The 60312-nt window shown below is 41.1% G+C and overlaps 2 protein-coding genes across 11 annotated transcripts; both read left to right on the forward strand.

The window, feature by feature from the left end:
* Window positions 1–10064: 10064 nt before the first annotated feature.
* On the forward strand, window positions 10065–33435 carry HOATZ (HOATZ cilia and flagella associated protein). Of its 2 annotated transcripts, XM_049714129.1 has the most exons (5): window positions 10065–10290; window positions 11299–11369; window positions 30350–30409; window positions 30992–31044; window positions 33236–33435. In XM_049714129.1, exons 1-5 carry the CDS (start codon window positions 10065–10067, stop codon window positions 33291–33293), a joined length of 468 nt encoding a protein of 155 aa, XP_049570086.1. In that variant the 3' UTR covers window positions 33294–33435. The 2 variants fall into 2 exon arrangements, with proteins under 2 accessions (XP_049570086.1, XP_049570087.1); XM_049714130.1 differs by lacking the exons at window positions 30992–31044; window positions 33236–33435 and adding an exon at window positions 30730–30928.
* Window positions 33436–38067: 4632 nt separating this feature from the next.
* Window positions 38068–59846, forward strand: LAYN (layilin). Of its 9 annotated transcripts, none has more exons than XM_004273428.3 (7): window positions 38068–38291; window positions 41240–41537; window positions 49183–49340; window positions 54349–54381; window positions 55004–55087; window positions 57339–57438; window positions 59224–59846. In XM_004273428.3, exons 1-7 carry the CDS (start codon window positions 38207–38209, stop codon window positions 59585–59587), a joined length of 1122 nt encoding a protein of 373 aa, XP_004273476.2. In that variant the 5' UTR covers window positions 38068–38206; the 3' UTR covers window positions 59588–59846. The 9 variants fall into 9 exon arrangements, with proteins under 9 accessions (XP_004273476.2, XP_033290527.2, XP_033290528.2 ...); XM_033434637.2 differs by lacking the exon at window positions 38068–38291 and adding an exon at window positions 38859–38947 and having other exon boundaries at window positions 41240–41541; XM_033434639.2 differs by lacking the exon at window positions 38068–38291 and adding an exon at window positions 43463–43664 and having other exon boundaries at window positions 41400–41537.
* Window positions 59847–60312: the final 466 nt, after the last annotated feature.

Consider the following 60312-nt stretch of genomic DNA (forward strand, 5'->3'; position numbering starts at 1 on the left):
TTTAAAAATAAATTAAAAATTTTTTAAATATATGGGCTTTGGAGTCAGGACTAGGTATAAATGGCAACTTTACAACTCACTATCCATGTAACCTTGGGCAACTTGCTTAACTTTTTTGTTTGTTTGTTTGTTTTTGAGGGGTTTTTTTGCGGTATGCAGGCCTCCCACCGCTGTGGCCTCTCGCGTCGCGGAGCACAGGCTCCGGACGCGCAGGCTCAGCGGCCATGGCCCAAGGACCCAGCCGCTCCGTGGCATGTGGGATCCTCCCAGACCGGGGCACGAACCTGCGTTCCCTGCATTAGCAGGCGGACCCTCAACCACTGCGCCACCAGGGAAGACCCTTGCTTAACTTCTTGAACTTTCATTTGCCTGTCTGTGAAATTGGGAGGGATGATAGTGACCTTATAGGGTTGTTAGCAAGCTACAGTCAATAATGTTTTGTATTAAAGTACCTGGTGGCGGGTATGTAGCAGTTGTTACAGGAAGGCAGTACAGCAGAGTAGTTAACAAATCAGCTATAAGATCAAGCGTCATGGGATTGATTCCCAGTCCTCTAGCTTACTAGAAACTTGGAGAGGTTTCTCAACTGCTTTAATCTTCAAAATATCATCTGTAAAAAGGTGGGTAAGACGTGTACTTAAGGTCTTGGAATCAGACTGCCAGATTTGGCTCCTAACTGAATTTACTGAATATACTAAGTACTCAAAAGTGCCCATCTTATTAATAAATGTAAGTTTACATTTATCATTTTATTATGTCTTTTCTAATGCTTTTGTGGATTAAATAGAGTGAAAGATAACTACATATTCAGCTGTACCTGTCATATGTCATTGTGTTAAATTTAGACCATTAGGGAATCAAGATTATTTGTGACCCTGATTTTGTCATCCACTAAATTCTCTTATCTTTTTGGCTACATGTTATCTGTAAATTTGACAAGAATATGTCCTCCTACAAGTAATAAATAAACAAGCTGAATAGTATTAAGATCAAGAAGAGTGATTTGACAGAATCCTAGGAGATCCCGCTTCAAAATGGTGTTCCTTCACTAGTCATTTTCACTTCACCCAATTAATTCTATCGTAAAATGAATTTCACTCAAAACTTCAAAATGAATGGAAAGTCAAATTAATTTTAGGATCTACTATGCTTATATTTTACTAGCAAGACAAAAATTATATCAGTGACAACTACACAAAGAAAAGAAATATTTCAAGTGATTCTAGAACACATTGGAATATATTCTAGAGAAAACTATGAAGATATATTTTTAAAATGTCATTCTGTACCATGTTTATGGTAATAGTATTACAATTTGAAGCTATATATATATAATATATACATATAAAGAGAGAGAATAGAATAGGGTAATATACATATTTACTTCCATGTTGTCATGTACTAAGATTTTCAATGTAAGGAAAAAAGAATAAAAGTACAAACTCAAAGAAATTAAGTAAAAATCCTATAATGTTAAATTTGAAATGGCACTATTAATCTGAACTTGTAATTTTTTTAACATACTAAAATATGTATTTTAGTTCTGTCCACTAAAAAGGCCTAGAATCAATAAATAATGCTAACACTCATTTTGTGGTCTCTAATTACAATTTCTCACTTTAAAAAAAAATCCTTGGAGAAATGGTCGATTCCAGTTCTCATTCAGGTAATATGTTAGCTTAGCCTGCAATGTATTATACCAGAAAGCAAGAAAGCTATAAAAAAAACCAATGGGTCAGGTCAAAAGATACAAAAACCTACATGAAGAGCTCCCATTGGCCAACAATAAGTCATTCCCCTCTTCAGCGTCAATACAATCATCCCCCAACTACTGGAACTATCAGATGATGATGGCTCAAGGCTCTATCTCTCATTGGGAATTACTCTCAGAAACTACCTCATGGTATAGTTATCCCTTGCCCAAGGGGTGGCCTGCAACCATTGACTGGCTAGTGTAGGGGTACAAAAGCCTGGCCCCCATGTTCAATTTGTAACAACTCTGAAGGGCCATCCCCTCTCCAGAGCTCCCCATAAGATAGGCAGAGGTCTCTACTACAAGCAAATCACTGGTCCACCTCTCCCTCTACCCGATCCTGTCTTTCTCACTCCCTTATGTGTGTATTTCTCAAGAAAACTCCCCAATAAACTTTCTGCATGCAACTCCCCATCTCAGAGGCTTTTCCTAAGGAGCTTAGTCTAAGACAGTTTGTAACAGGAATGTGTAAGGAAGCAGAGCCTAAAATGGGATTTGGGAAGTGGATTACTCACCTGCTGGCTGGAATAAAAACCTCATGGCTGGTGGTACTAGAATATGGATGTAGATGGCTCCTGGCATGCCGGAGTGCTGTGATTGTTACAAACTTCATCAGTGATGAACTGAGATGGAACACATATTAGGAAGTGCACTGGCTAGTGTAATATCTTTGATGTTAAGATGTATGAGAAATGGTAATATAAGGACCATAGAAACAGATGGGTGAGCACCTTGATGTCTAGTAATGGCATGATTTAATAAGGCTAGTTCAGTTCAATTCAGTAAGTATTTAAGTGTCTACTATAAGCGCAGAACACATAAGATAAAGGTGAGACTAGGACCTTAATGTCCTTTTCCTTCCACAGTATGTTACTTATTTCAGCTTCTCCTGATATATTTCTCATTCCCCTCACTCAGTGGCAGGAGTTCCCAAACTGCTGTACTTGGAATCACCTAAATATCTTTTTTAAATGACTGGCTCCTACCCCCTGGACATTCTGATTTAATTGGGATGGAGTGCAACCTGGGCATCAGGATTTTTTAAAGGTCTCCAAGTGAGGGCTTCCCTGGTGGTGCAGTGGTTGAGAGTCCGCCTGCCGATGCATGTCCCGGTCCGGGAAGATCCCACATGCCACGGAGCGGCTGGGCCCGTGAGCCATGGTCGCTGAGCCTGTGCGTCTGGAGCCTCTGCTCCGCAACGGGAGAGGCCACAACAGTGAGAGGCCCACGTACGGAAAAAAAAAAAAAGATCTCCAAGTGATTCTAATGAGCAGCAAGGGTGGAATATTGTTAAGATAGATATCTCCTAGCTATCAAGGAGATTTTAATTTTATTTTACACTTTTGATTGCTTAGTAATACCTTAAGCTTAACAAAAATTGTTATGACAAATTCACATCATTTATTCTCATCTTTTCTAGCCTTTGCTGAGATAACTTTTCCAAAGATTTTTTTTTTAACTTATGTTAGCGGTGACAAAATTGAAAATCAGGACAACTACTCATATATTGCTGAAACAAAATCTGCTTCAGAACCAAAGGCAACATATGTTATTAGCATATACTCAAATTTTTCCTTTTCAAATGGTTTGTGTTTGCATTTACAACATTAAAATGGTGTTTAATAATTCTTTCACTATTTCACCTTCCTGATGACATGCCATTCTATTGCCCTCTGAGTTGGTGAAACACATTAGCTGATGAGGCTTTGAACCCTTTACTAGCATTGTTTTCTGCAACAGGTCCAGGCAGGCCTTGGAAATTGTGAATAGAACAGTAGAATAACAGTGTACTTAGACTTCAGGAAAGAACAATCAAACAGAAACTATACGTCATGCAAGACTTCCTTCAGTTACCTGTTTATGATGATCTTAAACACCTTATTAAAATCACCTCCTACACATTAATGACAATTATACCTTCTGTTATAATTAACATTTACTCAGTGTATTCAGTGACTTATCTACTACATATTAGACACTGCTACATGCTGTGGGTTTAAAAAAAATTTCAACTTTCCTTTCAAGAAGTTTATGATCTAGAGAAAGAGCTCAGATATGTACACAAGACCATTTGGATACAGAGCTTGAGAAATGGGATACTCCAAAATTACTTCAAGTTTCAAGCATTAGTAACCAAAACAATAATGTTATCATTGAAATAACTGAGTTCAGCAGAAGAACCCGTATAAAAAGAACAACGGTTGGTTCAGATTGAGGTCTACTGAGTTTTTTATGGCAATTTAATAAGTTGCTCCTGCTACCAAGAGCATCCTCTCTATCTTTTCCCTTTATCTATGTCCTACTTTTCCTTCCAGACCTGGATCAAGCCCATAGTTTCCACATAACCTTCTCTGTGTCCCAATCCTTGGTGTTTTTCTTTTTTCTTTTACCTAAATGTTGGCAATAATGAAGCTCACGTTAGTATTCAGGAATCTTGAAGCACCTATTAATCTAACCATCTTGGTACTTAAAACAGTTATATATTATATAAGTCTATAAATAATATACAACTTATTATATTGTATATAGTAATAAAATTAATATACTATAACTATCTTAATTATCTATGTATATAAATTGTCTGTCTCTTTAACTAGACCATAGATCCCTAGACTATGTTCTCTAAAGATGACAAATATGCAATAACTTTGCTCCTGCTGCTAGGTCATAACTAAGTGCTCAAGCAAGTCTAATTATAAAGCTTATTTTTCAGATTGTTTCTGATTTACAAAAAGATAAATTAATTTAACATTTTCATATGGAAAGCAACAGTATTAATTAATCAATAAGTAGAAACGAAGCTAATTAAGAATCTGGTGCACTCTTACTAATGAGAGTACGATGAAATGGAATCAGAAGTATAAAATTAGAAAAATTGCTGGCAGTTCATTTTAGCTTGAATTAAACAGATTCGTTGATTTTTAGTTCTTCAAAGGCACCAAGTTGACCTCAATCTAGTCTTGCTTCAACACACAAATTAGTTCCTATTTATAGTTTCATGAATGTTAATAAGGTAATCTGACATTTATTGATCTACATAAAAATCAAAACATGGTTTTATATTTCCTAAGAAAAAATATACACTTAAAAAACAGGTTTAAAAAGAAGCTTCTAAACTCCAATAATTTCTCCTCAGTCTGATTCTTCACTTCTTCCTCCCTGACAAAAGCTGTGGAAGTTAGAAAATGTTCAGGGGGTATGTTTGTGTGTGTTGTAAGCAGAGAATAAGTTGTCTCCATCTTTTGTAATTCCCAACTCGCATCACTCTGGTTTTTTTTAGGAGTGATAAATTTAGCCAATATAAATTTGCCAAAGCTAAAGCAGAACATATTTGTTTTCTACATTCTTCTTGGTTTCCTCCTAACAACCAATCTCACCTCCTTCCCTTAGTGCACCTTCCCCATCTTCCTAATCACCAAATGCCCAGAAATTAAATACAACAGTAAACAAGTCCCCTGAAAGGTACCTTCCTGGTGCTGTCTAAAACAAATGCAATCTTCTGTTTGGGCATTTAAAACACCACAAGCATTCTTACTTAGATTAAATCATGGGTCTCCCTGGTCTCCAGGCATGTCTAGACATGAACCATAAAGGCAATGAGATCCTTGGAGTTTCTCTAGTAACTGCAGGCCAAATCAACAGCAACCATAAGAACAAGCACTCTTTTTTTTTTTTTTCTAAACAGAGCTAGGCCACACACATTTCGTCGCGTTATTTTAATTTTTTAGTTGTGCTACCTACAAAATAAACTGCATTTTAAAAATCTTATTTCAGTAGGCCTCGCATATTGATGACTTTTATATAAGTTTTCTTTATTTTTTATCACCTTTGAAGATAAGTTTTAAAAATCTAAATTTCAAGGCATCTACTGCAACCATTGCCTTGGATGGCAGCAATTCAGCTCAGGTAAGACATGTAAGACGCAACTAATAATCATAAAACATCAATCAAAAAGAGGTAGTAAATACTGTATTGGGTAAAAATGACTTAACAATTTGAAAGAACAGAATTGCTTTTGTAACTATGTCCTAACCAAGACTTGTTAAGTCTGCATATTGTTAATGGAATGGAGGCTATTTTTCTCCTGATTTTATTTCTATATGTATATTTAACTAGAAAATACAAAATTGGCTCTCAGTTATCTCTAGAGAGCTCAGAGGTTAATTAGCTCTGATTACAGCATGTTGCCTGATATGGCTTGGTATATTATACATGTTAAAGGCGTGTGAGGGATTTACGTAATGTATTCAACAACATTGTGCCTCTCCCAAAGATACAATGAATACAAATTACGGTTAGTTGTAAATGACCTGCCTTTTGCAATTTAACTTTACAAGTCAATTTTTACAATTAACGTTTTCTGTACTGTACATTTTATACTTCACTTTGGTTTCTTACTCTTCTCTTTGGTGTACACAGAAGAAATGATTCATTTAACAAACAATGGGCTGTCTTTCATATTCAAAGATAATGCTATAACTCACTCAAATTCATCCTTGAGAAGTTCTTCTGGTGTTTTAACAGTGTGAGCTTAGAATGTGTGTTGAATGATCTAGATCACCTGGGCCTATCCACGTTGAGTGGCATCTATGAGACCATCTGCTCGGTTTAGGGAATCAATCTGTAACTGGGGAGTTTTACTCTGTGGGCAATAATTTAGAACTAAGCTTTTGGGGTCAACAACAAGTACCCCATCCTGGGTGCATGAAGACCAAAGGGCAGTCGGGGGCTACTTCCTATTGAGTTCTACAAAGTTCTACAAAGAATATTCTTTATTCTCTCCTGATTCATGCACTGAAGGAAACAAGGGGAAGGAACTAAAGGAATTATTAGTAGACGTCTCCCAGAAATCCTAACTATCCTCTTCACCCAATCTACTGCAAATGCACACATAAACACAACTACATCATCAAATGTGGAATTGTGAGAATAAGAAAATGTAACCGGTCACAAGACATTGTTTCTCTGTCCTCCACAGCCCTCACCCTGAATGTCCAAATTTAGTCTTGCTTCAAGGACCTACTCTAGTGCCACCTCCTCCATGAACTTCCCTGACCAATTACAGTCCTCCTACATGCCCCACCCTGCCCCCTTTATTTCTACCCACCTTAGTAATTTACTATATACTGTCTTGAATGGCAAATAATGTACATTCACCTTGTGTTACCATCCAGATTGTACATAGGGAGGGTGGAATGAATGACCTGAGGTCCTAACATACAGCAGGTATTTAAATAATTATGTGCTGGAAGTAAGACTCATTTTTGCCTAAAGCTGACCTACAGAGTACAAAACTGTGGCCTTGATCTCAAGAGGTCCAAACTCTGATCTAACTAATGAGCTGGCTGTCTCACTCTTTCACTAGAAGATCCAGATCCCACCCTATTGCATGGCCCTCCGAGAGTGTAAGGGAGAACCCACAGGGAACACAAGGGTACAGATGGGACCTCAAAGGCTGTCCTCCTGCACATTACAGGCTACCCAGGCCAACCGCCCATTAGAAAATTCTAGCCTACAATTTGGTGCTCAGCAAGGTGTTTTCCCTGATACGGATGGGTTTGAAAACTGGGAGGGCCTGTGGGACTTCTTGGAGAGGGGGGAGGGGAGGAGCTCAGGGAACTTCTCAAGACCAGTGTCTGTCTCCGGGGCCTCTTCCACACAGGGGCCCGCCCCCCGCCCCTTCTCGCTGCTTCCTCCCCTCCCCCATGCAGCCCCTCCCCCATCCTACCCCGTCTCGCGCCCGCCCCGCCCCTTCCACCCGCGGGGTTCCAAGGGCGGTTAGCCCGCCACGGCCACGGTTATTCGGCCACTCGGAGCGGCGGGGCGCACGGGGTTGAGAGCCGGCTCTAGAGTTGGGCCCAGAACTGAAGAGAAGTTTTCTGGGGCTGGCCGGACCCGGGTGAGGGAGGTGGGAGCCGGCCCGAGAAAACGAAGGGGAGGTGAAGGGAAGGGAACCTGAGCGGGAGGGCCCTGGGTGGTGCGGGAGACAGCGGCAGGGAAGGCGGGGCGCAGGGATTCGGTGGCCCCGGTGAAGCCAGCTGGCTGGGCGCTCCCGGGAGTCACCTGGGCCTGGGGGGCCCGAACCTGGGGGTGCAGGTCCCCGCTGGAGCGCCGCCCGCTGGCAGTGCCAAGGGTGCGCGGCGAGTCCGGCGGGGGCCAGCGCAGCCAGCGGGCCGGGCGAGAGTGCCCGGGAGGGTTCGGAGGCGTCTACCGAGGACCAGCGTCCTGGCCCTCGCGCCTAGGCACTATCGGGCGTCGCCCCCGGTGAAATGTGGGGTCGCGGCGGGCCCGATCCCGCGGCTCGCCTGCTCGGGGATACCGCGTCGGCGCTGCGAACCGTCTGGGAGCTGCAGCCCGCGGGCGCCCGGTGCTCGGTTTGTAGGCAGTGTAATTAGCTGATTGTACTCTGATGCTTACAATCACTAATTCCACTGCCATCAAAACAAGACACAGCATCACCCGCTGCCCCGCCAGGAGGAAGACGCCACCCTCGGCGGCAAACCGCCGACCCCAAGCGTTTGAGAAGAGCCCACTGAGCTTCGAGATTTGATGCGTCAGCGTTTAGCGCTGCTGACGGAGCACGTTGCCAACATGCTAGTAACCCCTGCAGACTCCTGCGAGCTGCTGCTTCTAGATATGGTTAAACTGTTAGCAACCTCTAGGAGTAAAAGTAAGATTGTACAATACCATGTAAGCAAAGCGAAATCCGTGGTATTGAATGGCTTTAAGACATTTAAACTGCTGGGTGGAGCCCCCTATGTAATGCTTAATGCTGTTTGTTGTGATTCATTGTGCCTATTTTTCATTATTTAGTAGGGTATTCATCAACCCACCAAGTAAAGTGAGCTACAACTGAAACAATGATTTGCCTGTCACAACGTATGGGGCACCAACCTGAGACGCAGTTTATGATGAAAGCCTTTTTTTTTTTTCTGTGAGTCTAGTTACTAGGCAGTGTAGTTAGCTGATTGCTAATAGTACCAATCACTAACCACACGGCCAGGTAAAAAGACTTGGGAATTCATCTAAATGAGCTGCCTGTGCATATCAATGTTCTGGGGGTGGGGGGGACTGGGGGGATTGGAATTTGCTAACATTACCCATTGCCTGTTTTTCAATAGGTCAGCCAAGAGAGATATCCACATTTTGGCTGCTAAATATACAACATATGTAATATATGTATATCTTTATATACAATTTTTCAATATTGCTTCAGGCTCTGAACCAAAAAATTTTCGCATATGTTGGGGAATAGGATTTTTCTCCTTAGCTGACTGTCATTGTATAGATTTGTAATTATCAATTTTTGAGCTATCTTTCTGTGAGACTGTATTAATATCTTGAAAGCATAAAGTGCCATAAGGTCACTATGGAAACCATAAGGCCATAAGGAAACTAAATTGTGGTTATTACCAATGTGTCCATTTCCTTTCCTAAATTGGTTTTATGATGTCCATTTCAATTCCCGCCACAGTAATTACAACTTTCCTATCGCTGAAATGCTTAAATTGTTCCTAGATTAACCAGATCTCCCGGGAAAGCTATGCACATACACTTATTAATATTTTTATAAGAATTCATTAACCAAAATTTTTATAGTGTTTTTCATGAAGGGGCTGGGTCCACTCATCCGATATATTTACAACTGTTGCAGTCTAAACAGCTTTTATTGGGACTGATGTTACAATCTAAATCGACCGTCTTTCTGTAAGATTGGTCTTAAAGGATGCAGGGGGGAAAGTGTATAAAACATTATATACAGGGGTGCCTATCAGCCCAGTTCACACCTCTAGCTTCCATAGGCTAGGTTGTTAGCTACCTTATTGAATTCACCAACCACTGCAGGCCCAGAACTTCCCCATAGAGGGTGCTGAGCTACAGCAATCTGGTGTGGAAAGGGGATTGGGACGGTGGAGCTAAGGGAAGCTTTATTTAGACATAGTTGGGGGGGAAAGGAAGCTGGTCGCGGGGCGGTGGGGGGGGGGTGTAGGAGGCTAACTCAGAATAAAAGAGAGCTGAAGTGCTCCCCCACTGACTCCAACAGGACAAGACGCCCCAAAGTTGATGTCTTGACTCTCCTATCTGGACTCCAAGGCTTGGACTGGTCCCGAAGTCTGCGATCACTGCAGAAGTGGGATTCAGGTGGCGCACAAGCGCGCACGCTAGACCCCAGCTTCTATCGAGGAAACTAAGGGCTTCCGGCCGTGGTTGTGGCCAACTTAGCGAGTTTCCGGCGGAGGCTGGGGGGTGGGGTGGGCGGGGTGGGGCTGGGAGAAGGGCAAGGGAGCTTGGAGAAGCATCCTGAGTTGCCATGGAAACGAGGCCCAGCAACGGTCTTAGCAGCCGAAAGGAGTCGTGTGAAACTCACCCGCAGGGATTACTGGTGTTCACCGGCTCTTCAGATCGCGATGCCAACTTGGCCAAGCAGTTCTGGATCGGGGCATCAATGTATCCCCCTAACGAATCTCAGCTGGTACTGTCCAGAGGTAGCAGTCAGCGTCTGCGGGTGGCGCGGCCCTCGAGGGGCAGTGTGCTTGGTGAGTAGCTGCCTCCTGTCAGCGATTTCTGCCTCCTCCCTAACCACAGGGCAGACACCAGAGCCCCTCCCAGGAGAAACTGCAGAACCTAATTCTAAATGTCTAAAACCCTGTACAAACAGTTCTAAAATCTTCCCAGCAATCCTTCCACCCCAAAATGATCGGTGGTATCTTTGTTACATCTAAAAGTCCATCTGAAAATATCCCTTGGTTATGACATCTAATTGTCTAAACAGTATAGAATAATCTGGGCAAATGTTATATGTTGGCTGAAAGGATATGAAGGATGGTTTTTTACATAATAGAGTTCCAAAGTGAAAGCCCTAGAGAAGGTTGAAGGCAGAGTCAACATTAGGAACCAAGTTCCCTAACCTGTAAGGCCTAAGATGGGAAACTGTTATGCAATTTTTACAGGTATAGAAAAATTAAATACCTTTAATGCTGTGGTTTTTCCAATGACTACTTCCCTTCTGTATTTTTTTAGAGAAAAGTTACTTCCAGCCTTTTTTCCTTGAGAAAAGCAGTTAAGTACCAAGTTTTACACCTTTCAATATCCTGATTCCTAGACTCCTAAAAAAAAAATAGGTAATAAGTGTAAAGATACAACTTCTTCCTTTGGCATAACTTTCTGAATTGCATACCAAGACCCTGCCTCAGAGACCACCCCATTTATCCAGAGGAAAATGCCTAAATTCCTATAACATATTGAGTAGGAATATAGAAATTGTAATCTACGATACTTCAAGTAAGTTCTGTTTTAGAGACCTTTTCTTGTCTCTGGACTCGGGCTACTCCTCTTCTAAAGAGATTAGAGGTTCCCTGCAGCCAGAGCTAATTAATTCAATCTGCAGTTATTTATGAATCTGGTTCATAAAGTTTCAAGACAGTACGTATTTGTGTTTACCTTCCAACTTTATGTATTGCCTTTTAAACTTTAATTTTTTATCAACATTATTGTAAAATCATGATAAAATTATTTCAGATTGTATTTGATTCTGTTTTCTTTAGAGAGAAGAGATGTCACTGCTGAAACCCTAAAGATTCAGGAATCTGAGGAGAAAAAAAAGTATCTCCAAAAGGTAGGCCAATATTGCAGAAAGTCATCTGATTTTCATTAAAATGTCATTATTATTTTCCAAATCATCCCAATTATTCTTTTTTTAATGTATGTATATAAAAATTTTCTGCTTCTAGTATGTCAGCTTGAGCAATAGGAAAACCTTTATTAGAATTTTAATTAAAGTTTAAGAAATTCTATTAAACTTTGGCTATTCTCAGTCTCTGCAAAAGCCCAAGGATGTGTAAGAACAATGAAATCAGAGGGAAGTGGGGAAAGATGGATTCACACACTTTCCACCCAATAAGGCCCCAAACCATATACAGTGTTGTAATAACAGGAAAAACTGAATAGAATTGACTTAAAAGGTCAAAATTAAATGATCAGAGGAATGAGTCCATCATCTAGAGCCAGTTTGCCTAAAGGCTGCAATTAAACACATTGGTGTTGTCAAATCAACTGAACGTGTCTCTTCTTGGCAACATCCCTTGTTTGCTTTTATTTTGCAGGCACAGCCTCTAACTCAACAATTAGTACAGTGATTTATAGAAACATTTTGTTTGGTTAATGGATAAATTCCATTCCTCTAACTGTTCCTGTACTATAAAAGCAGATAGAGGATTCGTCTGGCCTAATGTCTTTAATCAACAGATGTATTGGCAAAGTCCAAAAGACTTATTGGGAATTCTACATAAATTGCAGAACAATGCATTTGAGTTTGCTCATCACATTAGTTTCCTTTGTGAACTCTTGGTGATTCCTCCAAAAAAATTAAGTGATTAGAAATAGTCAGCATTTTATTCTCTCTTGAGGATATTAGATAATATATATTTATACCAGCACTTAATAATGGGAAGGAAACCTAATTCTCAGTGAAGCAAAAATCATTAAAAGTTTTCTTCAGCGCATTTTAATTTCATTTTTGGAAGGGATTAGAAATAAAATATTAAAGACAAACTATTATCAACTTCTTTCATCTTTTGTCAAACAATTAAGACAATATGATGAGTTACAAGTAGATGTTCTGCTAATGGTAGTCTTAGAACTGATTTCCTTGCCTCAGGTTCTTCTATTATTAATTACTTAATTAATTCCCAGATATCTATTGAGATCCTGCCATGTGCCAAGTACCATACTAGATGCTGGGAATACAAAGACAAGATGTGTTCCTGATCTCAAGGAGTTTATAATCTGGTGGGGGAGAATGCCAATTAAAGGCAGGAATTATGATACATTTTTATGATAGATGTATGCAGTTAATACTATGGGAACACACTGAAGGACATCAAAGTCAAGCTTAAGGAGTCAAGAAATCTTCCCAAAGGAACTGAGTCTCAAAGAATGTATAGAGTTGAGCAAACAAAGAATATCCTCCATGCTGCACTAGTTACCTTCCTAAAACCCAAATCCTATTGTGCTGTATTGCTGTATTAGTCTGCTAGGGCTGCCATAACAAAATACCACACACCAGGTGGCTTAAATAACAGAATTTTATTCTCTCACAGTTCTGGAGGCTGGAAGTCTGAGATCAAGGTGCCTCCAGAGTTGGTTTCTGATGAAGCCTCCCTTCCGGGCTTCTAGATGGCCACCTTCTCACTGCATCCTCACATGGCAGAGGGAGAAAGCTTTAGTGTCTCTTCCCCATCTTGTAAGGACACCAGTCCTATTGTATTAGGGCCCCTAATGACCTCATTTAACTTTACCTCCCTAAAGGATCTGTTTCCAAATAGAGTTACACTGAGGGTTAGGGCTTCAACATAGGAATTGCAGGAGTGGGGGTGGAAATGACACAATTCAGTCCATACACCTACTTTTGTTCTTTTTCCCCTGGCTCTCCATTTCTGCAGGATGGAGACCAGACTCTCCAGCATGGTATTCAAGTTCTTTTCCAGTCTGACTATAACCTGACTGGCTTCTACCACTCTCCTTCCTCCTTCCCCTATACCCCACCCTACCCCCAATGCAGCCTACTCGGTACAGTTGGTTCTCACCACTAGGCTTGGGCATATTATGTACCCCTCCCCGCATGTGCTACCGAAGTGGTAAATGGGTAAAATATATTTTTTCTAAACCTAAATATGCACATTATACTGTGATATCTGCCAAATTGTACATTAAGTCAAGTGGGTCCTGCAATGCAGTATAAAGAAGATTCTATTATGTTGAGAGTACAAGATAAGAGACCTAACCAAGCAGCAAGCCAGCAGGATAGAAAGAGAATATTACTGAAACTGTGCCTTGCGAGTATATAGGAGAGCTGAATCAGTTTGGTACGATACAGTTCTAGTCAAACAATGCCATGGTGAAAAAAGCAAGAGAATTGTGCAATAACTGAAGGCTCTTACAGAGATCCTCAGATACTGTTGTGATGTGGTACTCAAAACACCCAATTTAGGGAGTGTATACCATGCGCTATATATATTAAAGTAAGCACTGTATATGCATCAACTCATATTCTCCTTAAAATAGCCTCATGATGATTATTCCCATTTAATCAAACAAGGCTTAAATGATTTTCCAAAGTTCCCACAACTGGTAAGTGGCCGAGCCTAGATTCAAAGCCTGTCTCCTAACTCCAAAGCCTGTGAGACTCATTGTGTTGTAATGATTGCTGGCCACGGCGTTGTTCAGCTATGCTGCCAAATATTCTAAAATTCAAAACTGTGGTATGAATACAAGTATGAGAAACGGTGACTATACGCTCTTTCTTCAACCTACAATGCACTTTCGTGTCTCTACCTAAAATGCTGTCCCCCACTTACCTTCAAGGCCCAGCTCAAATGCAACTTCTCTGTGAAGCTTTCCCAGAGGGGACTTAGAGACAACAGAATGAATAGCTCCCTTCTCTGTGCTCTCAGAGCAAGTCACGATCTGTGTTATAGGTAATTGTGTTATAGGTATTGTGTTATAGGTATGTTTCTGTCCTTCCTGCTAAATTCCAGGCACCATAGGGTTTGGAAGTCTGACTCGGCCACTTACTATATGAGTGACCTTGTGCAGCCTATTTAATTAACCCCTGTGAGGCTCAGCTTTCCTCAGGTAGAGAAGGAGGAATGATAAAAATATCCCCCTCATCGAGTTGGTATAAGATATGTAAAGCGCCGGGCTGTTGTTTTCTCTCAACAAATGTTAACTCTCTTTTCCTCCATGAGGGCAGAGGTCATTTCTTATTTACTTAACTCTCGTGCTTTTCCGGCTATTGAAACTCAGTAAATATCGATATTTGTTGATTGAATAAATAAATGCATAACTGAATTAATCAGTGAACATATGCTGTACACAGTGATAACACCATTTGGGTTAGCCTTTTGTACATATACACATCTGGCAAATTTTTCTAGGCTGGCAATTTTTGCAAGAATGTTCCCCAAAGCTAGTCTGTTTGCAAGTCTGCTTTAGGACCAATTTAGCATATCCCCTCGCATCTCGGTTTTGCTTTTACCTTGTGGGTCTATATATGATGGGAGGAAATGTGACTCCCTGTAATCACTAAGACATAGAATCTATTTTTGGATACTACTGTTTTTCTAAGTCCGTAGTACTCTCTCTGCATTGCTGCCACCACCATCCTAGAATTCTTACCTTAATGGCAGAACATAAATGGGGAGGTGGGAGGTTCTCAGTAACTAATAAAACATTTACAATGATCTATTCAATTTGAGAACCTTCTACATATTTTGAACGTATACATTTGTATAAGTAAAATGCCTGGTATAATTTTCATTATAAAAAGCGAAAAAATATTTCCCATCAAGTCTCTTAAAGGTTTTTTCTTCCACTTTCTCCTTAAAATTAATGAAAATCTAAAAATTTATCTCTGTCTCTCCTAAAAGTACTTTTATAGCTTTTTCTCCCCAACTGATACTGATTTTTCAGTTACTAAACTTTTAAAACTTTAATGTTATCCTCCATTTTGGAATATTTTCCAGCTATACCTTATAAATGCTTTTGGTTAGTGGACAAAATGCTATTAATCACAAGTACTATTTCTGCGATGGATATCCATGGCAGAAAATCAAGAACAATTTGAGTCTGTCAAGATTAAATGGCTTACCATGTCCATAAAGGAAACCTTATAGCACTCTACTGGACCATTATTCTTCCTTTGAGAGTTCTAAAGTAGTCTGAAAACATTATAAGAAATGAATAGTCAGCTAATTCTTTGAAATCATAAAACTAATTTGCTTTTTAGTTTTGCCACCTTTAAGAAAGCTCTTTAGCTGATTATCTCTTTATGAAAAGAATTATAAATGATTCATTTGCTGGGAAGAGGAAGAAAAGATCAGAGCAGTACTTTAAGGCATGTATATAGATGACGTATTTAGAAATGTCCATCTGGAATCAGAGTTTTAACGTGAGTGAATATAAACTAAAGATTTTCACAAGGAAAATATGCAATCTGCAGAACAACAATAAATATATAGTCTTTATTGGGAATGGGGTTTTAATCTGTTCAGTCACACAACCTGTACAACCAATACTGACCATAGTGTAAGTCTTCCTCAAAAGTCAATTTGCTATATGGTGCTTCAGTGAACCAGAAGCAAATCATGCTATGATGAGAACATTCTTAGAAAAAGAGTCTAAGAAGTTTCACAAAGGTGTATTTTTAGACACCGAATCATGAAAGTGGAAAACTTTAACATTATCCTCCATTATCTTACACTTTCAAAGGGATGCTCAGAATCATTATAAGTCAGTTTTGTAGAGCCAAACCAAAGATACAATAAACTTCCTCAGTGTCATTGCCCAGGATGCTCAGATAAAAGAAAATCCTCTTTGTTGTCAAATTGCCCAGGAATGGCTTCCCAGACAAACCAAATTTTTCTCAGTCACAGTGTTATCTGGCTTTGTTTTAATTTTGCTTTCCTGCCCTCATGTAATAATAACAAAGTTCCTTTTCCTCCATAAAATAAATACCATTAGGAAGTGGTGGATTTCTCCTTCACCAACAAAAGATACTTATTTAAATTCTTGTTGTTCCTAATTTGTCAAAGAATTCAAGAGGAAGAATCATAAAAACAGACTGTGCATTCACAGTAACGAGCAAATATTGTGGTAGTAAATGATAATTAAAAGATTGCATAAATATGAATCACTCTTTTAAATCCTCTATTGTACCACTTTGTTTTCAAACGTTATTCAATCTTGGGAAACATTTTCAGTTGACAGGTGAGGTTCCCCTCTTAATCTTCTTTAGCAACATCTATGAAAAGATACTCAGGGTAAGAAATGAGATTTGAGATCAAATAGCTGAATTCATTGCCCCAGGCAGACCCAGCCCCAGAGTTGGTTAGGGTCATGCCCCAAATGCATTGCATCCTCTTTTTTCCAAAGATCTGTATACTTTCTCTTCTGTATACATTCACCCTAAGAACAAAATAAAAGCATTTCAAGCCCTGCAGTACAATTAGGCAAGGACCCATACTATCTATCTCCTGGTAAAACATGATTAAATTAAACTACTGAACACAGAATGAAGCAAAAAAGGATGGTGTATTTTTTAAAATAAAGGCAGAACTATCAATTTGATTCCAGCTACAGGAAGCCTTATTGTTCAAATTTGTAAACACCTTATAAGCAGTAGGGTGAATCAAATAGAATTTATTGAAGAACTGGGTAATTCTGTGGATCAGGTAACTCAGAAAATACAACATACCTGAAATCAAATCCATAATCTGCCTTTTCCCTTTGCCTCTATCAAGATGAAAAGATATGTAGGTAAGTTATATTGGAGCCAGATAAGAAAATTTAAAATTTTATGTATCTATATTTACTTCACCATTTAGTCACTTTCTATGCTAAGGTATTTTAGTCACCATAGGTGTGGTCAAGCATACCCTCGGAGCCTGAGGTGATACAGCCGTTTGTCTATTTGGCTCCTGAGATTGTGCAGTTCCCCAAGCCACTGTGTTGGTAATATAGTCAATCCTCATTATTCACAATTCCATATTTGCAAATTCACTTACTAGCTCACTAGCAACAGTTTATTTGTAACCCCAAAATCAATACTTGTAGCACTTTCATGGTCATTGGAGGACATTCACAGAGCAGAGAAAATTTGAGTTGCCCAACACATATGTTCCTAGCTGAGGTTGAACAAGGCAATGTTCTGCCTTCTTGTTTCAGCTCATACTGTGAACAGTATCCTTTTTGCAGTTTATTAAATGCCACGTTTTTTGCTTTTTTTTTTTTTTTTTTGATGATTTCACTGTTTTAAATAGCCTCCAAGTGCTGAAGTACTGTCTAGTGTTCTTAAGTACAAGCAGGTTGTGATATGCCTTATGGAGAAAATACATGCATTAGATAAGCTTTATTCAGACATGAGTTATAAGTGCTGCTGGCTATGAGTTCAATGTTGATGAATCAACAAGGTATTTTATTTTATTTTTTTTTATTTATTTATTTTTTTTTTGCGGTACACGGGCCTCTCACTGTTGTGGCCTCTCCCGTTGCGGAGCACAGGCTCCGGACGCGCCGGCTCAGCGGCCATGACTCACGGGCCCAGCCGCTCCGCGGCATGTGGGATCTTCCCGGACCGGGGGCACGAACCCGCGTCCCCTGCATCGGCAGGCGGACTCTGAACCACTGCGCCACCAGGGAAGCCCAACAAGGTATTTTAAATAAGGTGTCTATAAAGAGAAATACACATAAAACAAGGCTATACATTGATCCATTGGTGAAATGTTGTGATCAAAGACAGGCAGGAACCTAGGGGACATGATCAGCTTGGTGACAATGAGTCTACAGTTTCTTCCTCTTGGAAATGCTTTTCTCCCGTTTCTCCCTTTAGCTAATGCCTACTTGTATTTAAAAACAATTCAAAAATAGTCACATTCAAGTCTTTCCTCATCCTTATATATTCCCCAGGCTGATAACAAATGCCCCTTCTTTTGCGCTTCCCTAGTACCCTGTGCATTCCCCAGTCATAATCACTGACATATAGTACTGTGGTGTACTTGAGGTATGTACTGTGGTGTAGTTGAGGTATTTCTTCTGCAGGCTCTAAGCTTCCTAACGAAAAGGATCATGACTTCTTCGACTTTATAATCACAGGACCTGACAAATATCAGATGATCTCCTAACCTACCAAATAAATGCTTATGAGTGAATAAATAGATGAGTTAACTTGTCTGGACCAGAATCCTGCATGATAGTCCAGTTCCTTGAGCTGGCTGGCATATGAGGTACTCATTAATAGGAGGATGGTCCAAAATAGGATTCACCAAGACACAGAGGCCTCACAGACTCAGAGGTAATGAACAGACATGTAGTCACTTGTGAAAAGGTTGTGCAAGCAACAGACAAGAGTGGAAATAGTCTGTAGGCCACAGAAGAAAGTCACAGTCAATGAGCATTAACAGTTCTCTGAAGGAAGCGATACCAGGAAAAGGCAATAAATGGAAATTTAAGATCATGGTGCCAAGGTTCAACAGCATGTAAAAGAAATCTTGACGTGGGAATTAGAATTCAGCATCAGGAGTAGAAAATAAGTCAAGGCCACTGTCCCAGAGTGTCGGGGATACTAGACAAAGAAACAAGACAAGGACTTGAACACATGGGCCAAGACAATATTCTATATAGTAGAAATTTGGTACAGGGATAGGCTTGGTTTTAAAATTTAAAAAAAAAGCAAATTCCTAGAAGTATGTACCTTTCCCCCAAACTCCAATCACATCCCTAAACTTTTGTGTCATTCCCTACTGCCATACCCAGAAAACTACTTTAGAGCCATCAATATATGAGACAATTCACCTAACTATAGTAATTTTTTCTTGGCCACGCCAAAAGATACTGATCAAAAATCAATTTACCAATAATTGATTCTATTGTTGAGATAAACTCTGTTAACTATTTAAGGAAGAAAAAGGCATATTTTCATTGTAACACTAATTTGGTAATTTATTTGAAAAAACTTAGAAGTTATTTAAGATATTTTATCTAAACTTTGAAACTTTTATTTTAAAGAATAAATTTTTAGAGCACTGAATAAGTAAAAACAGAAAGAAAAAAGATAGTTCTTAATTGTGGTTATAAAGTTTTATATATTACCTTTGCATTCTCTGGGGTTTATGGCCATAAATGTTCCCGATAGATATAATGTAGATGTTGGAGTAGGTGTAGACATTAGTCTCTATGTGTGAAGTTGAATTGGACATTGTATGGGTCTCAATGCATACAGGTGAGGGCCCTGCACTGAAGTGTAGGGTCAGAAGGCCAAACTGAACTTTACAGAATGTTTGCCCAAAGCAGTTGAAAAGTTTGTAGCCTTAAAAAAAGAAGAGACATAGGCAAGGAAAGGGCCAAAGCTGAAGAGACAATGTCAAGCTCAGGCAAGAAGAGCCAAGCAAAGACATCAACAGTAGGATAAGACCCCAAGCCAAAAGTTAGGAGAATCTGATTTGGAAAAATTGTGCAAGATTCACTCAACAAATATTTATTGAGTGAACATTAAAATTCAAATCTCACTTATTGCTTTTTTAAAGAATAAGTGCCTTTTAAAGCAAGCATTAAAGCAGTTTTTCACTTTGCTGTACACCTGGCATTGTGCTGGGCACTGGAGAACAATGATGAACAGCAACAAAAAACAAGATACAAACTCTGTCCTTATCTGAAACTTGCAATTTAATTAAGGAGAGAGATACTTATGAAGAATTTTACATGATATTAAAGGAACATTTAATAGGGCAGTATTGATCCAACCAAAAGAGTCAGGGAGAATTTCTGTGAGGGTTAAGCTGAGATTCGAAGGAAGAGTGGGCATTAATTAGGCCAGAAGGAGCAGTGGAGGGAGCACTATGGGAGCATTCCGGACTGTAGAAACAGCATAGTGCATGTCCAAAGCTGAATGGCCAGTGTGGTGATGGGAAGGTTAGGCCATAGTACATAAACAATAAGAAACCATTGAAAGGTTTTAAGTTGGGGGATGATAATATCAGATTTGTTTGAAAAAATTCAAGAGAATGAATTAAAAGTGGCTGGAGCAGAAGTGGGGAAACCAGAGTGAAGGCCATTGCAATCATCCAGTTGGGAGGTGATGGTAGCTTGGATTAGGAAAAAGTAGATAGATTTAAGAGATATTCAGGAAGTAAAATAAGTAGGACTTCAGTTGTGTATTGGATATGGATGGTGAGGCATAGCAAGGTATCAAAGATAACATAGTTTTCTGGCTTGCACAACAGGATGGATGGTGCCATTCTCTGAAACAAGGAACGTTAAATAAAGGTCAGGTGTTAGGGGCTTTGGGGGAAGGCGGAAGGGGTTAGAAGTTCAGTTTTAGACTCATGGAGTGTGCCTTTGAGATAAACAATGATAAGCCTATTCGAGCTGTCAAATAGGCCTGTGGGCTAAATATATGGGCTAGAGAAGTATGGGCCAGAGATGAGATAGAGTCATCTGGATGGAGAATCCCCCACCCTCTCCTTCTACAACCTAATGGGCAGGACAGGAGGGAGAGACATACCTGAAAGATGAGGTCAGTCCCATTCATCATATCTGTGTAACCATCAACATGATGAAAACATTAAAGACTCAGCAGTTACTTGTTTGCTAAGGACAAGTCTTGGTAATTATCGTAGACCGAATCATCAATAGTATATAATTCAATCACATATAGAAGTATCTTTAATATATCTATACTTTATTGAATTTAAAGGTGTAATAATTCATTTTATGCTCATACTGTTCTCAACATGAAAGTTCAAATCTCACTTATTGCTTTTTTTAAAAAATAAGTGCCTTTTAAAGCAACATTAAAGTAGTTTTTCACTTTGCTGTACACCTGAAACTAACACAACATTGTAAATCAACTATACTCCAATAAAAATTTTAAAAAATTAAAAACAAGCTGGGGAAATTTAAAAAATAAATAAGTAAAGCAGTTTTTAAAAAGAGCTATGCAGGACTTCCCTGGTGGTCCAGTGGTTAAGAATCCACCTTCCAATGCAGGGGACGTGGGTTCCATCCCTGGTCAGGGAACTAAGATTCCACATGCCACGGGGCGACTAAGCCTGTGTGCCACAACTACAGAGTCCACGCGCTGTGGAGCCCATACGCCACAACTACAGAGCTCATGCACCGCAACTACTGAGCCTGCACGCTCTGGAGCCCATGCGCCACGACTGGAGACAAGCCGGCATGCCGCAGTGAAGACCCGACGCAGCTAAACTTAAATAAATAAATAAATATTTTAAAAAGGAAAAGAATTTTAAAAAATAAAATAAGAGCTATGCTCTTCAGGTAATTACTATTGGTTTTCCATTAAAATATATGTAACAGAATTAAGAAAAAATATGTAACAGAACCAAGAAAATACACATTTTTTTCTTTTTCAAAACAGATAAATTCATATTTTATCAAAACCTACATTTAAGAAAAATTGTTGAGTCCCTTTTATGTAATGACTGATATGTTTCTCTCATTTTAGTAAGCCACTATTTTTCAAATGAAAATTATATATGCCCAAGCTGGGAATTGAGCCAGGATCAGGCAATTTTCAGGAGGTATGAAAATGTGCTTAGACGTGCATTTTTTTCTGCAAGTCAGCATTCTTCCTCCCTCCGATTAATAATCCTCTAACATCCACTGCCATAGATGACTGCCTTTAGATCTACCTTCTAAATATCAGATTAGAGCTGGAGAAAGCCTTTTCTCTGATTAGTCAGGCTATCTTTTAAAGTACATGGTAGATCATTTGCGGGCCAACAGTTCTGTATCTTATTATTATAGTAGATATAAATTTACTATATGGAAGCTGTAGAATCTACATAGCAGATTTCAATTAATAGACACAGGGAATGGTAGTAAATTCATAGAGTAAATTCACAGTTGAAGCATTCTGCCATCAAAATCAACAGGCCAAGAGGCACATACTGCCTTTTGGAATCAAGCCCAAATGTGAGACATAGTTTTACCTTAAGCCAATAGTAATGCTAACCTTCCTCAACTGCATTTTGTAACAGAACAGGAATAGAAGCTACTGAAGATTGACTGTGTAGAATAAGAACTAAGACTCCCTTGTGATTCCATCGGGCATTTAACTTGCAATTATTGGCATAGAGATAAAAATTAAATTCTGGAGCCCCAAGAAAAACATCAGATAATGTTCTCTAATCTCTGTAAAACCACAGAACTTGGTTCTGCTTAGGTAATATTCTAAAATTGGAATGTACTGTAATTCTCATTTTATACTTATAATCAAAAGTCCTCATAAATAGTGTACATTAAATAAGATCTTAGAAAGTTCATCAGTTTATAGGTACCACTATAGTTTAACTATTCTTTACCCTTTAACCACTTTTTGCAAAGTGCTACATGATCCCATAAAATAAGTAAATTAACTTTGATCAAGCAGACTTCACTCTGGATTAGCTCCCCCTGCTGTGTATTCCCATAGCACACATTTTCCACTAGAATATAAATTTTTCTGTGAGAGCAGAGACTGTCTTCTTCACCATGGTTAATCCTAATTAATTCTTCATTTCCAGAATCAAGATTGAATAAAGAAACCATTCTGTTACTGTGTGTGTATGTGTGTGTAAGTGTGCCACAATCTCTACTATGTGTTTTAAGTAGTATAGCAAAAGAAGCATGGAGTCAAACAGAACTGAGAATGAGTTTGAATCCTTGGCTCTGGCAGTTACTAGGTACCTAATTAATGTTAAGTGACCCTGAGAAAAGTTGTTAATTTTTATGTTGGTTGAGTTCCTTCTATTTGTAAGGAGACAATAATATCATCTACCTCAGGATTAAAGGAATTACACAAAGCCTGACATCCAGCAAGTACCCAATGAAAGTTTGTTTTTATCTTCTCTGCTTTCCCTCTTTTTTTAAACCATAATTGAAAAATAAAATTTTAAGAAGTACAAAATAAGCTTTAGCATTAAATGAAATGGTTTGACCAAAGTGGTAAATCTCAAAGGTTGATGAGTAGATTATGAAAGACATGGTCACCCAGGTATCCACATCCTGATTAAACGACACAATCAGGACTGGCTTGCTCATACTGTAAAGAGACTCTCACATATTTTTCTTAACCCTATCTTCATCATCTGCAAAAAGAAAAATTACCACTGAAGGTATATTTTGAAATTTCAACTATGGAGCAAAATGTGTGGGCAAAGTTAATTTAACCATTGCACGTAAATAAAATATAATTAAATTTTATCATAATGCCTCTCTCTACAAATATAGATTAAGAGGTAAATGTCATGATAATTCTGCAGCTCTAGATCAGTGCAGGTCAGGGTTCTCAATTAGAACCCTGTCAAAAATCAAGGGAGAAAAGAATATTACTATATTCCACTATATACATACCCTTTGCAACAGTTCTTGGAAACCTAGAAAAAGACTCTGGTATAGAAGCTAACTTAGAAGCCAAGGTTATTAGAAGTAGTGGATAGTACAGCAAGTAGACCCAACTCAATCCAAGGCAAGCCCAACCAATGAGCTAAATATTGACTAAAATTAGTTGAAATGAAAAATATGGCGCTAATCTGCATAAGTACTATAGGTTTGGTTTGTTTGTTTATTTTGTTTTCGTGTTTGAGTAAATAGGTCTTTTTTTCCCTTGCAATAGTTTGGTAAGTTACTAGGAAATCGTCCATTTCATCTACATTTTCAAATTTATTTGTGTGAAGGATTCATGGTGTTTTTAATCATCTTTGTACTCTCTGCTGAGCTCTAGTTATTACCCCTTTTCATTTCTAATCATTTGCATCCTTTTTTCTTAAGTAATTATATCAAAGGATTATCTATTTTAATAGTCTTTTCAAAAAACCAACATTTGTTTTTATTATCCTCTGTCATTATTTTTGTTTCCTATGTTATCAGTTCTTGATTTTTATTACTTCTCCCTTCAATTTTGGGTTAGTTCTTATTTTCATTCTAACTTCCTTCCCTTCTCACTTTGTTTCTTAATTTTCCACTTTATCTCTTTTCTAATATAAGTATTTATAGTTATAACTAGCCCTCAAAGTACTATTTTAGCTGCAACTCACAAGCTATATAATGTTTTCATTATTATTGCACTTTAAGTATTTTTAAATTTTTATTTTGATTTATAGTTTGTCCCATAAAGTATTTAGAAGTATGCTTTTTAATTTCCAAATCTGTGAAGTCTTATCTCTTTTTTATTTCTAACTTATTAATATTGAGGTCAGAAATATAGTTCCTATCTTCTACTAAATCAAGTATAAACAGAGCTATCTTTATGTCAATGTCCTCAGCATGATGCCATTCAACTATCCTATCCTATATACCTCTATTCCCCAAAACAAACATCTTGTCCCAGTCAAGCGAGGCTTATCGCCATCTTTCAGCAACTTTAAGTTTGTTCCTGCCTCTACATCTCCATTTATTTTTAATTGGATGAACTGCTATCTGCTTTTCATCACTGAGCATGCTTTTTGTATCATGATCATTAAGCTGCTCCCCTAGCTGCCTTTCTCCCTTTGATGTATTATCTTTAAATCCTTAGATTATTTATTTTAGAGGTCCTTTAGGGTTCTTCTAAAATTTTTACATGTTTTAAAATCTTAAACTTATATTAAGATTTTAGATTCAGCAATGAATTTGTGTAAATATTATTTTCCTTTATGTGCTTTTTTTCACATGTTTTAATGGTTGTGTCATGAGCATGTATTGCATTGATAGCCAATGGAAAGAATAAATATTTTTTTAATTTCTACTTGAGTTAATTTTTTTCCCCCAGTGCTTCCTAGTCTATTTTCTTCAAGTGTTTTTCCTTTTCCAACCATCTGCTCCTCTCACCAGAGAATAGTAATATTTTTGAGAACTAACTACACAGCATATATACTCTAAGTCCTTTACTCATATTATTTAATCATCAGAACAGCTTTGTCTGAGAAGCTTTATAATTACTGATGAGGAAGCTGAAGCAGAAACATGTAAGTGACTTTTTCAAGGTCACACCGCTAAAATATAGTAAAGACAGTTTGAACCTGGGTCCATCTGACAATGGAGCCAATGTGCTTAACTACTATACCACACTGGTTTCAAGAGTTTCTAGATTCTCTAGGTATCGGGTTGGTTGCCAGGTAACTAAGCAAAGAGCTTATTGAATTGGAACCAGTTCAATACTCTTCTAAGATATTCTTAAGATTAAATTCAGTAATTAGTCTCCTATACTGTGGTGGTCAAGAGAAATTTTCTTTTGGTAATGCAGATAGGTAATCAGAGAAATAAACACTACCATATGCTATCTTTGATGAATGTTTCAGTCAAAAATTTTTAATCATAATACAAGGAAGAAACGCATTTTTCATATGAGAACCAGGTCTTGAGAAGAAAGGACCTTTCTTTTAGAGTCTAGTGCTTATTAAGAGCTTTTTTATAACTGAAATTTAACTGAGGAAAATGTTTATAATACACTGGAGAATTTGTAGAGGAATTTCTACTGCATAAAGGGCAAGTAATATCTTAGATATCCCTCCTTGTTTCTCCTTTCTTCCTTCCAACTCTAGTCACTAACTCACCTGTAGGTAAGAGGTTGAATCATCAAAAATCCTCCATGCCTGTACACAGAAGGTGGGTAATCCATCCTTTCCTCCTTTTTCCCACTCTTTCACATTTTGAAAGCATTGAAAAAAAATTTTTATATAATAATAATAGCTACCATTTATTGAATATCCACTGTATGCCATGCATTGTTAAGCAATGTTTGTATTATCTCCAATTTTCACAACCTTCCTTATAGATGAGAAATCAATACTCAGAGAAGTGGTTCTTTGATTTACCCAAGGTCACAAACCTCTAACCAATGGGATAGTGATTACATTGGAAGGAGGAAAGGAGGAACCAGGAGGAATAGTTAAGATATTACTTGCCATTAATCACACAGCAGAATTGGGGTTCAGACCCAAATGTATTTGACTCCACTAATCTATGTTGCCACCCAAATTGTTTGGCTCTGAAAAGCCAAAAATAGAGAACTCAGCAGCTTAATCCTTGAAGTGGCACTAAAATTCATTAACCTTCTATGAGATATTAAATGTATAAATGATCATATCCTAACTTACTAAAATCACTTTTTATTCTGTAATTTATTTTTTCGGGAGTAGGATATAACTATAAGTAATATGACTAAAATGTATAATATAAGAAAATATCCAGCATTAAAATATTATAAATATATTATGATACATAAGTCTTGGGGATATAATATACAACATTATGACTATAATAAAAAATACTGTACTGGTATATTTGAAAGTTGCTAAGAGAATAGATCCTAAAAGTTTTCATCAAAAGTTAAAAAAGGGCTTCCCTGGTGGCGCAGTGGTTGAGAGTCCACCTGCCGATGCAGGGGACACGGGTTCGTGCCCCGGTCCGGGAGGATCCCACATGCCGCGGAGCGGCTGGGCCCATGAGCCATGGGCGCTGAGCCTGCGCGTCTGAAGCCTGTGCTCCGCAACGGGAGAGGCCACAGCAGTGAGAGGCCCGCGTACCGCAAAAAAAAAAAAAAAAAGTAAAAAAAATTTTGTAGTTATATGAGATGATGGATGGTAACTAAACTCAAGTACTAATCATTTCACAATATATATACACGTCAAGTCATTACGCTGTACACCTTGAACTTACACAGTGTTGTATGTCAGTTATATCACAACAAAAACTGAAAAAAAAATTATAAATTCTGACCCCCTTATGCTATTATTTTAAGAATTAATAAATGATTTAAATGTCTTATAAATTCCATTAATGAACACAACCGAAACACCATGGTTAGAAATGAGAATTCTTTTGTCGTTGTGAAATTAACAAGTAAATTATTTATCCCTACTAATAAGGTAAATTGTAAGAATTTTCTCTTACCACTGAATGTATTTAGTTATCCTGGCAGAGATTTCTTAGAATAGTTGGCACTGTTTTTGTTCTGATGACACAGTTGCCTACAGTAGTTTTGTTATGCATTCCCAGGAAACATGTCCAGGAAGCAGAAATCAAATCATATTTGAAAACTTTGTTTCTGGTGCATTATATTATATTAAAAAATGGATTAAATTTTGTAATATAATATAATCCATTATAATAAAAAAGTACCTGAAATCAAAATTTAAATGAATGACTTTTTTACCCTACTATTATTTAGAGTCTTATAACTAAATATTTGTTCATTTATATTAGAAGCATTATGACAATATAACTTGCCTGTGACTACCCAATAGTTACACAGAAAATAATCATATAGTTTTGTTCATAGGGGATTTTAAGAACTAAACTTACCCACTGTTTAATTTCACTTTCTAAAACTTTTTTTTTTTGCTTAGACTAATGATTGTGCATTAGACAGTGTAATGGGTTCATTCATATATAATGACAAATCAATTCAACAAAAATTCATTGAGTATCATTTACAAGGCACTGTTAAGCTCTAAGGAAGGATGAAAGGATGAGTAACACTCTGAAAGAGACATGGTAGCAACTATGAGATAAAGCAGGGAAAGTAAGATCAATACTGTAATAAGGGTATAAAGTGCTGTGTAATCACAGTATGGGAGCATTTAATTCCCACTGAGTACATGTGTAATGGGGGAAAAGAAACTAACATTGAATATCTACACTGAAAATATCCCAGGTCTTTTTCTATAGACATTATTTTATTCAATCCATAGCAAATTGACAGGTATTTTTAAATTAGCTTAGTTTTTCAGAAACAGACTCACGGAAAACTAACTTATGGTTACCAAAGGGGAAAGGTGCGGGGGAGGGATAAACTGGGAGTTTGGGAATGACACATACACACTACTATACTTTTAAAATAGATAACCAACAAGAACGTATTTTGTAGCACAGGGAACTCTGCTCAATATTCTGTAATAACCTAAATGGGAAAAGAATTTGAAAAAGAATAGATACCTGTATATGTATAACTGGAAAAATAATAAGCTTAGTTTTTAAAAGACCCTGAATTTTTTTCCTTTCAATCTCTGTGATACATGATGCCTTAAATTCAAGTAAAAAGAAGAAATCTTGTCCCAAAATAAGTAAAATTAAAACTCTGTAGGCTCTTAAAAGGCAAGGTTACTATGACTTGAGCGGAATGAAGCAAAGCCAAAGCAGCCGTGTACTCTGCCGATTACCCGTGCAGCAGCACAGCCCCTCCTCCCACGTCTCGGTGGAGTGTGCCTGAGCTTTGAAGCTTCTCTTGCAGCCATGAGGACTAAAGACTCATCCTGAGGAATTACTTAGTAATATGCAGCCTCCAGGGCTTTGCACACCCTGTTTCCTCTGCCTCGAAAGCTTTCTTCCCCATCCCATCTGTACTGTTATCTGGTGACTACGCTTTCTTGGACATCACCTCCACTGGGATATCTTCTCTGAGTTTCCCCCACAGATACATACACACCTTCATCTGAACTGAGAGTGCCTCCTCGGTTCTCTTATTTCATCCTATTCTAATCCCGTTGTAGTATATGTGAGGTGAGACTATTGTCTTTTTCTCCACAAGTCTGCCATCACCTGGCAGGCAAGAATGGTATTTTGTTCAGCCCCTAGCACAGTAATGTTGCATCATAGGTGCTCATTACAGATTGAAATGTGTCCCACCAAAAAAGGAGACATGTTGAAGTCCTAACCCCCAGTACCATGAAAAGTGACCTCATTTGGAAATAGAATCATTGTGTTTAAAATTAGTTAAGAAGTTAATACTAGAGTAGGGTGGGCCCCTAATTCAATATGACTGGTGTCCTCATAGGACAACCATGTGAAGACAGGGAGAAAGCAACATGCCACCGAAAGCAGAGATTAGAGCTGCCAGCCAAAGAAAGCCCCAGGTTGCCAGTAAATGACCAGAAGCTAGGAAGAGGCAAGGAAGGATGCCCCTACAGGTTTCAGAGGGAGCATGGCCCTGCTGACACCTTGTTTTGGACTTCTAGCCTCCAGAACCATGTGACAATAAATATCTGTTGTTTTAAGCCATCTAGATTTTGATACTTCGTTACTGCAGCCCTAGGAAAATAATGCAGTGCTTAATAAATTTGAATGGATGGATAGATGACAGAATTTTTACCGAGATATGACAAATCTATGTCCATTCTCAGTTATATCTTCCTTCTAGCCTTGATCTAAGCAGAGCTTCTTTCATTTTATTTGGCCATTTGAACCTACAAGTTTGATTTGTCAGATTCTCAGATTTCTTTCTCCTCTTGTTCACAAACACTCCAGATGCGATTTTCTGCCTCACCATCTCCAATACTGAACATAACTGTATTCTATGAAAAAAATTTTGTACCCATATTTGCCTCTTTGTATACAGTCTATATCTTGATAAATCTTTGTGTCTGCACTAAAATAGTGGGGTTTTTTGTTTTGTTTTGTTTTTTACTCTTAAGAAAACTAACCTGAGGATGCGCATGTCTCAATATCTTAAGACAGAGGAGCAATGGAGTGTCAGATTCTGTTCTGTATGTAAGCTACTTAGAAGAGCCCTCTTGCCATGGATGTCCATGGTGGCATGCTGTTTGAGCTGGCTGATTTTGTGTCTTGCTACCATTTAGTGGCAATTTAGTGTGGTGGCCAATAGCTTGGGCTTTGTTTTCAAGTAGAGCTGGTATCAAATCCAGTTCTGCCACTTAAAACCTTGAGTAAGGTATTTAACCTTAGTATTCTTCACATTCCTCATATATAAAATGGGATGATAGTGATGTCAAAATTCTGAGTTACTATAAGAAAATAATGATAAAACATATCAAGTTCTTAGTATGGTTCATGTAGTAAAGTCAATAAAAGTTATTATATGGGCAAGAAAAATTCTCTCCATTTAGAATCAAATTCAAATTATTTTGTAAAGCAGCATCCTCTGGAATAAAAACTGAATTGTGTTATAAATGAAAAGTATAAAACTATCATGGAAAAAATTTTTAATTCTGCCCCAAAATACAAGAAGGAAAATGGAAAAAATCCTACCCCCACCATGGACACATAGCTTTATTATTGAGTCAAAAGACTCATCTGCTCTTTTTTTTTTTTTCCTTTAAACAGGCTAAAAAGAGAGATGAGATTATCCAACTCTTAAGAAAACAAAGAGAAGAAAGGATCTCGGTGAGACTGATAGTGAGACATTCAGATAAACCTTGGGGCAGGGCGGGGTGGGGGTGGTGGTGATATGAACTATGGCAAATTCTGAGAGGTTTTATAGCTTTACTCCCTAAATCTAGGTATGCTGGAGGGGGCAGGGCATAGACATCAGATAACCTGACAGTCCTTGATAAACCAAAGATATCTCCACAGTGTGCAACTCTGCTGGCACAGAAATGGTGCTCTTGTCTCTGGGCTTATTGTCACATGTTGTAAAGCCGTAGGATATTAACATGGGCTACTTCATTGCTAGTATTTGTTTTACAATGATTGATCTTGCTTAGATCCTACAAAAACAAATGCTAAATGAAGAGGAAAAAACAATAAAAGCAATAGCACCGCATACACTTCCGGATGTACAAACACACTCTCCTGAATGAACTCCCTAATCTGGACCATTTCTAACCCCACAGTCTCCAGGTTTAAGAAGCTGGTCATTATAAACTCTGTGATAATTTTACCTCAGATTTTTTTCAAGTAAGTAAATTTCAGTCAGTGCAAGAACTAAAAATTTTCCCTTTTTATTTTTATTTTGTTTTGTTTTAGAAAGAACTGGTTTCCCTTCCTTATAAACCAAAAGCCAAAGTACACAAAGCAAAGTAAGTTTACTTCTGTCAAAGAAGTGCTGCTTTTTTTTTTTTCAATCAGTTTGCTCCCTACCTTCAAATCTTCTAAAAACCCACCCACTGTTTTAGAGATTTCTTGCCTTGAGAAAACTTTCTTCTGCTCATCTACATTAAAGCCTGTGCCCACTTACATGTCTGGGCAACATGCAAGTATAAACTGGTGCAAACAGGAGAGTAGATCAACCTCGAGTCTGTACACATTCTCTTCCCCTCCTTTCTCATCCTGGGTAATTGTATTCACCTGCCATCACTCCCCTTCAGTACCCCTATCCCCTACCCACACCTAGCCCTGCCATCTTTGGCAGATCAGCAGGTCTTCTAGATTATCGACTCTGATACCACCAAAGGCATACCTAAGCTTGCTAAATCTAAGTTCATGTAGCAAGGGCTCTAGCTTCACAGTGATGGGTTAATAGCCTTATCACCGGAATAATGTTAGAGCAGCACCAGGAACGTGGTCCAGAAGAGTTTAAAGGAAACCGGCTATCACTGGTTAATCACGAAAGAATCCCTAATAAAAAATGTAAATGTCTTCATTATTGTATTCTGATTGAAACCCAATGTGGCTAACTCGACATTAATTTGACAAATATTTATTTGCATACTACATTCAGGGAAAAACAAAAAGTAATAGAATTTTTATTCTTATCTAATTGGTATTGAGGCCGACTTCCTTGAATGTTATCAGATGTTATTAGTGAAAAATTAATATGTCTATGCTGATTTTTAAAACTTCTGAAAAAATGGAAGGATCACTTAATCACCTGGCTATATTGTCTATACAATGTTCAACAACTTAATTTCTTGCTTTTCAGCTAGATGATTTGACTTAGCTTCTAAGGGTGAAGCAAAACTAGTCCAGTCAAAAGTTCACTTATCTGATTCAGATAATGAAGATTGCTACTTGAATTGTATCAACAGATCTGTCTGGGTACCTTAGATTTCTGTGCATATTTTTATAGGAGTGATCAGAACAGTCCTGTTACTATCCATGTAGATTCACCTAAGAGTAAAACAGTATTTCACAACTTGAACGGATAATTCTCTTAATGATTTAAGTGCTTACCTAATTCCTTTTGTGTACCAGGTTGGCCTCCCTCCTGTGTCCTGAAGCCTTGAATTCTATTCCATTTCACTGTGACATCTTCTTCCCCTGAGCTTCTTACACAGTCACTGTCTGCACCATTCTTTTGGCAGTTAGTCATGCACTACTTTGTGCCCATATTTTATAATTATTCAACTCTTATTATCTCTTAAGTTGTTATTTAACTTTTCACATATTTTTTACTCGTCTATGACTATATTGTAAGTTCCGTGAGAAACTGGGTCACCCAAAGTGCCTAGCACACTGCCTCCATGTAGGAATTCAGAAAATATTTGTTACCCCCCATCAAATTTTTTTTTTTGGCCATGCCAAGTGGCTTCCAGGATCTTAGCTCCTCAACAGGGATTGAACCTGGGCCCGACGGCGAAGGCGCCAAGTCCTAACCACTGGACTACCAGGGAATTCCCTGTAACAAAAAATTTTAGCTAAAAAATGTCATGTAGTTCAGCATTAGCTAATTTAGAAAGTGGTGTTTCTATACTGTACAGTAATTTGTAAACATTTTTTAATTTGTGAAATATCTTAAACACAATTTTAATTTTGCCCTCTTTTTCCTCCCTCCATCCTTTCCTATCTACCCAAACTTTCCCCACATATACAGATATGCCCTTACCATCACTCCTTCATCAGATTTTAGGATACTCCAGGTTCCCTTCTGTCAGAAAGAAAGAACTAGAAAGTGTGTACATAGTAAAGTTTCAGTGGCACTATGTTTTTTTATCCAATATTTGCATCGTAAAAGAGGGCTGACAAGAAGGAACAATGGGTCATCCAAAGAAATCAATCACCAATGATGAAATCTCAGAGGTTTGACTCAGGTGAGCACAATATATTTAAGTTTAGGAAGTCTGCTCCTGTGCCCTTCAGGTCACACTTGACAGTGGAATGACCACTCCTCCCATACAGATGTTTACACTTGATTGCAAAATCTAAGGCATAGTCAGAATGCAAGACAGTAAATCTTTATTGGAGAAACTTTCAAAAGTTTTTTTCATGCCACGTTGTGTTCACAACTACAGAGTTCTGTGTATTGGAACTGATTCATGTTACTGCCAACAGGAAAGTGATTTCAGAGTCAGATAAAGAAGACCAGGAAGAAGTCAAAGCCTTGGACTAATTTGATTGACACATGGGAGAGGATGGCTCACTTAGATCTTCACTTTTGAAACAACCTGCTCTTACATCAGGATCATTGGAATCAGTTAAATTAGACAAAGAAATAAAAGTTAAATATGTAGCACTTCTAGGAATTTTACCAGTTATTGAATACTTGTGTCTATTTTACTTAGTGAATATCACTGTATTTGGTACCACACAGTAATCGTCTCTCTCATCTTATACATTCACAAACTCCTCTTTATCTTGTTTTCATTTGAAGGGTATTTCCAAAATTGCTATATTTGGTCTATGTTATGAATATCAGATAAACAAGAAACAGGGGCTTTATGTGCTTCAACTTGCAGACCACCAGTAAAAACAGTTAATAAGGAAATAGAGATGAAAGGTCAGTCCTGAAAACTTTAAAGTCTTCTTGCAGTAAAAAAAAAAAAAATCCATTTCCCAAAATTTGGTTTACTCAGTTTCTGGAACATGTCTAAAGTCAGAAGTGAATTGCTTCTAGTTCTGTGACTAGCTGGCTCAACATTCCTTTGTCTTATTTATTTATACTTTTTTTTATACAGCAGGTTCTTATTAGTCATCAATTTTATACACATCAGTGTATACATGTCAATCCCAATCGCCCAATTCATCACACCACCACCACCCCTCCACTTTCCCCGCTTGGTGTCCATACATTTGTTCTCTACATCTGTGTCTCAGTTTCTGCCCTGCAAACCAGTTCATCTGTACCATTTTTCTAGGTTCCACATATATGCGTTAATATACGATATTTGTTTTTCTCTTTCTAACTTACTTCACTCTGTATGACAGTCTCTAGATCCATCCACGTCTCAACAAATGACCCAATTTCATTCCTTTTTCTGGCCGAGTAATATTCCATTGTATATATGTACCACATCTTCTTTATCCATTCGTCTGTCGATGGGCATTTAGGTTGCTTCCATGTCCTGGCTATTGTAAATAGTGCTGCAGTGAACATTGGGGTGCATGTGTCTTTTTGAATTATGGTTTTCTCTGGGTATATGCCCAGTAGTGGGATTGCTGGGTCATATGATAATTCTATTTTTAGTTTTTTAAGGAACCTCCATAGTGGCTGTATCAATTTACATTCCCACCAACAGTGCAAGAGGGTTCCCTTTTCTCCACACCCTCTCCAGCATTTGTTGTTTGTAGATTTTCTGATGATTCCCATTCTAACTGGTGTGAGGTGATACCTTATTGTAGTTTTGTTTGTTTGTTTTTAATATTTATTTATTTATTTTTGGCTGTGTTGGGTCTTCGTTTCTGTGCGAGGGCTTTCTCTAGTTGCAGTGAGCGGGGGCCATTCTTCATCGCAGTGTGCGGGCCTCTCTTGTTGCGGAGCACAAGCTCCAGATGCACAGGCTCAGTAGTTGTGACTCACAGGCCTAGTTGCTCTGTGGCATGTGGGATCCCCCCAGACCAGGGCTCGAACCCATGTCCCCTGCATTGGCAGGCAGATTCTCAAGCACTGCGCCACCAGGGAAGCCCCTCATTGTAGTTTTGATTTGTGGTTCTCTAATAATTAGTGATGTTGAGCAGCTTTTCATGTGCTTCTTGGCCATCTGTATGTCTTCTTTGGAGAAATGTCTATTTAGGTCTTCTGCCCATTTTTTGATTGGGTTTTTTTTTTTTAATATCGAGCTGCATGAGCTGTTTATATATTTTGGAGGTTAATCCTTTGTCCGTTGATTCGTTTGCAAATATTTTCTCCCATTCTGAGGGCTGTCTTTTCGTCTTGTTTATGGTTTCCTTTGCTGTGCAAAAGCTTTGAAGTTTCATTAGGTCCCATTTGTTTATTTTTATTTTTATTTCCATTACTCTAGGAGATGGATCAAAAAAGATCTTTAGGTTCAACATTCCTTTGTCTTATACACATGGACATAATCCCAGTGCCAATCTCCCTCACTTTCAAAGATCATTCCCTTTGGTATATACTGGAAAAGAGAAGGTTAAGACTTTGTCCCTTCTGCATTGTCCAACTGGCAGACCTACTCAGGGATGTACACGCAGCTCCAGGGCTCCAGCTCTATTTAGGACCACCGTGCACTTCACTCCTGGCCTCCACCTGCAAGTCCTGGACGTAACCTCCGTACGATGCATCTCCCATTCACAGTGCCAGCAGCGGAGCCAGTGATCCACTGGTCAGAACTTAATCATTAGGGACACACCAAACTGCAAGGGAGGCTGGGAAATAGTCTTTAATGGGGGTGGATGCAGGGACACCTGCCTAGTTCGAATTCAAGGACTCTATCACTAAAAGAAATGTTTCTGCCACAACACTATTTGGAGAAAAAATGTTTTGAACAGAAGGAAGGTAATCAGGCTTAGAGAAGGGAAATTTAGAAAGTTACAAAATTAGTAATCTCATCTCAGCATTATCAAGAATAAAAGTTACCCTGTCAGGGTGATGTTTTTCACTGCCAGACAGATAGCTCTCTCTTGTGAAGATGGACATAGCAGGCTATCAAAGCCTAAACTTTCAATCCATATAGCTAATTCCCTTTGCTCTGATTCCATGCTCACTGAGAAATCTTCTTTCGCCCAGAGGGAGAGTATGTGCTCAACAGGCCAAGGCAAACATCGGTTTACCTGATGATTCTATTTCTCAACAGGTAAATATATTAGTCACTTAGACTGGGTTTGAGCTTGTCAAACTAAGGGTTGGACCCTGGACCAAGACAATTTTACCAAGAAAAATTCTACATTATGAGCCTTCTCAGCAACCAGTGTTCCCCCAGTGACACCTCTCTGCATTACCAAGTGTAATGGTCAGGTATTGCTGCAACAGTACTGAATAACAAAGTGATCTAAAACATTTATTATTGCACACATATCTGTAGGTCAACGGAGGATTTGGCTGATCTAAGTTTGGCCAGATAGCTCCGCTTCAGGCTGCAGGGTCAGGTGGGCTTCTTGCTACATGTCTGTTGATTGACAGAGGCAGCTCTGCCCCACATATCTTCTTCGGGATATACCTGGACCAGTGGCATATCTGAGCTATGTTCCTCTCAGAGAGTGGCAGAGAAGCAAGAGAACAACAAAAACACGTGAGGCCATTACCAGTCTAGGCTCAGAAATTTCTGGCTCATTCTGTTGGCCAAACAAGTCACACAGTCAAACATAAGGACAAAGGATGGGGAAATATACTCTGCCCCTTTGGGGTCACTGTTGTAATCTGCATTAGGTTAACTGCATACCTTAACCAAGTCTATCTGGACCAAGGGCCAGGGTATCAGAGGGAGAACTCAGGGCACAATTTAATTATTTGGGCCAAGGTAACAGCTTCTCTAAGTTATAGCAGATGTTATAATATTGGAAATAAATCCTTTGCAATTTACATTAAGTGCTCAGCTATCTGCACACTTACATATCTAGTTGCCTTATCAAACCTTCACAAGTTAAGGTAACTTTTATTGTTGCCAAGAGTTAATTGATTTAGGCAAAGAAACTTGCTGAAATCCACACAGACATTAAGTGAAGAAAAGCAGGACTGGAAACAGAATATCTGATGCCAACTCAGGTGCTTCTATTCACCATATCAGCTCCCTCTTTGGTTGTTTTGATTATAAGGAATTTCTAAAAAGAATGTATTTTGGATGTGAAATGTTCTAATTCAGACATAAAGACGGGCTGTAAATGAACTTGCCATAAACATCAGCCCTCTTCCTGCCAATGCTGCTGCTTTCTGCAGTAGCAGAGCTTCCCAGTATTACCAGCTGATACTGAAACAGATCCCCCAGCCTGTGATCAATCAGGCCTGTTTGTCTAAAATTGCAATGGCTCAATCTGAGACCAAAACTCAGAAGTCAGTGGCCCAGATGGGGCTTCTGCCATGCTTCACAAGAGCATGGTACAGGGGAAAAGGCAAATCAGACCCACCTCCCAGCACTTAGTACTTTAGTTTTTTGGACAGGAGGCTCACTTTATTATTTGAATGTATTTGAAAACATTTTGTTTACAACAAGAAGTAAATGTAAAACACGACGATTGTAGGAGTTTAGAAAAAGGAGCACACATTGAGGGCTGGGTTGGTGAGGAAAGCTTTTCCAAAGGAAATGAGGTCACTCTTTCCTGGGGGAAAAGTGAGGGGGTCATCTCCTTTCTACCACAAGGCTGAACAATCACCTACACCCATGTGCCCTGCAAAAAGTACTATTATTTCCTTGCTGGGCTCAAGAACGCCCTTTGGCTTCTGGGAAGTCCACTCTTCTCTCGCCCAGAACTCCAACTTAGCCTCTCTGGACGCTATCCACGCTGTCCCAAAATTTGCCTGGCCAGTGGTCACCCTGCCTACCTGAGCATCTGTTCTCTTCATCCGCCATTCCTTTCTCAGGTGTAGCCCTGAGTGCCTGGACAGCGGCCTACCGAGCCCTGGCAGGTCTCAGAGTTTGCGTCTCCCAACTGCGGAGCCTAGGACGCTGGGAAACTGGCTGTGCCCCTGAGGAGTGGGGGCAAGATGCGGTCGTCTTTTTAGCCACAGTGCGGTCTTCATCGGATTTCGGAGAAGCCAGTCTTGGATTTCCTCGTCCCCGCTCCCTGGGCAAACGCAGTATTTCCATGGGAAGCTCGAATTGGGGTGGGGAGCTGGCTCCCCTCCTCTGCTCGCTCCCCTCGGGCGGGCGGGGTGTCTGGCGCCGAGCGCGCTGGAGGAGGCCCTGGAGGGGGCGGGCCAGCCGGCGGGGCTGCCCTCTCCGCAGTGACGTCCCAGAGGGCGGAGGGGCGACGGACTGGCTCCGCGCCCTCCCCGCCTCCTCCGGGCGCCGGGTCCGTCGGTCCTCTGGAGATGCTGCTGCCGCCCGCCGTTGAAGTTGCGGGGCACGCCGCTGCCGGTCTTCCCGCTCCACCGCCTTAGCGCCCCGGCGTCCGAAGGCGCACCCGAGCCGGGCCATGCAGCCTGGAGCGGCGCTGCAGGCCGTGCTGCTGGCAGTGCTGCTGGCAGGGCTCCGGGGCGCGACGGGTCGCCTGCTAAGCGGTGAGTGCGCGCGCGCTGGGGCGGGGGCTGGTTCCCGGGCGCTGGGCTGCGGCACCCACTGCACCCCACCTAAGGCTGACCGTCCTTAGGGCCACGGTGCCTCTTCTCTGGCCCTCCACGGAGTGGGTGGAGGGGTGGCGCCCCCGCCCCACCAATGGACTTAGCCCTGCGGCGCCCCCTACTTCTAGAGGGGCAATCGCCCGGCTGCTGAGCCTAGCGCCGGTTCCCTGCGTGTCCTGGACCGCGCGAAGTCCGTTCCCCGCCCAGGGCTGCCATAATACCGAGAGACGTAGGCTAGATGGGGCAGTGAGCAAACTGCCCCAGTAGGCGCCCCCTCGGTCCGCTCCACTGAGAGCGGCGCAGTAGTCCCCGGGACCCCCACGCAGGGCTTGTCCTGCCCACCAGGGAGGTCTCCTGTCCCGGGAGACGGTGCGTACAGTAGGGATTCTGGATCGGCTGTGCCGTGGGAACCCCAGCCCGTTACTCCTGGTCTCTTCTGGGGGGAAAGGATCCAGCGCCTGGAATAAGAGCGCTTAGAGATCGGGAAAGGAGCCTAGTTAGCGCGGGGCAAGCCCCGCCTGACTCAGGGGAATGACTCTCTCTGCTTCCTTCCTCCTGTCGTGTCACTGCAGCCTCGGACTTGGACCTCAGAGGAGGTACAGTGCTCTGGCTCCTTGCCTCTTCCATTTGTTCTGCATGTCGAGGCGGGGCGGTGCGGGGTGGGGGGCGGCGGAGGGGATGTCCGTTCCCCTGTCTCAGGTTTCCTTCGCAGGCAACAGATTGGCCAAGAGGGATGGAGGGGAATGAAAACCTCCGCTCCGTTATCGGTGCTTCCGAAGCTGATTGAAGGAATCTAAAGTTGGTTTCAGGATGGGGTGGGGTGCAGGGTGGCAAAATGGGAGGGTAACCGAATTCAGCTGTTTGGGCGACGGCTGCACGGGCTCTGTCCTCGGTGGCCGCCCTTCCCCTTCCTGCAAATGAGAGGAGAGAAACACTTCCTGAAGGCAGGGGGACCAGATGCACCCTGGGCCTTCTTCCAGCTCTGGCTCCCTCTGGCACTCACTGGCTGACTTGGGATGTGTGGCCAGGCTGGGCCATACAGGAAACTCGTTTAAGGTGTTATGTTTTCCCTTGATAATCCAACGATGGAAAAGTGGGGACTGCCAGTAAATTCAACTCCACCTTGGGGGTGCCTGGGGCTCATTTGTTTTTCCTCTGCTGCCTCATTTGGAGCCACCTTTAAGGACTCATAAAGCTGAGCTGACCCAGCCTTCTCACCAGGGAGCATCTCAGCCACAGCTTCTCTGGCCAGTGGTCCCTAGTCTCTCTGGAACACCTCCTTAGCGAGAATGTCCCACTTTTGAGGCCTCCTAATTTGCTGATGGAGCAGTCCTGTTAGAATTTCTCTATTCAGCAAAAGGAGAAAAGTGACAGAGAAAGGGAGAAGAAGCGAAACTTTTACAACTTGTTTATTGAAAATTTCTTTACAAAGGCGATGAAAGAAGAAACTGAAAATAAGAATTCACAGGGGCTTTCCAGATTATCTGTATGTGCTCTGTTCCCATTTAAGCACTGAAAATGCAGTTAACTGCCTGTGGCCTTTTGCTCTGTATTCTGGACAATTTGGGGAATAACTAATGCTATCTGGCTCTGTGCACAGTTGCAAAACAAATTAGGAAAATGAGAACATTCTATGAGAGCTGGGAAGAGGTTCCCAAACCAAAATCCTTTATTCCTCGCTCTATGGCAGTAATTCACGCCCACAGCCCACAGACTGGCTCTGCATTGCAAGGGATTCCCCTTGTTGAAATCTGGTTTTCACTGTACATCTGGATCCAGAAACATGCTGTGTGTTCCTGTGGGTTAGGAAGCGGCAAGTGTTTCTGTATTCCCAGCACCTAGCACAGTGCCAGGCATGAGCATACATGCAATACATACTGACTTAACGAAGGAGCGATGAGTCTAATGTTTTGGGTGCAGCACAGCTTTAGACACCCAGACACAAGCCAGGGTAGTGTGTACTGGTGAATGATTTTTTATCCGTCCTCAGTAGAATCCCATCCATTTGTCCTTGATGGTCTTCAGCCCTTCGGGTGTCGGTCAGATGAGACATATTACATGGGCTCCCAGTGCAACCTGAGCCTGTGGTGGCGTGGGGAGCAGAGTTCAGTGGTTATGGCTGTGACTTTGTAATTAGATCTGGGTTCTGACTCAAGTCATGCTACGGATAGCTTATGTGGCCTTAGCCAGACTAATTTCTCTGAGCCTCAGTTTTCTCATCTGTAAAATGGGGCATAAACAATATCTACAACAGTGGATTACTATGAGTGTTCAATGAGATAAGGTATGTATGTAAATGCAAAAGCCCTTAGCATAGTACATGACACACAGTAAGAGTTCACTGAACCTTAGCTGTTGACTTTAGGCAAGACCAGTAGCAGAAAACCCCATGGATCTGATGCTTTTATCTTCTGCTTATACCGTAGACTGGGTGAATATTCAGTCCTGCTATTGATACATACGCAGAGGGTTCCAGGGTAGAGGAGCCCACGCCTGACTTCAGAATGCCTCTCTTACCTGAAGGAACCCCCAAACAGAGATAACTCACTTTAAGCCACACTTAGTCTCCTGCAACTCCCTAATGGCATGGAAGTGTTATTTGTTTGCCTTTAAGTGAAACCATAAATCTTCATCTACCTCTCTTTTAAAGATTAATTTTAAATGTCTGCTTTTCAATAATCTGTAATGGAACAAAGAAAACATGGAGTCTAAATCACTGTGTCTCCACACTGGAAGGGGTATTAATTTGCTCTGAGAGCTTAATGACCCTAAAACAAGCCACTGATGAGTAATCAGAATTCCTGCAGCTTCATTCAGATGCCTCCAAGCGTCCCTGCTCTGGTATATGTTGGGGACACTAAAATAGGTAGGCTTCTTTTTTTCTCTAGGTCAGCCAGTCTGCCGGGGAGGAACGCAGAAGCCTTGTTATGAAGTCATCTACTTCCATGATGCTTCTCGAAGACTGAACTTTGAGGAAGCCAGAGCAGCCTGCAGGAGAGATGGGGGCCAGCTAGTCAGCATCGAGTCTGAAGATGAACAGAGACTGATAGAAAAGTTCATTGAAAACCTCCTGGCTTCTGATGGTGATTTCTGGATTGGGCTTAGGAGGCGTGAAGAGAAACAAAGCAATGGCACAGCCTGCCAGGACCTTTATGCCTGGATCGATGGCAGCACAGCAACATTTAGGTAAGTGTGTGGAACTCACAGCAGCTAACTCACTTGATGTAGCTGCAAAAAGAGGCAGGCTGGATCCACAGTGCCAGTCAGTGTGGAAGAGAAGTCCCAGCCAGGCAGAGCCCTGAGGGGATAGCAGTACTGGCAGGGCCACTGACCAAAGCAGTGGGGCGAAGGTGGTAAATCAGCCTTAACCTAGGCCCAGAGAGCTCTGTCCAGGAGGGTGGCCCAGAAGCACAGCTTCAGTGGCACACAGTGCTTGAAGTCAGTCGTTCTGGCTGCCCGGCCTTTTGGACTAGAACCCCAGTGAGAGATTTTTTTTTTTTAATTTTTATTGGAGTATAGTTGATTTACTATGTTGTGTTAGTTTCAGGTGTACAGCAAAGTGAATCAGTTATATGTACACATATATCCACTCTTTTTTAGATTCTTTTCCCATATAGGCCATTACAGAGTATTGAGTAGAGTTCCCTGTGCTATACAGTAGGTCTTTATCAGTTATTTATTTTATATATACTAGTGTGGATATGTCAATCCCAATCTCCCAGTTTATCCCTCCCCCCACCCCCTTACACCCTGGTAACCATACATTTGTTTTCTACATCTGTGACTCTATTTCTGTTTTGTAAATAAGTTCATTTGTACCTTTTTTTTAGATTCCACATATAAGTGATATCATATATTTGTCTTTCTCTATCTGACTTACTTCACTCAGTATGACAATCTCTAGGTCCATCCATGTTGCTTCAAATGGCATTATTTTGTTCTTTTTTATGGCTGAGTAATATTCCATTGTATATATGTACCACATCTTTTATCCCTTCCTCTGTTGATGGACATTTAGGTTGCTGCCATGTCTTGGCTATTGTAAACAGTACTGCAGTGAACATTGGGGTGCATGTGTCTTTTCGAATTATGGTTTTCTCTGGATGTATGCCCAGGAGTGGGATTGCTGACCCAGTGAGAGATTGAAGGCCTGTGGGGCTGAAGGGCTCCAGACTGCAGGAAATTATGATGACAGGCAAGAAATTAGAGCCAAGATCTAATTCTCTGGATTGACCAAGAGGGGACTTAAGGAAGCCTGCAGTTTGTAGAGCCCTTCTAAACCCACAGCACTGGACTCACTTCACACACCTGCCCCCCAGCACCATGGCATTGCCATCTTCCCTCCCTAAGAAAAGCAGTGACGTGGAAGAACGTCAAAAAATATCAAAATTAAAAGGCAGGCATAAGACTGGAAAAATGTTGTAAGAAATTTAACAGTTATGATCTTTTTACAATAAAGAGTTAATATAAGTCAAAAAGCACTAAAAGTTTATATAAGTCAGTAAAACCCCAAAAGATAAAGGGGCAAAAGACCTGAGCAAACAGTTCACAAAATAGAAAGTCTAACTGGTAAACAGTCATATGGGGAAAACATTTAAACTCATTTTCAATCAAAAGAATGAAGATTAGAATATATCTTTATTACCTATTCCATTCAAGACAGCATGAAGTTCACCCATTATGCTATTCAGATCCACACCTTCATCTAAGTTCCAGGAGTCATTCCTCCAAGATTCTCGTGGGCCTCTCTCCTGGGAGAAACTTTAGAAAGGAAGCTTAGGAGGAACTACACTCCCCACCACTGCAGCTGGTCCCAGCGCCACGACTGATATTTATTGACCCCCCTCCTGCTCTGTGCAGTCTAGATTCCCCTCACCCTCTGTTCGGGGAGCCTCAATGGCTCTCTTACCTTGTGGCAGGACCCAGACCCTCATCCCTGAAGAGTGTGAGGCCTAGTCAACTTGCATTGCTTACACTGGAGTGATTTCATTTTTCTGCTTACCATCAAAATGGGGCACATGAGTACCAACAGGTACCCAAGTAGATAACCTGGCTATCAAACATATCTCTCCCTGCTTGTAAGAGCCGAGACACCTTCGCCTCATGATTAGGGTCCTGCAAAGAGAATGACTCCTCTTCTTGCCTGCTGGTTCCTGGACACAAGAATCCCCAAATGTCCAAGTGGCAGCCATTGTTCATAGTTCAATAACACTCTTGCTGTATCTTCTGGTGGAAGGATTCCCCCAGAATATACCAGGACCTCTAAACCCACAGAGCTCAGCATTGCAGAGACAAGAAACACAAATTCCCCAAGTAAGTACTACCAGTGAAGGTAAGCAGGGCTACTCCTCCTTTCATAAGCTATAGCTTTACAAAATGTATTTCTTAAAGAATAAGACCTGAAAGTCAAAATTACTTCTTTATCCACGGGCTGCAGAATGGATGTTGTGGTACCAGGCATGAAAATGACACTAATCTCCTTGTACATCTCCATCAGAGCTCTTGGGTGACCAGGTGCATTGTCAAGGAGCAGTTATATTTGGAAACGAATCTTTTCTTCTGACAGTAAGTCTCAACAGTGGGCTTAAAATGTTCAGTAAATCATATTGTAAACAGTTGTGCAGCCATCCAGGCTTTGTTGTTCCATTTATAGAGCAAAGGCAGAGTAGATTTAGCATAATTCTTAAGGGTCCTAGGATTTTTGGAATGATCAATGAGAACTGGTTTCAACTTAAAGTCACCAGCTGCATTAGTTTCTAACACAAGAGTCACTCTGCTCTTTGAAGCCAAGCATTGACTTCTCCTCTCTAGCTACGAAAGTCCTAGATGGTATCTTCCATTATAAGGCTGTTTTGTCTACACTGAAAATCTGCTGTTTAGTTTAGCCACCTTCATGAATTATCTTAGCTAGGTCTTCTGGATAACTTGCCTCAGCTTCTACATCAGCATTTACTGCTTCACCTTGCATTTTTCTGTTATAGAGAGGCCTTTTTTCCTTAACCTCATGAACCAACCTCTGTTAGCTTCAAACTTTTCTTCTACATCCCTTGGCTCCCAGACCCCAGAATACTCTTGGATGACACAGGATGATACAAAGGTCAGTGATTCAAAATGTGCACTGTGTCTTGGAGGATGTTGGCTCATCCTCACAAAGTATTGCCTCTAAGCTAGTGCTTCAGCTGTGTTTTCAACAAGTTCATCCGTCACTCTGTCAAACTGGCAGCTTCAGGATGGGTGAATATGTGATGTGACTAGTAAATCCCCTGCCTACGCCCACATCTCCTTTGCTATAAACTAGGTTTTTTGGTCTGATGAGATCTTATTTGGAATTCTGTGCTGGTAGATCAAAGACTGTGTAAGCATTTGGATAGTGGTGCTAAGGCCTTGAGGCTAGAAAGGCAAACCCATACCCAGATTGTATGTCTATTCCTATCAACATGAATCATTGCCCCTTTCAGGATGGAAGGAGTCCAATGTAGTCAACTTGCTACCAGATTCTAGGCTTGTCTCTGTTCCCAGCAGACTGGTTGTTGGGCAGTAGCTAGATCAGCCTTGGTGAGTGGGAACGGCTACTGTTGAGCCCATGCATGGCCTCCATCCCTGCCACCATGGCTACCCTAGTATGTATCTATTATACCAGAGCTGGGGCAGCTGATAACAGGCTGGCTGACATCAACTGGCTAAGTCATTTTGTCTCCCTGGTTGTTTAGTGCCTCTTCCATGCTAGAGGCTTTTTGGTGGGCTTTAACATATGATAGATTTTCATACTTTACCCCTACTCCTATATGTCTATTCACATCACTCTATCCAAGAGCTCCTTGTCCGCAGTCTTCCACTCTTTATGCTTTTAGACTTCTAATCAACTGGCTAAGCTCTTTGCCTTTACCCCTGAGTTTTTATATAGTCTAATCTCTAATAACTTGTCTTTCTATACTAAGTGGTTAACTAGGTATATCAGCTAAGCTCTGGCCATTGGGAGGATGTTTCCTTAACACTCGATCTTTCAGAACCACCTCTGAGTGGGACTGTAGTACAGCTGCTGCCCATTTGGAGTTGTACCCCCATGCTTGGCTGACCTATCCGTGAACCAAGCTTAGGCTGCCTTTATCAGCTAGTTGTAAGGGATTCCTCTATGCAGCTATAGGTGTAAGCTGAGGGACAGGCTCTGGTACAACAGTGGTAGATGTCATGGCAGTCTGCTCTACCTGTTCATACAGTGCCATCTGGTCCTAAATATACCTCTTCCATCTCGTAATGAATTGATTCCAGGCCTGCCTAATCTTTTGACTAGGTATGTCTGACAGTGTCTCTCTTACATTGAGCAAGTGGATTGCATGTTCTCTTGGTGCTCCTTGCCTAGTATCAAGCCAGGAGTTGCTTTGCAAAAGGTGATTTTTTTCTCATCTATAGATGATATGGCCTTGCTGTAGAATCTTAAGGGTTTGCATTGTGATTCTTTCATTGGAGCTTGTACAGATTCTATATGGCATTATTTTTCTCACCACTGATACCTCTAATAATAGGGTCTGATGGATCATATGGCCCAAGTGGGAAGTCTGCTTCCATCACAGCCTAGAACTGCTTCAGAGTCCTTTTCTGCTCTGGACCGCACTCAGAGACACCTGTCTTTCATGTCAACTGGTATATAGGCCAGAGCAGTATTCCCAGGTGTGAAATATGCCACCTCTAGAACCCAAAGAGACCTACCCCAGGCTATGCTTCCTTCTTAAAATTATTGCAAGACACTTCAAATTATTGTGAGATGAAGTAATTTGACCTTTAATTTGAAAGGGGTGTTCTGGCATTCTCTAGATCACTAGACACCTACCCAGTTTCATGAAGTAACAGGCCCCTGAATCTTCAAACATTTACCTCCAACCCTTGGAGCACTTGAGTCTTACTAAGGCCTCCAGTCCTTGCTCATCTGGTTCAGTTAGCGTGATGTCAGCAACATGGTGGACCAGTGTGATTTTTTGCAAGATATCCAGGCAGTCTCTTTTCACATCATATTACGACCGAGGGTAGGAAAATTAGTATAGTCCTGAGGAAAGACCATAAAGGTATACTGATGTCCATTCCAAATAAATGCAGACTGTTTTCTGATTCTCTTTCTGATACAGGTGAAAAAGAATGTACTCACCAAATCTACGTATTAGGTACCCAAGGACGTGTTAAGCAGCTCTAGCAAAGATACCACAAATGGCATAGTAGGTACAATTGAGACTTCTAGCTGGTTGAATTTGTGCTACTCCAGTGTCATCCTTCAGGATCTGCCTGGTTTTTGCAGGAGCCAGACTAGTGAATTATATAGAGATATGACAGGGAATACCATCCTTGCATTCTCTAGGTCTCTAGGAGTGGCACTACTTTCTGTCATCTTCGCCTGGATAAGATATTGTTTTCTATTTACTATCTTGGAGAGAATAGGGAAGAGTGCAGTTTCAGAGACTTCCACTTGACCTTCTCCACTATTATAGCTCTTACCCCATAAGTTTTCAATTCATATATTTTAGGACTGGGGAATGACCACTGGATGGGTCCACTGTGAGCTGGTCCTGATCTCAGAGAGACAGCAGTGAGTGGTCCTGAAGAGAGATCTTAGTTCCCTGCCCAGGAATTGAACCTGGGCAGCCTGGATGAAAACCAGGAATCCTAACCACTAGTCCACCAGGGGCTAGAGGCTAGAAGCAAAGTTCCCCTAGCTGTTACCCCCACTGGAAAATGCGTTTCTCAAGGAGGCAAAAACTATAAAAGCAGGTACAACGTTTATTATTAGAGACACAGCATAACATGTGGGAGAGCACACAGAGAAGCAGTTCGTTTATTTAAGACAGAAGCAAGGCAGAAATACACACCTAGAGAGAAAGGGTTCGGGCATCCTCTCTAATGAGGAGCGCGGTAAAGAGGTGATTTAAATCCCTTATATAGGATAGTCCTTCTGGGTCTTTGTTTACCTTTGGCCAATTCTCTTCTTCTTTCACACCTGACCAGTCCTAGGACCCTCCCTAATATGCATGTGCGACTTTTTGCTAAGATGGATTCCACCACAGAGGCCTGTGGGGATATGTCCACACTTATTATGGGGTGGCGCCCCCTCCCTTTTTGACCCTCAAGGAGCCTTTCTGTGCATGTGCAGACAAAGAAGTTTTCCTTGACCTCAGGAGTGGTCATCTTATCTCTTTATTCCTGCAGAGCTCAGCTTCTGCCACTAGCCTTGTCCTTGGAGTGTCTGGGTGAGAACAAAGCTTCAATTTTATTCCACTTGACAAACACCAGCTGTCCTGCCCAGGGGCCCATCTATCTCCCATTTCAGTCCTGGGCCAGAACTCCATTTACTACTTAGCCTCAATATGCTCCCACTCAAAAGGGTAGTTTTAATGACACTTCAAGTCTTTGGGTATCAGTGTTGACTTGCACTCTGTGTCCAGCAGTCTTTGTAATATTTGGGTATTCCTCTTTCCCCAGCATATGGTTACTTGAGTAAATGGCCATAGGTCCCTTTGGGAGAATAGAGGAAATTACCATGGGCACCTACTGTGGTGTTGCAGGGTCTTCCTCCTTCTAGCAGTGAGTTCCAAGCCTGAAACCTGGCTCAAGTCCAGTAACTAGATGCCAGGCATAATATTCCAACCATTCCATCACCTGTGAAATAAAATAACATAAAGCCATAGGGCCAGTGGGGAGGAGAACAGACAAGCAGGAGGTCTACCAACAGGGTTGGAAAATTGCCTGGAGGTGACTAATGAGGTGCAGAGCCCAGCCCCAGTCAGGATCTCCAGCTCTCCAGACAGTGTCCAAGCAGACTTGCAAGCTCAGCTACCATCCAGGCGAATTCAACCCAGTGGATTCAGCAGAGGATTTTCCTTTTGGTGAACTGCAGCACAAGACTCAAGCAGAGCCATATGAGGGTGCTACACAGAGAGCTGTCTCTTAGCTGTCTCCTAAGGAGGGGCTCTGACAAGAGCTAGGCAGAGCAGCAGGGCTCATCTCAATAGCCGAGCATCAGGGGAGATCTGGGCCCCGGAAGGAAACTGCTTAGGTGAGTAACAGGCGAACTACAAAGCCCAGCCCTGAGTCAGCACATGGGGTGGGTGCTCGCAGCATTTAAACTATCTATGGAATCTAAGGCTTTAATCTGGTGCCCACATATCCAACTGGGTGGCAGCATCATTTAATTTCAAGTACCATTGGGGCTGCTAGTGCACCCCGTCCAGGAGCTAGGGAAACAGAGACAAGAAATCAGGCGGCAGAGGCTGAAGAAGGGCTCATCGGCCTGATGAAGTAGAAACAACTTAAAACCTGAAGAAGACTACTTGGGCCTCCTGCTTTTGCCCCCACCCCATCTCTTGCTTTGAAGCCTCTTCATGTTGGAAAGTCTTGCTCAGATGCTTGAATTTTCTATCCGCTCCTCAGAGCTAGGAAGGCAGCTATGGCTGTTGAAAAGCATGGGGAGATGGAAGCAAGGCAAGCTCTGGATGAGATAAGCCATGCCTCTCTCAATGCATCTGATTTCTAAAAAAAAGAGAAACAAAACCCAGTCAGCCGAAAGCAAAAAAGAAATAAGATCATCCAGACTTGCCCTGCTGGCTGCTTTTTCTCATAATTCCTTTGCAGACATTATATGGTAATATATCCCTCCCTGCAAAGGCAAATGTCCGATGATTGATTGTGATGTCCGTATTAGAAAGCGTGGTTCTACTTACTGGAAGCACTTCAGTTCCTCCCTGTCTCTTAAGTTCCTGGCTTAGTGGAACTTGATAGGAAAACAAAGGCTTTGAAGTCTTGTGGTATCCTTCTCCAGTTGCCTCCACTGTTGACCCCTTTCCTACAGGAACTGGTATGTGGATGAGCCTTCGTGCGGCAGCGAGGTCTGCGTGGTCATGTACCATCAGCCATCAGCACCCGCCGGAATCGGGGGCCCCTACATGTTCCAGTGGAACGACGACCGATGCACCATGAAGAACAATTTCATCTGCAAATATTCCGCTGGTAATGAATCCTCTCCCAAGTTATATGGCTGAATTCTCAACCTCCTCTCTCATTTCATAAGCAGCTGCTGGTTCCAAGAATTTGTCACGTGGTCTCTGCGAAAGCTTGTTGCAAATGCCAGCAGTGTTAAACATTGGGAGTTCTTGTGAAGGGAGATGTAGTGACACTTCCTCACTGAGGAATAATTCTAGCACAGGAGAGGGGTATTAGATGCTAAGAGAAAGGATGAAGAAATGAAAGGGTCTAATTTATGTATGATAAGGCAAGAATTATGAGAACTTCAAGAAACAAAAAACCCTCCAAGTGGACAATTATAATTCTTATTCCTTCGAGATATGAGATTATATGCTGTAAGAGCTTGGAATACAGTAAGTCCCTACATACGAACCTTCAAGTTGTGAACTTTCAAAGATGCGAACCTACGTTTGCATGTCCAGTCCCGTAAGTTAGTTCACGTGTCTGGCGTACATTGTCACATGCGCACATCCTCTACAAGTGGTTGTGCTTTTGTGTACTTTACTGTACAGTACTGTATAGAGTATAGTAGTACAGTATCTTTATTTCAAGCCCAGGATGTCCTGAAGGAAGTGTAAAAGCAGTGGCGATGCAGCTGGTACTGTACTTTACCGTAAGATTTAAAATGTACTGTACTGTAAGATTTAAAATGTTTTCTGTTTGTTTTTTATGTATTATTTGTCCGAAAAGTATTATAAGCCTATTAGAGTACAGTACTATATAGCCGATTGTGTTAGTTGGATACCTAGGCTAACGTCGTTCGACTTACAAATGTGCTCTCTGAACGGAACTCGTTCGTATGTAGTGGACTTACTGTAAAGAAGAAATATGAAAGGAGGCTGGCCATTGTTCCTGCAAGTCTTCTACCAGCCACGTGACGTTATTTTCTGGGGCTTTAAGGAAACAGAATAATGACCAGAGGAGGTAGATGATAAAATACACCAATTTTACTGACACTGGGCAGATAGAAGTCACTTTGATGAGCAGGGCATCATCCTGCTCCGTAGGGCACCCTCTAAATACATGCCTTGCAAATTTAATTGACGTTTGCTTCTAAATCTGTGAAGGGTTTTGAATTGGCTACAAGCCTGTAGTCTCACTGTGCTGAGATTTCCCAAACTCCTCCATTATGTTGGACTTTGATCTAAACGTGAAGTGATTTTTGATCTGTTATGGAAGTTTCTCACCTCCCTGAAGCCAACTGCTTGACCCCAATTCTGCATCCTTTCCTGACAGAAGTAGAATGACTTGTTAGTTACATCTATTGAGGGACTAAACAATCCTGTCATTTTTAAATTGTCTGAATTTGACTGTGCTTTTGCTGCTAAAGTTGTTTTTCCTCCCTCTTCACCCCTTCGGATGAATTCTCTCCAAAGACCTGGCCTTCCCCACCATACAGAGTTGTCTCAGGCAGGGAGGTTGCAAGGACTGAGGCTGGCTTAGCAGGGCACATTTTTAGAGCAATTAAAGCAAGGCGCTTGTTACAAACTGGCTGCCCATCACTTTTGTTCCTCATATCCTATTATCTCCATGATTTAAAATGTTGTACTTCTTAAATATTTTCTGAAATGTGAGATTTTGACATTTGTTTTCATAGCCTTTTATTTTTGTACTTTGAACCTAGTTAGGTTTTGTTTTTAATCATAATCTTTATTAATTTTGCTACTGCCTGATTTAGACTGAGTCCTGGCAGGAAAAAGGTGGCACACTCAAAGGGTTTAATGAGAAGAGTATAATAAAATGATGTTTGCCAAGGTGTGGGCACAGAGCATGAGATGGTGAAGTGCCCAGGAATTAGCTACAATGGGAAGTTGTTACTACCCCCAGGTTTCAAGGAGCAAAGGGGAGGGACTCCAGAGAAAGCTTGGAGTCATGGAAGAGGAGCCGCCCAATAGGAGCTGTAACCAGAGAACGCAGCTACTGTCAAACCACAGTGACGTGGGAAGGGGGCCTGGGGGATAACTGCCAGGACCCCTCTCTTCTCCTACTCTCTAATCTCCTGCTTCTGCCTCCTACTGGCTAAGTCCAATCAAGAACCAAAGGACAGGACTTCCCTGGTGGAGCAGTGGTTAAGAATCCACCTGCCAATGCAGGGGACATGGGTTTGAGAAGGTCTGGGAAGGTCTTTCCTGGTCCAGGAAGATCCCACATGCTGTGGAGCAACTAAGCCCGCACGCCGCAACTACTGAGCCTGCGTGCTGCAACTACTGAAGCCTGCATACCTAGAGCCCATACTCCACAACAAGAGAAGCCACTGCAGTGAGAAGCCCACGCATTGCAATGAAGATTAGCCCCCACTCTCCCCCTCTCTGCAACTAGAGAAAGCCCGTGTGCAGCAGCGAAGACCCAACGCAGCCAAAAAAGAGCAAAAGGACAAGGGAGCCGCAAGACACAGTCCATAGAGTTCAGCCTCCAGGACACAGAGAAGGACCAAGAATAGATCCAGCAGAGAGAAGTGGGCACACAGAGAAAGACTAACAAATTGCCTTTACGTGGCCCCCCTCCTCAGGATAAGTTCACACACCTCAGCACGCCATAAAAAATTGGCTTGATCAGACCCTTGCCTGTCTCCAGCCCCAGTTCTTACCACTCTTATTCCTCCCCGATCCCATTCCCCTCTGCCCCCTGTGAAGTTCCTCAAGAGCTCTTAACTGCTGTTTCCAGTGCTTGGAACACCCTTCCCTCTTTCCTGGTCAGCTCATTCTCAGCCTTCAGGTTCAGGTTAAACATCACCTTCTCTCGTCACAACCAAGTGCAGTAGGTGATCCTTGATGATAATGATGATGATGACAATGGTGATTTTCTATGAGGGGCGTTATTAGGACAATCTGCAGAATTTGAATACGATCTGTCGATTGGTTAATATATATATCAATGTTGATTTCTTGGTTTTGATAATTGTACTATGGTTATGTTAGAGTATTGCCCCCCTCCCATCTTAAATACACACTGAAGTATTGAGGGAGTAAAGGATAACTATGGCCGCAACTTATTCTCAGGAAAAAAGTTATGGATGCGTCTGTATGTGAATATATATATATGTGTATGTGTGTGTGTGTGTACAGATTTAGATATAGACTTGTAGATATAAATATATAGGATATATATAAAGAGAGAGAGAGAATAATCATATAATGAAACGTGATAAAATGGTAACATTTTGGTGAAGGATACATGGGAATTCTTTGTACTAGTCTTGCAAATTTCCATAAATCTGAAATTATTTCCAAATAAGAAGTTTTAAAAAATCACTTCCTCTGGGAAGCATCCAGGGGCCCTCAAAACTAGGTTAAGTGTTCCTCCCGTGAGGATCATAACACCTCACACACACAGTACTTTAACTGCCTGTTTACAAGTTTGTCCCCTTCACTATATGGTTGGCATGAGGTCTGGAAATATACATGTTTGACCAGTTAATCCCTGCGCTTGATGGGCTAGGGGAAGGTCACCCAGTATGGTTGCAACAGGATGGCACAACATCCCATTATACCAGAGGGCAAGGGACAGGTTGAAAGATAGCATCTAAAACTAGATTTGACAACATGACCACATAGAGTAGGTGGTATGCTAGCCAGATCTGATCACTTGATTCCACCTGGGGTGTGCTAAAGGCATAGATGCATTCAGTGGAAATCAGAGACAAATCATCTGAGGCCATGTGTCACAGACCATTGCAGCAATTGATGGAAGTGCTGCGTTAATTTGCCATGTTCGCTGCAGTTTTGCCCAGTGGATTGAACTATGGAGGGACAAGAAAATGACTACATCGTGTAATGTCTTTGAATATATGATGTATTGCAATATATCACAAAATTAACGTGTTAATATTCTCCTGTACTTCCCCATCCTGTATAATATAAGTTCCTTAGAGGGCCGGGACTACTTTTCACTTGCTGTTGTATCTCTAATACCTAGCACAGAGTTTGTCTCCTTGTGATTTTAATTTTTCATTTGAATTTTTTAAATTAAAATCCCAGTTCAGTTACTTATTAGCTGTGAGATTTGAGCAAGGTGTTTAATCTCCCTGTACCTGAGTCTCCTTGCATGCAAATTCAGAACCGCACTCACCTCATCAGGCTATTATCAGGATAAATTGTGTTTGTTTTTAATAAAACATTTAGAGCATGATGCTGTTTCTATCATATAGCAGACATTTTTAATAAATGAATGGATTTGCATCATCTCTACACACACACGCAATTAAAAGTTTCCTTTCTGAATAAAACTTCAGAATAGCTTTGACATCCTGGCCTTAGGACTGTGAATTCTAAAATTTTGACCTTATGGACCCTGACGCTCTGAACCCAGAGCATCTGATCAGTGTAGAGTCACCGCCAGTACAAAAGGCTGACACACTTTCAGCCAAAAGTAAAAACATTGATGTAGGTCGTCTGTGCAGCCCGACTATCCTGAGGCTCTTAGAAATATTTTAAATGACTCGTGTTCTAGGTCACCAGGCTCTGCCTTGGGGCTGGCCGTGGTCTCCTTGGTCCCAGGCCACTTTCACTGCTTGGAGATCAGTATTTGTTGCTCTAAAATATCCCCAGTAGGAATTGATCAAATGTCTTGGATTGCTTTACAACAGTGCAGGCCTGGGTGTAGCCGGGGAGGAGTGGGGATTATTGCTGAAACCAGATTAGCCATGTGTTCCTAAGAGTTAAAGCTGCGTGATGGTACATAGGGGTTCATTACACTGATCTTTCCACTTTTGCGTATATTTGGAAATTCTCATATTTAAAACTCTTAGTTTTAAAACTAAAAAGTTTACTTTTTAAAAAAGAAAAAGTGCCCAAGTAAAACTGGGGAAAGGCTAGTCTTTGTGCAGAAGAGATTCTTTGGACTTACTAACCTGGTTTCTAGTGTCTGATAATACTAAATGAAATTTATTGGACAACTGAATGAACAAATAAATGGATGCCATGCTCTGGCCATCTTCATTCAGATGGCATGGAAATTTACTTATTGCTCTCATTCTTGTTTCTTTCTGCTATAGAGAAACCAACAGCTCCTTCTACAAGGCCTGGAGGTAAGACTGTCAATTGAGATTTGAGTTAATTTGGGCTGTTTCACAGGTTTAGAAGCTTTTCACAGGTTTAGAACCACGTGTTCTTTAAACCAGATTATTCAGCAGAAAGACCACTGGTGTTAACCCTGACCCTTTGGACAGGTATATGCCACACTGGACATGACCAGTAGTTCATTAATCTCACTAGCGTTGTCTTTCTCTCAAATATCTGAAAAGTAATAGTTGCAAATTCAGTTTGGGATGTTACTTGTCATTACTGACAATATGAAAGGAATAATCCAGTCTAATGATCCAAGAAGCAAGTCAAACTGATAATTTATGGTCCTAGAAGTGAGTTGTCGGCCCTTCCCCTTGGCACTTCAGTACGTTATGGGCCTTGATGTCAGCTGCCTGCTGGTTGTGTCCGTACATGATTCTTCGCAGCAAGTCTCACCAGAAAGATAAAGACAAGTAAACCTCTAGGTCAGCAAATTCAATTCTTTTACTTCCCTGGGTTTATAAATGGCACTGGTCACAATGCTGGTGCTTTTTGGCATCCCACCCTGAAGCTGGTAGGACCTCAGAGAATATCTGGATTTTGATGCCTTTCTCCAGGTTCTCAAGTCCATGTGTCTCTCTCCAGGTGAAGGAACAGAGACAGCAATGCCCATACTTCCAGAAGACACAGAGAAAGAAGATGCCACAGAAACACTGAAAGAAAGCAAAGGTATGTACAGAACTCTCCCAGAGAAAAATAGATAATAGGACTCTCCTGATCACGAATTCCCCATGATTATATACCCTACTTTGTTCTTTCCCACAGCAACTTAAAAATGGAACCGGACAGAGCACTTATGACTTTGTAAAAACTGCATTATATGTTAGATTTTGTCAGTGAAATACACAAATGGAGCTATCCTAAGACAATTGGGGCGATTAGACAAGACAGGAGGTAAAAAAAGATCTGCATGAAGACAGATGAGGCTTGAGAACCTCCCAGAAGTTGTTTGGGGGGAGGGGAGCTAGAGAATGGATGTAGAGAAATAAGAGCAGAAAGACCCAGGCCATGATTAATATTTCTTTACGAGACAAATAGAGGAAATGGACATAAAAGATAAAAGAAAATGGAGTGATAAATTGGAGTGCTAATGGACTTTCAACCTCAACTCTCACCTCGAGTTTCAAGAGGGAGATCAGGGCTGGTTACTAGACTTATCATGGTGATCATTTCATAATGTATGCAAATGTCAAATCAGTATAGAATACATCTGAAACTAACATAATATTATATGTCAACTATATTTCAATTAAGACAAAAAAGAAAGATCTGAGTTTTGTCACTGGGCAAATTTTTAAAAAACACTTAATTTTTCAGTTTAGTTATTTGCATAATAGAAGTAATAACATTTTTCTCACCTACCTGAGAGCATTTCTGTGTCCATAAAATGAAACAGGATAGTGCAGTACTGCAATTCAGTTGTGACACTAGCCACCCCGTGTTAGCACAGACCCTACAGGTTAAGGGCTCAGTCCCCATCAAGACTGCCCTCACTTCAGATATCAGCCACAAGTTCAGGGGTCCCCAGTCCACCCACACTTCTAATCAACTGGCTACAATTCCAGGGAGTGCCCCATCACGTTCAATAATTCACTAGAACAACTTACAGAACTCAGGAAAACACCATACCTATGACTATGTTTTATTATAAAGGTTACAAATCAGAAGCAGCCAGGTGAAACACATACAGTAAGGTCTGGGAGGGTCTCGAATGGGGACTCTCTGTGTCCTCTCCCTGTGGAACCAGGACGGGTAATCACCTTCCTGGCAAATCAACGTGTTCACCAGCCGGAAGGCTCCACCGCGCTTTGGCGTGCAGAGATTTTCTTAAGGTCTCATTACGTAGCACAGTTGATTTGATCGTTGGCCGTGTAATTGAACTCACCCCCTAGGCCCCACCAGCCCCCATCCTGAGACATCTCTGTCAGTATAAACTCTGATCTGGTCTGAAGGGCTCATGAATAAGGAAGTTACTTCTATTTCTGAGAAATTCCAAAGATTTAGAGCCTCCCGCCCAGGTACCAGGGACAAAGCCCCGTCAAATTCTTTATTATACAACAGATGTAATGCGTGAAAATGCTTTTTAAAAAATCCAAAGTGCTGTGCAGCAGTGGGTGGCATTTTTATCGCTCATTGTTACTACGGTGGTATTTAAAGTAGGTTTTGTTTTGAGGGTTTTTTTGGTGGTTGTCAGGTTTATAGCCTCACAGAAAAACAAAGCCACAGCCTCTGGATGGTTGAGAATCTTAACCAGTAGGAGGAGGAAAGGGATCAGTCCCCAATCATTGATTCCTCCCAAAGCCCCTTGAGGGAAAATTCTCTGGTTCTAAGACTTAAGTCTTAGGAAAGGTAAGGATGGTAGATCTCTAAGTGCCCTCCGCAGTCGCTGCTCATGGGCCCAGCTGGATCCAGTTAGCGGTCAGAAACGTCAGTAAGGCTCTACAGTCTGATTCATGTGTTACACGTGACCTTCTCATTCCCGGCAATAACACCGAGACTTCTGGCTTGTTTCTTTTTTCCTCCCTCTCCCCGATCCCACCTTGGAAACTACTGTTTCTGTCCTTAGAGTCAAAGACACCAGCACCCCCAAGCAGCCTCATCTTTGTTAACAAAGAGGAAGAATGAGAAAAGAGATAACCTCTTTCGTCTGAAAAAAATTCTTAATTAACAAAACTGCCCATCTTATATTTGCAAGAAACCCAAAAATGTAAACTTCTTTTCTCTCTGTTACTTCAGATAATAGGACAGGTAGAAAAGCCTCATTTATTGAAACTGGAAGACTTTGCTGTCTGGGTAACCATATCTGTTTCCTTCCAGAATGCGCTCCTTGGAATGCTCTGTGTTGATTATGCTTTTTTAAGTCTGTTTTGAAGCACACAGAAACACCACCAGTGCTGATAAAGTGTGCTTTTCTTTTCAGAAGCTGCCTTGAATCTTGCCTACATCCTAATCCCCAGCGTCCCCCTTCTCTTCTTTGTGGTCACCACAGGTGTATGTTGGGTTTGGATCTGTAGAAGGAGGCAAGTAAAACCTTCATCATGTAAACCTTTGTGTTTTCTGAACTCTTCAAGATTTGGACTTCATTAACAGCCACGGCAGCTCCAAGACAATCACTTCTACAGATTTGAGAGTAAATTTTCTGATGGGCTCAGGGCACTCAGAAGTACTAAGCATTGTGCTTAGCTATGATTAAGAGAGTGATCTTACATTCTTTAATTTTTGTGTGTGTGGAAGATTTTAAACGACTTGAGGTGTGAGACTGTGTTATTCATCTGTGCATCCACACATCACTCAGCAAAGTGCTCTCATGCATGTATGCGCTCACTCCAGGAATGCTTGTTGGGTGAGTGAAGGAATGAATAGTGAGCCCTTTGAAAACGACTGTTCCAAAGCCTGGCAAACCACTGAAACTAAACCACTTAATTCAAAATGAAATAGCCAAATCCTTTTAATTGACTTTTAATTGAATTCACAAGTGTAGATTGCTACAAAATAGCTGCACTAAGTAGCCTAAAGCACCTCTGTTAGTGGATCATGTGCCACCATTGTTGAGGTAACCAGAGGTCTTCTCAGCTACCTTTTTATTCCCCATCATCATGGTCTACATAGAAGAAGGAAAGCAAAGGTGCAGTTTAAGACTTGACTCCCTTTGATGACCAATTTGAGATAAACTAGTAAGATTCCAATGAAGATCCTGCTTCATTTAATAATAACTTCCTTATAGGATTATTAGAAGAATTAAAGCAGTTAATATATGCAGAATGAGTATATAGTAAGCACTCAAAACTGTTATCTCTTCCTATGATCATTTTCATTAGTTAATTCCTTTTAACCTAAAAATAGAGTTCAGTTCAAAAACTTGCAAATATATTTTCTAACTGCTTACTCTGTGGTTGGGTCTTGATTTCCCTCCCTTACCTATCTATTTAGCACCTCACCACAATGTGGGATTGTGGCTTTGAAGCTGGAGTCTGTCTCGGGGTTTTAACCATTTTTGTGCCACAGACCCCTGTAGCAGTCTGGTGAAGCCTACGGATCACTTCCCAGAACAATATTTTTAAATGCATAAAATAAATCACACTGGATTACAAGGGAAGGAATAATGCTGTTATATAGTTTAGCAAAATATCTCCAACAACTAATGTGAAACGGTAATACACGTGCTCCTTTATTAATGCTTCTTTATTTAGTGGTGAGTATAAGTATCATAATACTGAAGTAGAGATGAGCATAAAATATTTTAAGACATCTTAAGTCATAACTGTGATGAGATATGAAAATATCTATGATTTCCGTTGGTGAACAAGTCAAGACATTACTAGTGGGAATTCCCTGGTGGCCCAGTGGTTAGGACTCCGTGCTTTCACTGCCGAGGGGAGCTAAGATCCCACAAGCCGAGTGGTGCAGCCAAAAAGAAAAAAACAGAAACAAAAACAAAAAAAGCTATTACGACTCAGGTTAACTGCCCACATTCAAAACTGAAGGACAAGCTCAATTTCACTTAGAGATGGATTTTTTTAAATGTGGTATTTTCCCCCATGCAATTCTATCCATGGACCCTCTGGAGGCTCTGGGGATCCCAGAGTCATCACCTCCGTTCTGTGCTCTGGCAGCAGTGAGTGATAGATACATAACAACACTTTCCTCTTTTATTCCCACCCCACCCGAAACCTTGACCTGTAGGTTGAGGCAGGTGAGAAGTGCAGTGTAGTGACTGCCCAGAATGACCCCCTCCTGCCTGCACAGGGGCACCGGGATGTTCTCAGTCCCCTTGTCCACTGAGCCCTGGTTCTCTTTACTCCTAGGAAACGGGGGCAGCCAGGCCCCAGCACGAAGGAGCAGCGCCCCACCTGGCCCGCTCCTCAGCCGGGGAACAGCCCGGACCTAGAGGTTTACAATGTCATACGAAAGCAGAGCGAAGCTGATCTAGCCGAGACCCGGCCGGACCTGAAGAACATCTCATTCCGAGCGCGCTCGCGAGAGGCCACTCCCGACACTGTGTCCTGTGACTATGACAACGTGGCCATGAACCCATCCGAAAGCGGGTTCGTGACGCTGGTGAGCATGGAGAGTGGCTTCGTGACCAACGACGTTTATGAGTTCTCCCCAGACCGAGTGGGAAGGAGCAAGGAGGCCGAGTGGGTGGAAAATGAAATATATGGTTATTAGGATGCACGAACGAACCCTGAACTGACAAGAATGGGAAAGAAGAGAGAAGCAAAAGTCTATTTTCTGTAAGGAAAACACTCAGAAGGTCTGTGAAAGTGCTCAGCTCAGGTCCTGGGGGTGAGCATGAGATCCCCTGTTGGATCTGCAGTTTGGGCTATATCCCTTATCCCAGTCCCTCACCTGGCTGGAACTTCTGAGAAAGCACCTTGTCCAGCATCTGGCACATAATAGAAAATAAACAACTGATTGTTACAACTGACTTTCAAGGGACAGTGCTTTCACTGGCGGGTGGGGTGGGGGTGGGGTAGTTACTGTGGAGCTTGGGAAACCAGCCTCTAGGTTCTGTTTCTCTTGCTCTGTACAGCAGCAAACATCATCACAAAGAGACAGAAAGTACAGAATCTTTTCAAAGCCCGCCTATGCCAGCCTCGAGCTGGGCTGCGCAACAGCTATTCTTATATCTATTTTTTTCAAAGAATCAAATCAAATAAAAAGCAGGAAACAGAATGTTAGTCAGTCTGTGTCTACAGCCCTTCTTCTGCATGTGGCCTCTGGGGACCGTTTTTTCTTTTTCCTGACATCCAAACTTGGAAATATCTGACTTGGAAACACTTTAGAAACTGAAAATGAAGTTTGAATCTAGGCTTCTCGGCTTATTTGTGTTCCCAGCCCTGTTACTGCACGTTGTTCTGTTTGTGTGTTTGTTTTACTGCAGCATCAACATA

The sequence above is a fragment of the Orcinus orca genome, chromosome 8, assembly GCF_937001465.1.
Source record: "Orcinus orca chromosome 8, mOrcOrc1.1, whole genome shotgun sequence".
Lineage (NCBI taxonomy): Eukaryota > Metazoa > Chordata > Mammalia > Artiodactyla > Delphinidae > Orcinus > Orcinus orca.

Coding starts and splice junctions, on each gene's coding strand:
- HOATZ (XM_049714129.1), top strand. CDS start 10,065: ATGGAAACGAGGCCCAGCAACGGTCTTAGCAGCCGAAAGGAGTCGTGT. Junction 11,370..30,349: donor AAAAAAAGTATCTCCAAAAG/GTAGGCCAATAT, acceptor TCCTTTAAACAG/GCTAAAAAGAGAGATGAGAT. Junction 31,045..33,235: donor GCCAAAGTACACAAAGCAAA/GTAAGTTTACTT, acceptor TACTGCCAACAG/GAAAGTGATTTCAGAGTCAG.
- LAYN (XM_004273428.3), top strand. CDS start 38,207: ATGCAGCCTGGAGCGGCGCTGCAGGCCGTGCTGCTGGCAGTGCTGCTG. Junction 38,292..41,239: donor GACGGGTCGCCTGCTAAGCG/GTGAGTGCGCGC, acceptor TTTTTTCTCTAG/GTCAGCCAGTCTGCCGGGGA. Junction 49,341..54,348: donor CATCTGCAAATATTCCGCTG/GTAATGAATCCT, acceptor TTTCTGCTATAG/AGAAACCAACAGCTCCTTCT.